This window comes from Trachurus trachurus (assembly GCF_905171665.1).
Source record: "Trachurus trachurus genome assembly, chromosome: 15".
Classification (NCBI taxonomy): Eukaryota; Metazoa; Chordata; class Actinopteri; order Carangiformes; family Carangidae; genus Trachurus; species Trachurus trachurus.
The window spans coordinates 26,397,100-26,456,699 of NC_139906.1; the positions used below are offsets into that span (position 1 = coordinate 26,397,100).

General features: G+C 42.3%; 1 protein-coding gene across 1 annotated transcript; it reads left to right on the forward strand.

The window, feature by feature from the left end:
- Positions 1-4,938: 4,938 nt before the first annotated feature.
- hspa12a (heat shock protein 12A) lies at positions 4,939-55,085 on the forward strand. The gene is made up of 12 exons (XM_083988470.1): positions 4,939-5,291; positions 23,126-23,202; positions 25,335-25,459; positions 31,777-31,963; positions 33,518-33,622; positions 33,763-33,879; positions 37,430-37,601; positions 43,435-43,521; positions 44,330-44,434; positions 46,613-46,871; positions 50,432-50,535; positions 52,477-55,085. The coding sequence occupies exons 1-12, from the start codon at positions 5,249-5,251 to the stop codon at positions 53,106-53,108; spliced, it is 2,013 nt and encodes a 670-aa protein (XP_083844596.1). The 5' UTR covers positions 4,939-5,248; the 3' UTR covers positions 53,109-55,085.
- The last annotated feature ends 4,515 nt before the right edge of the window (positions 55,086-59,600 follow it).

The following is a 59,600-nucleotide window of genomic DNA, read 5'->3' on the forward strand; positions in this document are numbered from 1 at the left end:
GCACGCCATCACGAAGCAGGCTCGACCCTTCACCGATTACGTGTGGATGTGCAGGTTCAGTAAAAGGCTATGTTTACGTTATCTTACTACACCAACAGCACACACGTAGCTACTTTTAATTAAATAACTACTACTAATTTGTATTCCTGCTAACTAATGCTATTCTAAAGTTGATTTGTTTGAATGTTTTCCTTGATTGTTTTTACAGTTTGGATGAGAAAACGTGGATTTATTACACTATCAACAGAGATGTAGCCTATCTATCAGGAAACAATCAGGTGGGTGTGGTGCTGTTAACCAGCTAGATTAGTATGAGTCGTGTTGATGCTGATATAGTAGGAACCAGTGTCTTCCTTACTATGGCTCTACCCTTACACTGACACCAGCCCTCTGGCCTCTGCAGCCCTGCTGTACACCTGGGCTGCCCTCACTGGAGCTGGATGGATTTGCTTCAGGCTGAACAATAAATAAGTTAGTTGCTAACGCTTTTTTAAGGTAACTAAAACGTATGAAGATGAATACACAGCCATTATTATAGAAATAACAGGGTTGATTACTGATCAGGTAAAAAATACAATAGACGTTAAAAGACGTTACGATGGCATTCGTCAGTCAGCTGTTTAGTTGCAGATCTAAACATTTTTTACAAGGAGATTGTTGCAGTGAGTGATGGCGTTATATAAGTTAGGCACAGAGAAAGGATTTATGATTAAATGATCAATATAGGCTACCATGAAAGACTCCTCGTTTGACATGTTCTCCGTCCACCTCCGGGATTTGGCGTGCCTGGCAACCAGTAGAGTAGAATGTTGGAGTGAGACACCTAAAGACTCCCACATACTCGGGCGTACATGACTCTGCGGACGTCCGCACGTACTCGAGGCAGACTCAGTGCGGACCCGTCCGCGCAAAGCTCAATATTTACGACCGCGTGGACTCCGCATACGCGTATTCGGTGTCACACAATAGACTACTCGGCGGGAAATCTTCACATCGACCTGTTTTTAATGTAAACTTTTAATGTACTTGATCATCAGGTGGACAGTATTAAAAACTGGATTTTCGGTGTTCAAGTAAAACATGAGCATGTTCGATAATAGCCTGTATTGAAAGACAATAAGTTAAAGGGATAGTTCAACATTTTGGCAAATTGGCACATTGCCATAATCCCTCTCTCAGAAACACCCTTGATCAAGATTAATGACAGCTAGCAGCAAGCTGAAGTGCAAATGTTAAACAAGAACTCACTAGCTAACATGATCTGAGTTAACCACAAACAGTCTAGTTTACATAAAGTTGCACATACGTTCCCCCATGCAAAAAACAGTGGAAATTCTTCTTTGATGTGTGCATAAGTTAAAAACACAATTTAACATAGAACAGCACAATAAACACAGAATAAGACATTAAAAAGACATTTTTAAAAAATATGTCATAGTGAGCTGTTGATGTTATTGATGGCGGATGAGATTAATTATAATTATTGTTATAAGTTTGTTCTTGTTAGAGGGACCCTGTAGGTACTAAAGGTACTTTATTTGTCACATATGCTAGTACAGTGAAATTCTTTCTCTGCATTTAACCCATCCCTGAGGAGCAGTGGGCAGCCACGGTGCGGCGCCCGGGGACCAACTCCAGATTATGAACCAGTGCCTTTGGTCAGGGGCACTGACTGGAGGATCTAAAGGAAGGAGTTGGAATGAGTTGTAAGCCAGTGGATGTGAGGAGGGTCATGTTGTGTATGATAGCCTACTGGTGGCTTCACGTCTGCCTGCGGAGGTCTGAGTGAGGACTGTGTGGTGCCTGTTATTTTACTTGCGTGTTTGATGATGCGTGATAGTTTGGTTTCGTCCTTGACATAAAGAAAGGTGCACCAGGATGAGATATTGTAGGCTATAACCGACTGAATGAGTGATCTGTTAACAACTGTTAGAATCATGGATGATATGGATGTCAGCTGGCAGCGAAAGTGGTCATGTAAACAAACTAGCGAGTTGTTAGCGCCGGCCGGTCCCATCACCATGACATCCGTAAACAAAGACTACTACTACTCTCACTGAACCAATCACAGGCAAGGGGAAACAGCTGATTATGACACATTATACATAAATGCCGGTTACAAAATAACAAACTAGGCTACTGTATTAATACGCACTAAATATAACATCCAAACATATCCCAACTTTAACTCACTAGCTAACACAATCAGGGTTACGTTAGCCGTTACCTAACGTTACTACTACGAAAACCAAACGTTTAAAAACTGTTGTTGAATTACTTACAGATGCTGTGATGACATACAATTTCTTTGGCTCCAGGTGCCATATCCGTGAGTCCTTCACCCATCCAGCAACAGCATACTGGTAGGCATCTGTGCTTTTAAAAGCCTTCAGGCTGTCTCGGCTGTAGGGGGAGGGATTGTGGATCAAATAGAAATATCTGGGAACGTGAGTTGGGGCAGGCGTTTCGCAGAGGTCAGAGGACAAAATACTTCCGAGGGCACTAAATATGGGTCGCAACCTAAAATCCTGAGTTTTAACAAATATCGTTTCCTTTCCGTCTCGTTCAAATGCGAGGTGTACCGCCATAGCGAAACTGAAGAGAACTATCAAATCGGACACAAATATGGCGGAGGTGTCTTCGACGTGACGTCACTGCAACCCATGAATAGGTTTAGCAGTAGGTTCATTACCTTTAATTGTCGGTGCAAGCTGTTTTTAGAACGGCGGAGCAGAGCTGGGAGCTGCTCAGAGCTACACTACAGAGGCTCATGGGATTTCTTGGTTTCCCTCATCAAACTCATCAAATACACAATCCAACAACTCCAAAACGATCTGGTGGACAAGTTGTGACCTGCACATTCACCACACTATGAGATAACGGAACGTTATGAGATAGAGTTGTTTTTGAGGCAAAGGCAGAGACTGCTTCCCGGAAAACTGACTCTGACAGGAACGCTCATCCGCTGTTTTGCATGAATTTACCTTGAAAACAACTTAGTCTTATTCCATTATTATCTCATAGCGTGGTGAATGTGCAGGTCACAACTTGTCCACGAGAGCATTTTGGAGTTGTTGGATTGTGTGTTTGATGAGGGAAACCCCATTAGCCTCCGTAGCGTAGCTCCGTAGCGTAGCTCCAATGAACCTGCTATGACTATAGGGATGGTAGGGCTGTCAGTTTTTAGAAAAATGAGGTCCGAACGATTATTGAATGACCCGTAATTCGTTCGGATATATTCGAATATTACCCCCGCCGCACACACAGTCGCGGTGTTTTATTTTGAAAATTGACCGGATACTCTCGTTGTTTCATGTTTGACTTCCTGCCCAGCTTGACGCGATTGCTCGCGGCTCTCACACAAAATAGACCAGACGCTGCACGCCGCGAGCCGGCCGCGGAGGTGCACGCCGCGACACCACACCAGCGGTTAATATGGGCACAGAAAGTAAACTGGCTCCGCTTCTCGGCTGTTCGCGGCCCTTCCGCGTCCGGTGGACGTTCCGCGGCGCTATGCAGGCACCGGGCACTGCAGCCAAAGATGGTAAATAGAGTATCTTTGCTGCAGCCTGCATATCGAGCAGGTCATTACTGCTCGAATACGAACTTTTCCCCCCACATTCGAACGAATATTCAAATGTCGAATAAAAAGTGACAGCCCTAAGGGATGGCAATGGGCCAATTTGCCAAAATGTTGAACTATCCCTTTAACTTATTGTCTTTAATTACAGGCTATTATCGAACATGCTCATGTTTTACTGAACACTGAAAATCCAGTTTTTCATACTGTCCACCTGATGATCAAGTTTACCTAATTTTTTAACATTAGAGCAATTTAATTCCCCAATTCTATCTTATTTTACCTCCAACTGTTCCATCAGTTCAATTAAATTTTCAGTTAAACATGGTGTTTAATTATTTTTTAATCATCAAACATTTTACATTATATCCCAACTTTTTTGGAAATAGGTTGGTGCATGTATTGTCTTTTTTAAATAGAACATTTGTTAGTTAGGTTGTGTTTGTGCATCTAATTTTTTTGTCTGTGCTGCCTTGTTTGCAACTAAAATATTTCCAAGTTGATAATAAAATTCTAAATTGATATTATTTATCAGCAACTGATCCAGATAGAAAAAACTATCATAGTTGCTTGCCCTGTGATCAATATTAATTATCATAATTGTGTTACAATAAAAGTTGTGTTACATTAGTGGTAGTGTTAATTACATTTCCAGGAATCTTGTGATTGTATATATTTTTTTCTACTCACGGCACATTGCAGAGAATATACAGCAGCATCCTTGTTCCCATGTTGTAGAGGTGACTGGCTATTTCGTGCCACACAGGCTGCAGTGAGGTGGGATTTGTTGCTGAGTCACTGCTCAGGCTGAGGCTGCCAGAGGCACGTCCTGTGCTGTGGTTTCACTGAGACCACTCAGACTGTCAATGTGCACTTACAGCTCTGATTTCCACGTGATTGTAAAGGGCCAGCTCCATATTTCAGCATGTTTTGCAATGGTAGATCTGAGATTTGAATTCAGCTCTAAAGGTTAATGTAAAGATGTGAAATAAATTGATGTGTCATCTGGCTCTCCAGAGGCTGGAGCTATCCTCTTCACAACCCGGCTATTAAAGTGAGATGACTGTCATCATATCTGGTGACACTGTGCATTAGAAGTGAAGAATTATTCATCTAATTAACATAAAGCAGATGTCATGCAGATTACTCAGATGGTAATCTACGTGCAAATGACTTTACTGACATGAGTTAAAGTTATTGAGTTGTGTCAAACACACACAGAGGTGTGGTTTCATGTTAGTGCAGGGCTCAGCAGACCACAGATAGCCCTTGCAGAGCTGCAGACTGGGCAGCGGCAGGACCACCAGCCAGGACGGCCGTGACTGACTGTGATGGGAGGGGCGGACGGAGCAGCCGCCGCAGTAGCAGCAGCAGCAGTCTGGGGTCCAACAACATCTACGCTGCGTAGACTCACTGACCCCCCACTTCAAAAACCTCCGGACCCCAAATGATCGCGTGCTTTTTAAAAGCTGTTTCGTGAAACGGAAAGCGGCAGGGCGGAGTGAAGTTGACGGAAGTCACCGAACCAGCGGCAGCAGAAGGTGGTTTTTTCTTTTTTTTTGTTGTTGATGTTTTTCCCCTTTGGCCCGGTGCTCCCGGTAAACCAGGAAAATTGCTTGGTGTAGCTGTATCGGAGAGAAGGCTCGGGAAGAGGTGCAACAGCGGGACATGATGACTGAGAAACAGACGGCGGCAGATAAGATAATATCAGGTAAGATCAGTCTGGGACTTTTAAACACGGGATTTGTAGTTTTTATTATTATTAGCTTTTTATTTTTATTTTTAGAGGCGATTATCTGTGATGTGTTCATTAACGCGCTGGCGGGGCGCAGTTGTTGCCTTTTTAGTGCGGTCATCCGTGAGATGCCTTCAGGGACACTTTGGGAAGATCTGTCCGGTACGCGGTCAAGCAAAAGCTGCTGACACAAGATATCGTGTCATTAGAATCTGAAACACTCCCCAACACACACACTGATACACACACACACACACACACACACTGACACACACACACACACACACACACACACACACACACACACACACACACACACACTTAATTGAGCTGCAGTGCAGAGGCTGAAGCAGCTTTTACTCTGACAGCCGCAGTGCACACAGGACCTCGCCTACCCGGCCTGCACACAGCCGAGCCGTGCTCTGCACCAGCACCGTCACGGAACACGGTGATTTACTATGTGCTCGTGTTTGTTTGGCTGCTGCTGCTGCTGCTGCTGGTGGAGGGATCTGACGGTGCTTGTTCGGTAAAAGCTGCAGCGCATCCAGCTCGTTTTTTTTTTCGTCGTCTCCCTCATCGGTGCAGAGTTTGGTCACATGGTCCGTCCCACCGGAGTTGTGACTCAATGCAGCAAAAAAAAAAAAAAAAAAAAAGTCTGCACCAATGTCCTCAGGTAACGCAGTGTTTCGTCAGAACCGATATCAGTGACTGGTGGATGGTGCACTCACTCGGCTGCAGCAGCTCACATCACCGCCATCAACGGCTCTTTTCCAACGTTTTTAAACATGAAAGTTTCCCTTCATGTTGTAGCCTATATGCAGGACCGCGGTGATGTAAAGGTCACCTCAATGTGGATTTCTGCCGTTTCATTCTTGTCCGCTTGTTTCTAAGCACAAACATTCAGTCCTTTAGTATCTTAATGTTTACATTTTCCACAGATCATCACACTGTGTAGTTCGGTGTAGACTAATTAACTGGAGAAGTTTTGATTTGTAAAGATATTTCAACATTTATCATCAGAATAACCCTCTGCTGAGGGCGATAGTGAGCCATGGTGTTTAATAAAAGTGCTGCCGAGTGATTCTATGGTACCTGAGCTTTGTTTTAGTGTGTGACTTGAGATTTGTTGGTGCAGTTTTGAAGATCCAGGTTTAAATAAGCCAGAAAATACATGGAGTTTGGTTGGACTGAGTTTGTTGTCTAAGAAGTAGCCTAGAGGTACCGGGGCGAATCTTGGCCTTGCTCCAGCATTATGTAATACAACTGATGGACTGCCATAGAGACCCAGTGATGTCCTGCAGGGATGGGAGCTAAAATACCAGACTTTGTGAGATTCCTGAAGATAAAATGGCTGCTTGTGTTCTTCAAAGCTGAACTACTGACTTATTGGGAAAAAAAAAAAAAAAGTTTGATATTGCATGTGAGAAACTGCAAATAGATTTATTTTACTCACTGCTTCTAAAAACTCATTCTTTCCTTGTAGTATCTTTGTTTAACGTAAAAGGAAAAACGGAAAAGGATCGGTAATTGCAGGTTTGAACTCCTGATTCAGCTTCCTTGAGTGACTGTGATTGTTGCCAAGTGACACTGATGCAGCATCACTGTGCTGGGCTGCTCAGATTTAACTCCATTAACTTGTGGCAGGTTGTTGCAGGGTTGTGATAAATGACAACACTCGCTGCCAAATGCAGTATATTCTCAGGTTTAACGCTCGTCTTAACTGAGCGATGTGGCTGAGTGTCAGTGTCTAATATCATTTACTGTGGAATTCAGTAGCTTAATTTGTGTTTACCTTGTATTTCCCAGCCGCACTTTGAGGATATAAAACAACCCTTTGATCATGATCCGTTCAAGTTGATATGCTGGCTGTGCATGCCTAATTTCACTATCCACACAGTGAAGCCTAATCCTGAGTCTGTTGCTGTCACAGTTAACTTTTGATCAACACAGAACAGTTATTTTTTTGTGACAAAGGATCTCATGAACCTCTCAATCCTGCAGCACAGTGAAATGAGATGTTGGCTGCTTCTCTCACAAGCTATAAGGTGGTTGGTGGTGTGTCCTGCAGTTCCTAAATGAGTTCAGACTCAACATAGGCCCAGCCTTTTTTGACCAGCTTGTCCGGTCTCATTGTGTCCATGTCTTGATCAGCGAGTTCCTGGAACTAAAGTTGGTTATTGCTCAGGAGACGATGGTAATGGATGTTAAAAATCTTTTAGAGTTGCTTGTTGTTGAATGGTTAAGGTGGTTCAAAGTGCTGGGTGCTGTTTTTATCCACCAACCACTCTGTGCCTGAAGCAAAATCCTTTCCTAATTGTTTTCTGTACAGCAGCCATTTACTCCAGCTGCCCATAAAACAGCACATTAATGCTATTTTAAAGGGATATTTCAACATTTTGGCAAATTCGCCTATTGCCGTAATCCCTATTGTTTTAGGAGTAGGTTCATTACCTTTAATTGTCGGTGCAAGCTGTTTTTAGATCGGCGGGACAGAGACGTGAGCTCTGCACGGCGCGCTGTATTTCTGCCTTTCCTTTATCAAACTCATAAAATACACAATCCAACAACTCCCAAACGCTCTCATGGACAAGTTGTGACCTGCACATTCACCACACGATGAGATAATAATGGAACGCTACGAGACAGAGTTGTTTTAGAGGAAAATGCGTAGCTGGAAATAAATCCTAGACACGGCTGCTGGGTGGAGTGACTTCAAAAGTGCAAGTAGTTCTGAGTGTTTACTTCATATGTCGTAATGTTACATAATTATACGTTATTATTACATAGTGTGGTGAATGTGCAGGTCACAACTTGTCCACCAGAGTGTTTTGGAGTTGTTGGATTGTGTATTTAGTTTGATGAAGAAAACGTGGAAATACCATAAGCCTCTGTTGCATTAGCTGAGCAGCTCACGTCTCTGCCCCGCCGATCTAAAAACAGCTTGCACCGACAATTAAAGGTAATGAAATTATGGCAATAGGTGAATTTACCAAAATGTTGAACCATCCCTTTAAGTGGATAAGTGCTAAGTCTAAGACGTCCTGCATCTTACATTGGATGTGTTGCCCCACAACAGTCCGATGCTGCTGCCCCAGCAGACTGCAGCTCTGTCCCCTCTGGTAGATGACATCTGTATCCAGAGACCAGTCCAGTTTAATGTTCAGGTGCACATCTAGGTATTTATAAACATGCACTTCCTCAGTGTCCTTGCCTTGACTGTGTAACAGTTGAAGGTCCATGACCATCTTCTTGGCAGTTCATGTCTCTCCATTCACTGAAGGCCATTGTCAGATCCCTGTTCCTCTTCCTGCTTGTTCTTGATACAGATCACAATAGCTTTGTTATCTATTACTATTTCTGGATGTCGTAAGACTCAGAGTTGTAAATAAAGTCCAGTGTAAACAGAATGAACAGAAACAGAGTCAGATACTAGTCCCCTGTGGGGCCCCAGTGCTGCTCAACACTGTCCCTGAGACACAGTCACCCAGCTTTGTGTACTGTGGTTGTCTTCTCAGGAAATCCACAATCCACAAGGTTGATTGAATTGTTTCAAATGACTTGAAAAATGAAAGAACATAATCCTCATGTAATCACCTGGCTCATCCAAGTAAGAATGGGCCTAGTGTGGTATATAAAGGAAGGAAGAAGTATTGAGTGTATAAAAACGATTGGCACAAAGGTGGGATTTAATGTAAATTCCCTCCTATTTCTTTATTCATTTTTGTTCCTTGTGAAATGAAACAAAATTATGTTTATTTTAAAACACAAAATAATGGTTTGATTGTGTTGCATCACAATATTTGTTGATGCTGTATGTTTCTTCTTAGTGGAAGAGGAGGGAGACTGTACATTTGGTCACTACAAAGGAATGTTGGAGGGAAAATGGGAGCAGGAGGCCATGTTCAGTGTTGCGTCATGTCTCCGACACGAGCCATGTGGAGGTGGAGGTCTGTGGAGGAGTGGGAGTTACAGGATGTGGGAGGTGGTAGGCTACTCGCAGGCAGTCGGATAGAGGCCGAGAAAGAGGGAGGGGGAGGGGGACAGCACAAACATCTGTCCAAACTCTGAGGTATATCTCTCTGCAGTCTTTCCTCCTTTTCACTCATCAAAACTCTTGAAAACACTTTTCCACCACTCTGTCCAGGTTTTGATCTTGAAGCTTAGGTTTAATGACCTGAACACATGGAGCAAGTGGATTTAAACATCTGGAGTTCTGACCGCAGAGTGTCCTCTAAGTGGCACTGAACGTTTTCTCCTTAGTCTTCTTCACAAAGCTGCTGGGACCAGCTCTCTGAAAACTCCTCAATTTTTCATGGTTGAGCTCGCTTGCAGAAACTACAGCGATTGGTTAATGAAAGAATGATCTGTGCAGGTGAAAACACACAAACAGCATCCTGCAGTAATGATAATAATAAAAACTTCACTCAATAGATCTCTCATAGACTTAACCTAACTTGTAGGCCATGAGCCACAGTCTGTTATACCTGTCCCTGGTCAGTGCAGTGTAGCTGTGGTCACAGCTGTCGTTGGAGGTAGGGTGTGAGAAGAGCCATGCTCCCCCACCAGACGACATATCCAGATGAAATGTGATGCCTTTCACACAGCTGCCTCAGATCAGTGAGTCCTGTGTAGGTCCCGGCTGCTTTGCATCAACTGTATAGTCGGCGCTGAATGCAGTCTGTGTGACGATGGTGTGTGTATTCCTCTTTATAAATCCCTCTTCCAACCTCTTGTTGCGATGCAGTCATTTTTAAATGTGTTCCATCTATGAGAGCAGTCACACCAGGTAGACCAGAGCCATGAAGCTGCTTTATTTCTCTGTAGCATTGGTTAAGTTGTCTTGTAGGCAGGACCGTTGTATAGGGGAGAAAGGTGATGATAATTCTAGGGGCCCAGCGCCCAGTAGGGCCCACAAAAAACCCCAGTAGTCTAATCTTTGTATGACTGATTTATTCTGCATAAGACTGACTAATAGTCATAGTAATGCTGCATTAGCATCAAAACAAAGTAAATGAAAAATGATAATATATATGTAGTCTAATAAAAAAAGTAGAAAAGTCAGGGGACAGGGGCCCACTTTAGTATACTTTCAGGGGGCCCAGAATTCCTAGCAACGGCCCTGCTTGTACAGTAGGAGATGTTACTGCAACCCTCACAATCTCCACAACTATTACTTTACAATATAGTTGTATCATTGAAGTAATTCAACAGGCCTTTTTTCCCCTCACAAATTTAAAGGGATAGTTCAACATTTTTGGCAATTTGGCCTTTTTGCAATGTAACATTACGAGACCGAGTTGTTTTCGAAGCAAATGCGTAGCCAAAACTACATTCCAGACACTGGGGGGAGTGACTCACAAAGCGCAAGTAGTTCGGAGTATTTGCTTCATGTCTTGTAATGTTAGATAGTTATTTCATAGCGTGGTGAATGTGCAGGTCACAACTTCTCCACACAAGTGTTTTGGAGTTGTTGGATTGTGTATTTGATGGGTTTGATCTGAGGGAAAGACGAAAGTACAGCATACGCGACATTAGCTGAGCAGCTCACGTCTCTGCCCCGCCGATCTAAAAACAGCTTGCACCAACAATTAAAGGTAATGAGCTTACCCCTATGACTATAGGGATTATGGCAACAAGCAAATTTGCCAAAATGTTGAACTATCCCTTTAAGTGGTATTTATAATGCTGACTGGCTTTGTGAATTACTCTCAGACAGAAAAAGTAGAATTTCCTATGTTGGACTGATACAGCCATTATTTTTAGTTCATCCTAAATCACAGACTAAGGAGCACTGTTGCATTTTTAATTTTGGATAAAAAGTATATCATCATCAGAGAGAATGGGTAGAATCTTTCAACTGTAATGGCACTGATTTAAATGGTTTTATATCTGTATTGACAGCCTGGATGGACTATTGTGTGTCCTACACTCATATAGACAATGATGAACCTTCTCTTGTGCCATGTTCAAAGATATAACCTGCATGTCTTTCTACTGTGGAGGGAAAGTGGTGCACGCGTGAATATAGACACAGAGATAATGAAGCAGACAGTCGGGGCTGCAGCCATGACTCTGTGCTCCAGTGCTGTACAGAGACCACAGGATCCATGTGCATTATTAAAATAGTCTGCATCTTACAGTCTGAAATGGGAAAATGCATAATGCATCTCCAACCAGCGACACGTAAAGTTACTGAGACATAACTCCAACCATGTGCCTGTTATACAGTGGTATGAGGGAGAGGCCGTCTGACCGAGGAGAGACTGATTACAGCAGAGGACAGGGCAGCAGCCTCCTGATGTGTTGATAGTGAACCTGAAGCTACATCACAGGCTTTACAGCTGCATGTTATCTTGGACAGACATGTGAAGCTCCTTTGCTCGACTATGAACACCTCACTGCTGAATAATTTATCGGCTGTTTAAAAATGCACAAATCTCCAGAAGAGCCTGGCTGCAGAATCAGATTTGAAACATGGACGCACAACATGAGGCACAGCAAATGCCAAAAAATCTGTATACCTGCTGCCACTATCATCACTATCACCTGTTAAAGATAGTGAAGGGCTAGTGTTAAAGGCAGCTGGACCTTCTTTCAGCTCTTGAAGATGTTTCTTAATTGACTACATGACCTGGATGACAGAGAACACAAGAAAACATGTCTGAAGAACTGTTTTCTTGTTAGCAGCCAGGAATGAGGTAGTAATCCAGATGTGTCAAAGATTACTACAACAATTACTACTACGACAATGTGTTGAAGTGAATATCAGCACAATAGTGATCTATTTTTGTCTAGTCTGGTTGAAGAGAATTGTTCTCAGTAATAGGGCTCTGTTCTAGTTGAGCTTTGCTTGTTATCGGTTTTTCCATAGCAGACAGCAGGAAGGAAAACCATTGTTCAGCGGAGCGTTAAGGCATTTCCTCAGTGGGACTAAAACGCTCTCCCCTCTGCAGGAACCATTTTCATTCTGTCTTTGTGTCAGGCATCTGTGCTCATTGTTTTATACAAAACTCCTTGTTTCTTTGTTGAAATGAGAATCTGGCAAATTAGATGGAGAAATTTGATGACAGTTTTAAGGTTGTTGGCAGGAGCGATGAGGAAAGAGCTCATTTAAAAAGATCTGTGTAAATAAGTACCTCCTTTTGATTGCACTGTTCACCCCCCTCTGGGATCACCGGCAGTGATAAATCTTGATTAGTCAAACAGACGTGTCATGAACTTACATCAAGGCACAGCAAGTACCAACATCTTACCACTCCATTTATGTTGACCAGGACAACCAGGTCCTGAGAATTTATCAAAGAGGCCATTCAGAAGGAACTGGGACCACCTGGTGCTGACCCCAGCAGCATCATTGACTCTCCATCTGTAAATCAACTTGTAATTAACGTTGAACAAAATCAACAACCCATGATGTCCGACAGGGGACATGTCTCTCCCTCCCCGAGGCTCGTAAACCCCAGTATAACATTGTAGATATATGTAAAACATAAATAATGGGTTAGAACTATGCACCTGAAGTGCTTGTGAAAACTATGTATGCAAACCAATGGCTTTTGGGATTAGGGTAAGGGTTAGATGAACAGATGTTTCTGTTATATTTTCTGTTCTTTACTGAACCTCCACAAAAACACTCCACATACATTTCCTCTTCCCATCCACACGATGAACATAGTTTCCAACTCCTAAAACATTTGGACTTTTGGAAACTCTGCTGGACCCATTGTAGTTCAAAGTTTTTGGAGTTGCGTTGTAGTCTGCACAATAGAAATTAGGACCTTTAGAAATGATGATGTACTGTAGACACCCAAGGTCGCTCCCCGATTGGCTCCCATCAGCCTTGACCAGCCATGAATACAACATGATTATGAAATACAATGGCTACTGACCTTGTTGTCTTTGCTACCCCATATGCAGATGTAATGTATGTGCATTTTGCAGTAACATATATGAAATATTTGAACATATTTAATTTGTGTTAAAATGACAGAATATAAGAATATAATATAACGTATGGGATTCATGGTAACACATTAGGACATGGAATGTCACCTGTCTGATAGGAAAGAAGCATGAACTGGTGTGGGAGGTGGGCTGGCCTCTATGCACAGTATCTTACACCTGCAGACTATTCACCTTTTGGCTACAGTCAGTCAACCTGGGTAGTAGAAGTGAATGAAGTGGGTTTTAGTTTTGTATGTTGTCACCTTTTTCACTACTCCAGAGTTTGTAGGTCTGTGGAACAATGCTCCTGGAGCAGGGCTGGACTCTCCATTTCTGGAGTTGCCCAGGGTGGCAGGCACTGGTTGGGTAGTGTGGAGACTTAGAAACACTGTGATGTTGGAGTCCTCCCACCTCCCTCCTCCGGAACAAGACGGTCGTCTCCAGTTGGCTAAGGGTCACAGAGGAAGGTGACTTTTGTGTGTACTTGTGCACCAAACAATTGGCTTTGTTCTAGGACTTTTGTGCTAGTTGTAGTTAGACCAAACAATCATAAGGTATGTCATCATTGTACTTTGTACCAGAGCACTGTAGGTCAATGATCAACTTTGTGAGTCGGGAGCTCAGACATCCGGAGAGAGCTCAGAGTAGAACTCGTGGAGATGAGCCAGTTGAGGTGGTTTGGGTATCTAATAAGGATCTCCCTGGGGCGCCTCCTTTTGGAGGTCTTCCAGGGATGTCCAACAGGGAGGAGGCCCTGGAGCAGGCTCAGAATTTGCGGAAGGGATTATGTCTTCTTTCTGGCCTGGGAATGCTTTGGGATTCCCAGGTGATTACTGTGGAGGCCGTTGAGCAAACCCATTGGGAGCCTTTATAGGATGAGGTACACTGTGGTCATAGAGGTTGTACATGGTCAGCAACAATACTCAGGTAGGCTGTGCCATTTAAACAATGCTTTATTGGTACATAGGGCCCCAAACAGTGCCAAGAAAATATTCCCCACATCATTACACCAGCAGCAGCCTGATCAGTTGATACAAGTTAGGATGGTTCCATGGTTTCATGTCGTTTTTGACCCATCCCCTCAAACGATGCAGCAGAAATTGAGACAGTTTTCCAATCTTCCAGCCCATCATGTAAATTGAAACCTCAGATTCTGGCTCTTCGTTGACAGGAATGGCCCCTTGTATGGTCTTGTTGTGTGCTCAGAGATGCTCCTCTGCCTATACATCCACTCAAAGTTGACATACATGGTGAAATCACTCTTGATAAAGGGACATATGCTGGACATTATATTGCATTTATTTATGATACCAGTTGTTCATGAGATGAATGTTGCATTCAAGGCTAACTGGTTCTGCTGTTCCTCATTCAGAGAGAGATTTACAACTGATCAGTTGCAGAGTAGTCCATGTCTGTTTTCAGGTTTGTCAATATGAAGGACGATTGTCCATTCTGATACACAGCACTGGATGGAATTTCCATTAACTGTAGTTAAATTATAGTCTGCTGTGTGAGGCTGGTGCCATCCACCTATGATGTGTTGAATATTTTATAACAGGTAAGTGGTTACTGATAGACTGTGAATGTCCCAGAGGCTTTATCCACCATAACAATGGTGAGGAATGTTTGCTGTGTAAATGATTATAAAGCCACTGAGTGTCTGCAGCTAGCAGCAGCCTCATTCTAAAATACATTGGCATCCATCCTCAAAATCCCACATCACTGTATATTATTGTGTGTGTTTGTGCAGATCTGTGCAAGCTTCAGTTTTGAGTCAGTGTGTGTGCGTGAGTGTGTGTGTGTGCGGTGGCTTCAGCTATTGTCATGCTGTTTCTCTGTGTGCCTGGGCTAACGGCCAAGTGGATGCAGTGGCCTGTGGAGAGGGGTGGGTCTCTCTCTCTGCATGGTCTGAATGAATAGAAGCTCAGATGGGGAGAAGAAAACAGCACATTCTCCTCCGCCTCATGAATGTGGCTCTTTGATAGTTGATTTTTTTGTTTGTGCCTCTGAGTTTTTCTGCAGTGAATTTAATGAGGCCCCTCCTCTGATACTGTAGGTAACAGTCTATCTCTGTGTCTTAGACACCACTGTGTTCAGACACAGACTGCCACTGTCAGTCAAGACATCCCATAATCCTTTGAAGGTTTAATAATTTATGAACATGTTTAAAACATTTAAAATAGATACAGTTCAGAGTAATTATAGAAAAACTGACTGCAGCGTTTTATGTCTTACATCTTTCTATCATTTCCATATTGTCCCTTTTTTGTTTTTACTGTGTGTGGTGTGTTATGCTCGCCACAAAACCAAACAAACATTTTTAATTTATAATTCTGTTTGTTGACAAATCTGGACTAATGATCAGAAAGTTGAAACATGGAGTATCTGGTCCCTGTTTCCCTCATTAACATCTCTATCACCAAAGCAGCTCATTAAAAGTATAAGAGACCAAATCCATCATTCAATACTGACTCAGTAACCACAGACTTCTGCATGTCTTCTACATCTTATCTTAGATCTTCTCTGGTCTCACACTTCCATGTTCATCCATGTGCAGTCCACATGTGTGGCACATTATGGGCTGCACGTGTATGAGCACATCTGTATATCTGAGGCAGGTGTTTGTAATCTCAATGTTAAAACGTCTCTTTTCTGTCTTTATGCAATATACACAGTTACTCAGTGAACCACATCAGATTTAAAGATGTCACATGTAAGCAGTTGACATGAAATCTTCAATCAGAATGATGTGGATCAGGATGAAAATAAGTCTGCATGTAGTGGTGTTAAAACCTGTGTTTTCTCCTCAGCCTCAGTCAGACTGACCTGAGTTCAGCAGATCTGAGGACCAAATAATGTACTAGAAAGTGTAAGAATTGGCAAATTTATTCATGTAAGTCTGTTGAACAATGCGTGACTGTGGCTCATGCCTTTGGGTAACTGGCGTTTGGGGAATAAATGGAATGTGAGGCCAACAGGAAGTCAGTGCTGTCTACACATCCCTCTCAGCTGCAGAGTAAACACTGTGATGACAACGTGAGTGGAGCAGACCATTCAAAGAAATGCAACATTTCCTGTTTAATATACTCATCAGTCTCTTCTATGTGGATGGTGTCAGGACCCTGGTTCCCCCTCCCACTACACCCATTCAAGCTCTTAAATATAGTTTTCTTATGATGGGAAAACAAGTGACTTTCCTTAAAGGAGACATATTCTGCCCCTTTTCCACAAATTAAAATAGTTCCCAGGTGTCTTAAAGACATGTCTGTGACATGCTTCGGTCAAAATACCCCAAGGATCAAACATCACAGCTCTTTTCATTCTCTCAAAACAGCCCTGTTCAGAACGGCTGGTTTCAGTGCCTGTCCCTTTAAATGCAAATGAACCACTGCTTGCCCCGCCCCTTCTGCTGGTACCAGTACAGGTAGGGTTATGCAAATCCAAAAACTAGTTACATCACTGGAAGACAACTGAGGGAGCAGCTCATAAACCACATGGATTTGAATCTCGGGAGCCTGAAAATTACAGATTTCTTTTGTAAATTCTCGCATTTTGGGGACCTGAAGGCAAAACAAACACCTAAATATATGTTAAAGACCCACTCCCGTGAAAATCTTGTTTTTTGAGCTTTTCACATGTTCCTGTGGCATTTTTCTAGAGGACATATCAGCAGAAAAGGAAGTGCAAAATTGCATTTCTGAGTTTTTCTGCCTTCAAACTGCTGTGAACCAATGGCAGACTCAAACTGGCAGTTTCAGGGAGACTGGAGTTGAGGGTGTCACAGCTCCAGGGGAGGGCACTAGTGCTACAAGCTCCCGCCCCGCTCTGCATCTGGCTCAGAGGTGAAAGTGTTCACAGCTCGGTGTAACTGTCATGGTATAGCAAGTATAGCTCACCTGGTAGAGCAGCTTGCACTGTAAGCAAGGACTATGTTCCAGTCTGGGATCGAATCCCAGTGTGGAGTTTTACGCTAAACACGCTGAATCTGTAATTGTACAATGTCCAGCTGTCAGCAACCGGGGGGTGGGGTGCGAGGAGGTGGCTGGCGGGTGCAAAACAGCGCAGTCTCCGCCCACCCCCCAGAGGTGCATTGCTAATGTGCATGGCTAATGAGCTGGTTTTAAAATGGCCGAAAAGGGTCGCGGGAGTGGGACTTCAAAAAGTGATATTTCCATAATTTATCCCCTTTATAATGATATAATGAATTTCCAAATGAGAAGCTAACACTGTCACGCTAACTTGTGCTCCCACCACACACTGACTGAGCATTCATATGTGTTTGTGTTGAAAAAATTGGTCGGGAACTCGGACTATATGACTGGCCCCCCAAAAACCATCTGGAGTATGGTATGGTTCACACAGTTTTCTGATGTTACAGTCTAAATGCTCCACACAGATCAGTTACAGACTCTCTGATGATGAGCACCAACCACAGAATGTGTCAGAAAACACAAGTGGCATTACTGCTGTTCAGCTTGCATTGTATTCAGTTGTTTTTCTAGAACTGCTCATTGAGTCCTAAATGTTGGATTCTTTCTTGTAGCTAGGAACTACTTTATTCTTGTTCTTGTTGTGGACTGTGGACTGAACTGGACCTTGATTTGCATATGAAGACTGGAGGTGGATGTGGAGGGGGCTCTACCATGAGTTGCAAGCGAGGGGAGAACGTGTGGCTGAGACTGACTGGTTGAGATTGTGCTGAGATATGATTGGTTGCCCGAAACACTTGCTATACTTGTAGTCTTTTGATAATATAGCATTTTGTTCACAGTTCCTTCAGCTTTTTTCTCTCTGATCAGACTTTTGCTCTCACTGTGGGATTTGTGGTGAAGCCGCCAGCGCTCTCTTTCTCTCTTTCCCCCTCTCTCTCTCACTTGGGTTTTTCTAACACGTGTCCTCATTGGCTGTCGTTCAGTACGACAAGTGTTTGATCTGGTTCCCGCCGACATGATGGGAAACAACAAAACTGAATGAGCAGCAGTGATGAGGGGACCATTATGGGCTGTGTGGCCTGGTCAACTGCGCCTCTTTCCCTTTTGTTTCTCTTACTCCCTTTACCGATCTCTCTCTCTCTCTCTTTCTTCCTATGTTGCTGTGATGTTTAATTTTTTCCTACCGGAGCTCAGTGTGTTGTAGCCTAGAAGTCCTGGACTCAAGAACTCATGTCAAAGATGACTCTAAATACTGATAATAGCGTTTTAACACGTTTGCCTGTTGTGAAATGTTTGAATAGTGACCTGGTCAGAATCTGTATGCACTCTTGGGGTTCATGCTTCCATGAAGAAAGCTGTGTTGAATACAGCCTTTCAAAAATAACTGCATACAAAAAATAAGGTCACTGATAGACTGGCTACTCATGTTCATGGTCTGATAATTCATAGTCAAATAACTGACTGTAGAAGAATAACTTTTATTTTAGGTGCTGCTCATAGATTAGTCAGACTCGGCTTGTTAACATGTTACTGAACAGCCAAGTCTGAAACTTAAAGGGGAACTATGGAAGTCTGGTCTCTCCTCCTCTGTGTCTCTAACCCTCCTCTCAGCCATGTGCATTTGTTCTGAATGCTGCTCTCTGATTGGTCCATCACTGCGTTCTACGGTCTGTTATATCTGTATTATGCCCGTCGTCAAGTATAACAGACCGTTGCTAGGGACACCACTCTGATCAGTGCAGCACAGAAAAGAGAAACTATGCAGGATATTTACCTTATGTTTCATTTTTACCGTCATTAAACAGCTTCGGACTATTAGTGATGTTAGATAAATGACTTGTAACTTGTTACAGGGAGAGTGGAGGCTCCTTCCACATCCTGGCTGGAAACCAAACCTGCGATCAGAGCCTCTGAACCGGTGTCACAGCTCTCCTCTTGTCTCGGTGCCACCAACACACAAACGCACCCCGTAATCTCTTGTTTATGACAGATACGACTACACACAATACACACATCGCAACATGTGTATGGTGATCCATCAATCCACAGATTGATTATCAAAGGCTTCAAATGCACGACCAGGAGGCTCAGCAAAACAGCAGATGTGACCAGTCTTGCACATTCGCTAAATGATGCAATTGAAAATCGATGAAAGTCGTATTTTGATCAACATTATGTTTCAAATTAATTATTTTACTCGTAAACTGTGTAATAAGCTCCATACAACCTGTCGGGGTTTATTTCTCCATAACAACCTCAGAACTATACATTATCCCTTACTTATCATAGCCTATACGTTACCATGTGTATGCTTGTGTAGTCTTATCTGTCATAAACAAGAGATTACGGGTTACGAGGTGCGTTTGTGTGGTGGTGCTGCAGAGACGAGAGCTGGGACACTGGGTCGGAGGCTCTGATCTTACAAGGTTGGTTTTCAGCCAAGAGACTTTAGGTGGAAGGTGGAGAGCCTCCATTCTCCCTGGAACTAGTTACAAGTCATTGATTGATTTAACCACAGTATTACTCCAAAGCTGTTTAATGTAAAAATGTAGCATAGTTGAGATGAAAATCTTGCATAGTTCCACTTTAAATTGAGCACCCTTGCAAGAAATTTACATTGACCAGATCAGCAAATCAATTCTCCCCTTCTGGAAAACTCTCAAAATAATGAGTTGAACTGGAACTTTGTTGTGACTTCTATTGTAACAAACTCATAACTAGGGTTGCAAAGGGGTGGAAAATGTCCAGTAAATTTCTGTTAAATTTCCAGAAACTTTCCATGGGAAGTTAAGCTGGGGAATTTGGGAAATATTCCAAATTGGAAACTTCCCATGGGAATTATGGGAATTTATAGGAATTATTGGGAATTTATGGGAATTAACTGGAAATTGGGGGTAATTTAAACAAACTGTATCATATCCAAACATAAATGTAAATTTTGTTTTGTCATAAGCAGACATCCATGCAAAATAATATAATTAAAAAACATGACATTTCAACAGATTTATTTGTGAGTAGAACTTTATCAAGTTTAAATTCTTGTATGAACAATCAATTATGTTACTGAACAACAAAAACATGAATGTTGAGTAAAATATTACTAATTATTTTTTAAGGGCCAACCAAATTTCGGATTTATTCCCGTTTATTTCCATATATTCCTGTTAATTCCCATATATTCCCGTTAATTCCCATGGAAAGTGTCCAACTTTGAAAATTCCCGGAATTTTGCACCCCTACTCATAACCTGATGAGTTAATCATTATCACCATCATCTACTTGGTTCTTAAAAGACGGTAGGGGCCATGCTGTGTCTCTGTGTCTTGTTGAGGAATTTCAGGTGAATCCCACAGCTTTCCATAACTGACTGAAATGCATGTGACATACAGTAAATGAGCTGCAGCATAAGCAGCGTACACAGTATTGATTTGTATAAGTTCATCCCTGTCTCTCTCTGTGCTTTCTGTATGGAGTTGAAAGTCGTCGTTCACCGCACATTGCTGCCTGTTCAGAGAGCAGATAAAAATGGCTTACCCAAAGCGCAGTAATACAGCACTTGAGATACTATTTACAACAAGAGCAATCACTTTACTTCTGTAATCGTGATTTGATTTTTATGGCCATTGTGGGGAATAAAAAGTCAAGGTTGTAAAGGTGATTTTGAGAGTGGGCTACTGGGGCCGTGGAAAGACGGGCTGCATGGTGGTGAGATGAGGTCTAGCCACAGGTGGTCTGTAATTCTGCACCGTAATTGCCTGGCAAAGTGTATTATGGGTCTTCAGACCACTCATCCACTCCGTAGGGGTGGACGAGAAAAAAGGATGAGTGAAGCGGAAAAATAGGATGGATAACATGATGTCCCGTCGCGAGACAATTCTGCCAGACACTTAAAATACGTCGAGGGAGTATTATTATTGTGTGGATTCAAAGAAGGCTCTCTCTGAACACTATTCAGCCAGACTAATGAAAATGATGGTGGCAAATGGAGCGATAATCTCCAATTCAATTCAAGTGTTATTGTGGTTTAAAGACAGGTGTGACAGATGTTTTCTGCTGTTTGAATTGAGTGGACATCGTCAGTCTGCAGCTTTTCAACAGGAGAGGAGAGGAGGCGTTTTTACCGGCTGCCTCTTCTTCCCCAGAGCTCAGGGACAGAACCTCTGGAGTCGTTTAGCGTCCAGGGTCCAGTTCTAGGTCACACACCCACAATAGCTCCAAAGTGTTGTCGCTCTCTTTTAGATACCATCCAGAAAGCTCATGATAAAAACCTCCGCTCAGCTTCAGGGAGCAAACTGAGGCTCAGGAACGTGTCCAGCCACTTGATCGATCAGCTTCCTTCACAGCCGGCATCTATTTTCAGAACTGATTGAATCGTTTTTTAAACTAAAAGGTCACATGTTCCCTGGTTTCAGCCAATATTAGTAATAAAATTTATATTTTGGGGGGTTTTGGTTAAATAAAGACGAGATGAAGATATCACTTTGACTTTGAACTTTGAATTTGTGAATGTTGTGAGTATAGGAAAGTACTGTACAACTAGATAAGAGTTCAATCTATTAGCCAGATGTTTCTCAAACATCAACAGTAACTAGAGCTGGTCATCCAGCTACACTTGCTCCTTATACAACATGAGTAATGGTCACTTACTGCTTTGCTTCTTCTCAGTAGAGAAACGTGTTATATGAACTGTTGATTAAAGTAGGCTAACACAACAAATGGACTTGCAGAAACTCACTGTGAAATGAAAGCTTTATGAACATTTCTGGAGTTGGAATCCTCCATTAACCAGTAACCCATATTAACCACATACCTAAACCACCTCAAGATGAAGGAGCAGCAGCTCTATCCCTCTGTAGATCTGAGCTCCTCACTCTTTAGTCTTTTACAGACACAGGTTTTTGACTCCATTTATTCTCCTCTCATCTCGACTACTGCAACATCCTCTTCATTTGGGTCAACCAAAAATCTATGAATCAGCTCCAACTCTTTCAATGAGACCCAGAGAAGTAAAGTAACCTCAGTGCACTGGCTCCCAGTATGTTCTGTAGCTCTCCATGGCCTCTTAGTTGCATCCAAACCAGTTTGTAGTGCAAGGTCACGGGACAGAGGTCTGACAGAGTGATCTCAGAATCAATTTGTTAAAAACTCTTCTTAAAAAACCTTCTATCAAAGAGCTATCTTAACTTCATTGACTGTCTACATGATATGCTAAAACACGGTCATTACCATAGCTTTGTCTTAATGACCTGTGGTGATTGATATTTATAGATTAACTGGCCATTAACTCTAATGTCTTGTATTGTACTGTGTCCTTAGGTTGTCCTTGTATTATAATAGCTTTAATAAAAGCGGAACAAGTATGCTACATTTTTACCTTAATTTAACAGCTTTGGACTAATTATGATGGTTTAATAAATGTCCTAACTTGTTATGAGGGAGAATGCCTTCCACATGCCTGTCACTTATTGCTTCTTTTGACTGAAAAACAACTTTGCCAGATCGGGGCTGCCGTCCCGGTGTCCCTGTTCTTGTCTCTGCACACCGCGACATAAACGCGCCCCATAAGCCGTAATCTCTTGTTTATGACCGATAAGACTACACAAACACGTTGTAACATTGTATATAATATATACCGTTATCTACCACTCTATTGATTGCTTTCTTGCCGGCTTTCTTGTAAACAAATGCACATGGCCGGGAGGAGGGTTGGCAAAACAGTGGAAAAGCAACCAGACTTACATAGTTCCTCTTTAAATTGCATATATATACAGTATAAAAATTAACATGTCATTGACTAAACTTTGGTGACTACTTGGTTTTGTTTGCACTACACAGCATGTTCATTGTGTTGGACCTAACCTCAGCCTACACACACCAGAATCAAAGCCAGTGAGTGATGCTGAACTGAACGTGTTTTTGTTTCTTCCTCTACAGATTCGATGGCAAATCCTTCTCCAGCAAAGAGCATGGGTGACCCTGGGATCACTCCACTGTCTCCTTCACACATTCAGGTGAGTCAGCTCTCTCATTTCTGTGCTATTGTTAGTCTGTGGCTGTTCTGTCTTTCATTGGGTACAGGACGTGTTTGATCCTCTGTCGGGGGAGAATTCTCTAGTTTTTAACGGTAGTCATTTCTCTCTCTAGTTAGTGATGGACTGTGTCACTACTTCCAGGTATTATATTTTATCTACAGCAGAGTCAGTTCTTCTCCCTCTGTAGTGTGATGAAGCAGAGCCAGGCTGCTCACTGTTTATACGTCTGCTCCTAGTTTCCTCTTCCTCTCTCTTGTAGATATGACCTCAGTGTTTGTTCCTGTGTGTGTTGGACACACGCACACACACAATTAATCAGATTTTATTTTCTATTATCATTTTCAGTTCAGTAAATTTGTTGTGTCAGTAAGTCATCATGTTAAGTAATTGTAATCTGAATATTGATCATTTTTTGCTCTAATTGAGCAGCTCTATGATCTCGTTGGATTTTTCTCTTTATGCTTGCTTTTGTGTTCATACCTGGAAAATTTTCCAAATGAGCGGATTGGAAACAGAGTCCATTAAACATACAAAAAAGCCAGAACTTCCTATTATTCATCATTAGCGGAGGAAAACAAGAACAAGGCCAGGATTCTGTTCAGCATCACAAACAGAGTGACAGACAGTCAGCTTTGTTCCTTTGACCGTCAGTAACAGTGATTTAAAGAGCCTTTCAGTTCTGGTTCTGGAGACAGCCATTACATTTAATCAGGCTTAAAACTGTCCTGTGTAATACGGCTTATAGTTAATGCATTATGTCAGTCCCCACAGATATAAGACAAGGATATTTGTGTGAGAGAGATAATAATAATGATTGGTCAAATGATAAAAATAGGAATAATAGCCTACATTTACTAGTTCTTAACAGGGACTTTTGATTCAAGAGATGCTCATGGGGCATAGTTTAGCTCAGTTGGTAGAGGAGGCGCCCCATATGCAGAGGATATAGTCCTCGCTGCAGCCGGCCCTGTATCGAATCTCGACTCAGGCAGCCCTTTGCTGCATGTCATTCCCCCTCTCTCTGCTTCCCATTTCCTGTCTCTCTCTCGACTGTGCTGTCAATTAAAGGGATACGCCAACATTTTTCTTTCGTGTCTTGCCTCACTCCCGAGTCCATGACAAGCAGATAGACACCATCCTTTCGACTGTGCGGGCAGTAACAAGGGAGAGCCCGTATCGCCTGTAATTAGCTTAGCTCAAACGCTGGAAGTGCATAGGTAGTGTTAGCCTGCCTCCTACCTAAAGTCATCAGCAACAGAAACCGTCTTAGAGCTGACAAAACTCTCCGGTAAGGCATCTTGAGCGGTCAAATGCCGGTAACGGGACGATATCGGTCAAAACGGAGGGTTCAAGCAAAGACGGTTTATTTTGGTTCAAGCTAGCTACATCGAGGGTAGGTTAGCTTCCTATTTCAAAGTAAAAGCACAAATTCTATCCTCATGGTTTTCTGTATGTAAAGTGCGTTGGTCACAACAGCTAGCTTGAGTAGCGCCAAATTCGTCCGAACAAAATTGTAAACAGCTGGTATTTAGACAAATTAGCGACACACTGCTGATCTAAACAGCTACTTTCTCGCCTAAAAATGTTTGAAATGTCGATAAAGTGATATATTTACAGAGTTTAGAGCTAAAATGAAATCAGCTTCTGACTGCTGATTTTGGCTCAGGTAGGAGGCAGGCTAACACTACCTATACACTTCCAGTGTTTGAGCTAAGCTAATTAGCGGTGCGCCAGCTCTCCCTTGTTACTGCATGCACAGTCGAAAGGATGGTGTCTATCTGCTTGTCATGGACTCGGGAGTGAGGCAAGACACGAAAAAAAAATGTTGGCGTATCCCTTTGAAGGCGAAAAAAGCCCCAAAAATATAGCTACACAAAAAAAGAGATGCTGGGAGTGTTCTATAATGAAAAAAATAAAGAGCACCATGAAATAAATTCGGAGAATACATTTTAAAAAAAGAAAAGAAAAAAGCTTCTGTGCCTGTTTTCATGTGTTTGTGGAAAAACCTGACAGTAGAAGATCTGAGAGCCTGTGACAGATTATAAAACAGAGAATCTGCTATCTGATCTCATGTTCCGATCCTGTCAAACTGTGTCCTCTGTCCGTAGCAGACTGACACAGACCAGGTGGAGACACAGCCGTCTTTCGTGGTGGTGGTTGCCATTGACTTTGGCACGACATCCAGCGGTTATGCGTACGCCTTCACCAAGGAGCCGGAGTGTATCCACACCATGAGGTGAGCCGGGATGAGGGACGACACTGACAGATAGCCACTCACTTTCTCTTCACTGTTTTGTGTGTGTGCTCCTTAACTGCATGTGATGATGTCACTCCTTGCAGTTGTGTGTGTCCTCAGTCTGAACAGAAAGACAAACTCCACTGGCAGTAGAAATGGCTCAATCAGCTTAATGCCAGTAAATGAATAAAACAAACAGGATTATTGCTTTGAGTCATTTGTTGCTTTGTCAGATGATTTCCTTTGCATGTTGATGACTGTATGACTCTATAATGACTTTGCGGTGCCAGCTTAATACATTTCATGTCCCACTACTGACACTAATCCATTATCTGCTGAGGTGTTGAGAGCAGCACTTGAGCCTCTACAGTGTGAAATTCTTCTTTGTGCTCTTGGTCGACATTTTTGTGAATTGAATTTAGCACAAACGGAGAGCAGCGGGCCCTGCCAGGCAGCCTGCTGGTGTGGGCGTCATTTATGCACCACCATGGAAAGGTGCAACAAAACATCAAAGGTGTATTGTGGGTGTTGCACTGTGCTTCCAGTTTCTGGATAGTGCATGCCCAGCAGGAGTCAGCCAACTTGTCACCATAGGAACAGAAGTTACATAACCTTAAAAATGAGCCATAAGCCTCAATTGCCTTCAGGCGCATGTCATGACAGTGCTCCAGGACTTAAACAATCAGCACTACACCTCTTATGAGATAAATATGAATTATATCCCAAACAACCTTTAAGGATTTTTTTTAAAATTGAGGATCAATTTAAAATTGATTCATGAGATATTTTTGAAATGATCATGTGTTTCTTTATGTGTTGGGGTCAATTATTGTCAGTTCTTCTCTGACATTTTACATTTTTCTTATATAAAAAGAGATTTGGAGATCATGTTGATATTATTCAAAATCAGTGATGGGAATAACGACAGTTAAAAATAACGGCATTACTAACGGTGCTACTTTTTTTAGTAACGAGTAATCAAAAGTTACTGTTTTCCCCGTTACACCACTGTTATGACAATAACATTTACAAGAGTTACTTGACTCAAGAAGTCCCATCAGAAAACAATACACCCATTTAAGTCTAGGACATTATACTGTATACACATTATTTTCAGTTCATCAACTGGTCGGAAAAAGCCGTTTATCTGGAACTAACCAACTCACTAGTACTCACTCAGTGCAGGCTACATGACGCACCGTATCACTCCGCCTATCAGCTGTTTAGATCAGCGGCGTGTGGAAGAGGCGTAGTGGTACAGTGCGTCGTGGAGCCTGTCTGTGTGGATGAATACTGAGTGAGTTGGTTTGTGCAGTAGTTAGATAAATGGGGGTTAGGGAGGGAAGCCAAGTCATTTAACATATTTGAGCATTTTATAAAACAATAATGCAAAAGTTACTTTCCTTGTGATTAATTACTTGTGTCATGTAGTAACTCTGTTACTAACTCAGTTACTTTTATGGGAAAGTAACTAGTAACTATAACTAATTACTTTTTCAAAGTAACGTTCCCAACACTGTTCAAAATATAATATGATATTATGGTTAAATGAAGCGTTGATCTGTGTTGTGCTGAGATCGCTGAGCTTGGCTGTAGCCAGTGAGAAGAAGCAGGATTAGAAGCCTCAGGTCAGCTCTGCCTCCCTCAGTACCAGGCTCCACAGGGATTAACAACACCACACACTGACAGGTGTTCCAGTCCACCAGCTTGTGTGAGATGCTTCACATTCCTGGCATTAGAGTTAAAACACACACATTTCATAATGGTGTAATCCATATGTCCAGGGCTGCAAGATAAGACAAAAAAAAACCTCACGCACTCAATTTTTATTTGGATTTTTTTTTTTCATTTAATTTTAATGAGGTGACTTTTGTTTGATCTTTTATCAAACATAATGTTTCAGAATTCAGAAAACCTTTATTGTCCCCTGCAAAAAGCCGTGGAAATGTGCATAGAATAACAAAACACACAAATAAATACCTACTTATAATACAAAATGAGGACTTTAAAGAATCAATCTGGAGATTAATGTGCAGCCCTACATGTACAAGCTAAAGCTGTATAGTCAAACACATTCAAGCAAACACAAACCTCTAGTAAACCTTTAAAGTCTGCACACAACCACCGTGCTTTTCTGTCAGGAACTGTCATCACCGTGTACTGTGCAATAGAGCCATGTTACCAGGGCAACAAACAGCTTTTTTTTCTCCTTACTATCAGTGTGTTTACTTGCATGTCAAAATCAACATCACTGTGTCGTACCTTGAATATCTCCCCCACTCTACATTACCTACCCTACATTAACATTGCCACAATTTTATTCTGAAACTCATCTATACATTTCCTCCTCCTGCTCCTGACCCTGTATTAGTCTGAAAACTCCAGGGTTGTGTAGGACACAGAGACCGAGGCCTTTGTGAATAATGAGGTAAACAGCCGTGGTTGCTTCCTGATTAGATCTCATCAGCCTCAACTAGCAAATGTGAATACATCATGATAATGAACTACAAGTGTTACTGCTGTGACTGATTGAATGGCTAATCAACTACAGAGAACACAACATGCTTCCACTGGCTTTTAAATGCCCACTCTAAATTATTCCTGCTGTATGTGTCTGTTTTCAGGTGTGTTTGACTGGACAGAGATTGTTTTTGTTAACGTGCTATTTGAAAATGATGATGGTAGTGAGGATATTGGCCCAAGCACCTCCCAAAGACTCTGCCTTGTAGAGGAACCTTAGAGAGGTTAGCTACAAGTTTAATTCCACCCGGCCAGTAGGTGTCATACTCACCCTCACCTGCTCTCGCTCCAACCTTTTGGTACTGGTTGCCAGGTACGCCTATAGGGATCGGCTAGTAGCTAAAGCTAAGCTAACGCTAACCGTATGGAAAACACATCTGAATCAATTCACACTAACTCACCTGCAGACGAACCTGACAAACCCGCAGCATCACGCCTGCACAGGAAACGTTACAGTAACGGCTGACCGTTAGTTAGCATTAGCATTAGCACAATGCCATTTTCTCCACAGAGCTATCAGGATCTGCCCCCCCCCCTGAGCTCCACCTCACGTGACATCAACCTACTAATGCTGTTGGTACAGAGATCATTTCATGCCGATGTTGCCAACGTGACCAGATGTAAATATTTATATATTTTGGACCCGTCAAAATTTATAAAACAATTATTTCTATACTATACTTTTTTTTCAGTAAAATTAATACTTTTATTCTGCACCCCTCTAGACGATGTATTGTTTTAGAAAAATTCATCATTTTGATGACAAAGTGAAGTTGTTGTTGCTATGACCTTTAAGTTTGACAGCAGCACAGAAGAAAAGTCACACAAGGGAAAATATATTCAATAAGAATAGAAACAGAATCTAAAGTAAACAGGATAAAACAGACGCAATACAGAGATAAGACAGTAAGAAAATGAATGCATTTTATATCTACAGCATGTTGTGCAGAAGCTGCTACAGTTAGATTTCTGTACAATGCCAAAAAGACAGGAACTCTTAGAAACACACACACACACACACACTGAAACAAGAGAAACCTGAAGGCAGCGGTTTCTGGACTGGATCAAACAGCAGTCTCTACCCACTATGCTCATTAGCTAAAAGCTGTTTCATCCAATTTCTACCACATGTCCTAAATTAATTCACACATCAGATACTCTCCGTGACACGACCTCTACATTCCCATCATGCATTTCTCCTTAAGGAACAGAGATATCGCTAAATTTAGCTGCATGTGGCAGCGAGGGGTTTCGAACCATTTTGCCTTCAACAGCATGTTCCAGGCTCCCGAGCAGAGTCGGTGCAGCTGGTTGAATTCTGCTTAGAGTCGGGGCAGACTCTCACTTTAACCCTGACCCTCTAAGCTGAGACCCTAATAATAGCTGACCTCCATTTGTTCAGGAATACTCTTCTGGCACAATTACCACAAATTACCATTCAGGCTGAGTTCCGATGGCTGTTCTCACAGAGCTGATGGGCCGATGCATTTGAACCTCATGGAAGTGCTGAATGTGACATAGTAGTAAGTCACTTAAAGCGTCTCACAGACGAGTCGTTTGTATTTTCAAGTCAATGAGACTGTTACATAGAGAAGTGGAACCCATCCCCCACTCCCTCACTCCCTCAGGACTGCTCCCTTGTTCCTCTCTCACAGCTGTAAGTTGTTTGTCTGTGTGACCAGGACACCAAACCTGGCCCAGTGTTTATTTGATGGCAGATCAAAGCTTCCTGGAAAAGGCAGAAGAAAAGATCAAATTAACAAGTAACTGCTAAATGGCCCCTGGAGGGCCACGTCGGAGGCTCCACAGGCCCCTCGAACAGCAGGGGTCAGCTGCCCTGCCTTGACCTGAAGCCCCTGTCAGTCTAAAAGGAAGTTTATACAAAATGTTCTTTTTATTTTTCCAAACAGCAGAGGAGTCCTAAATCACTGTTGGTTCTGTCCACTGTGACTGGACGTATGTTCACTCTGATACACTCTTGTCTCCCCAGGGCAGCCCCCCCCCCCCCCCCCTCACTCACTCCAAATGGGAAACATTTGTGATCTTCAACTGTTGCAGTGCCATGATTTTATCATTGTTGTTTTTATTTTAATAGGTACATGTGTTTTCTTAACCCTCTGAGGTCGGTGCCATCTTATACAATGGCGGGGATATTGTTTTACTCTTTCGCGTCTATCTCCAGAACACCGAATGATAGCGATGTCATTATTTTTTTATTGAAACTGGGACACTTCAGCCTTTACAAGGATCTGTGTTCAATAGGAGACTCCTGTCCCATCACAGGATGGGCCAAAGTCCTACAGGAGACCTGTGTGCCTTCACACGTTGTGCAAAGGAGTGTTTATTTACATCCAGATGGTTGCTCTGTTGCCTTATATGATCTCAATTAACTTAAAATCAGCTGGCAATTCCAATAAATAATGTGTAGATTACCATTTACGCATTTCACACAAGCTAAGACCAAGACATGGGATCCTATCATATGGAAGTGCAGGAAACAAGACAAAAAAGCCTTTGAATACAATGTCATGTGTCTCTGCCTCGTTGCAGACTCACACTGTTTTCATGCCAGGAGAGTGGGCAGTTTTATGAATAATGTAAATAATATTTTTTGTATCATAGTTAGAGCCCTTATTATTTTCCCTCTAATCCCCAAGACCTCAACAGTTATATAGTGTCTAAAGAGAAGTTTATAATACTTTTCTGTGTGTTTCCAACAAATGTGTGAAATGTATTTTCTATTTTTGAATTTCCCTTTCTTTTTCTTATCATATAGCCTTTTCTACATTCATATGACATCACTACAGAATACATTTTCTGAAAGCCCAGATTGTCCTGGAAAAAATTATGTCAATACATGATTGTGCTGAGTGCTGAGAGCTGAGGCTTTACAAGCATGAATAACACAAGGAGACCAGGCAAGAGAAATACAGTTGTGTGTACAGTTTTGTGTTTCATTGCCCGTTATATGACGAAGCCAGGCACCCGCCCCCCCTGCAATCTGATTGGCCACCCTGTGTGCTCCCCAATGGTCATTGACTTGTGGTCAATCACTGTCCCTGTACAGAGCTACAAGCATTAACTTCTGACTAAAGCTCTGAATCAATTAACTCTGTCTAGTAAATAAAGAAAAGTTGAGCTCTCTAACTACTGGCTAAGAGGATAAGATATTTCTGTTCACTGTGAGATTTTTTTGTGTTCTGCTAAGACTTCCTATTTGCAAGATAGAGTTGATTATTGATTGACTATAATTTTAATAAATTAAAATAAAAAGTGGAAAATGAAAATGTCATAGGCATCTTCCTTACAATGTGAAAGATTCAGTGTGGCCAATAAAAGCAAAATGAAGACATAGACAAGACAAGACTGTAAACAGTGTGTAACTGTACAATATAAATATTCAAGACAGCGATCATTTTGTTACTTTTGGGTGCCCCCCCCCAAATTCACTCTTGTTACCCCCTGTGCCCCCCACCAGAAAATACTCTGGACCCGCCCCTGTATTTATTCCTTTAAGTTGTTTTGGTCCCCCTTCTTCACAGTAAAATACAACATGTCTCCACATCATCTTCTTGTTCTTCTGTCAGCTGTTCCTCTCTCTCTCTCTATGTTAACAGTAGAAATGTGACTCCAAATTTACAACTGCACATTCAGGAGTTACTGTTGCTTCATTAGACTCTCTGAATGTGTTTTGTTTCACTCACTCAGGAACTTTCTGGAAGCTGCTTCACGTGGCTGATCTTCTCTTGTGTTGTTGTCTTGTGTCTTGTGTGGCTGACTGACTTGTCTCCTCGTAGGCGCTGGGAGGGCGGAGACCCTGGTGTCTCCAATCAGAAGACTCCCACCACAATCCTGCTGACTCCAGACAGGAAGTTCCACAGTTTCGGCTACGCAGCTCGTGACTTCTACCACGACCTGGACCCCAGCGAGTCCAAACACTGGCTCTACCTGGAGAAATTCAAAATGAAGCTCCACACCACTGCAGTAAGGACATAGATGCACACAGTGAATACACACACACACACCGTCAGCAGCACTTTGTCCACTCTTTGTATTTGTTGTCAAATCAGGTGCATTTCTGCGCATTACTTCCCATAATGCACTGCAGGACATGATCTGAATAATCATGTCTGCTCTGGTGTTTAATTAGACACAAGCCAACAGCAGTACAAGGCTTTGTTTGAATACAGTTGTAGGTCAGATATTACCTATATAATGTAATGTCAATGCTGTTCCTCCATGACAAGAAATAATGTCATATAAGTGTAAATTGACCCAGCTAATACTCTGAAGTCTTCTGTCTCACACACACACACACACACACTGCAGTTCTCACCAGTGTCGGTGTTTCTGCTCCATTTGATCCGGTTGGTTCTGGTTTCACTCTGCATTAATGCAACGCACCAAAGACCTGTGACATATTGACTTCCTGTCCTCATATCTATGTATGCTGCATCTCCCTACACATGACATGATTGGTTTATAAACAGGTGTGCATATGATGTAGTTGCACCACCAAAGCTGTCCTCAAATTAGCTCGTTAGCAAAGTAGCCATCTGGGAAAATGAATTAACAAGTTTGCACCGTGGCAAAGATAATTATAATGTTATGGTATTGCTACCAGCAGCGACAACACTAATATACAAGCATAGTTCCGATTCGGGTGAACTTCCTCATCATGCAGAGGCTTTGTCATCACCGGCAGGAAAGGAGGACGTCTGCAATCTGTGCTGCGAGTTGTGTGTACACCAACATGTGACAATTAACCAAATAAATCTGTAATTTTCAGGCTCTAGAGGTTGAAATCCATGTGTTTTTATGAGTTGTTCCCTCTAATGTCTTCCAATAATGTCGTTAGTTTTTGAACTTGCATAATAGCACCCTTACTTGTGAGTACTGGTCCCAGTAGAAGGGGCGGGGCAAGCAGTGGCTCATTTGCATTTAAAGGGACAGGCACTGAAACCAGTCGTTCTGAACAGGGCTGTTTTGAGAGGATGAAAAGAGCTGTGATGTTTGATCCTTGGGGGATTTTGACCAAAGCATGTCACAGGCATGTCATTAAGACACCTGAGAACAATTTTAATTTGTGTAAAAGGGGCAAATTATTGCTCCTTTAAAGGTTCAAAGGTCCAAACCATGGTTTAGTTTGGTCTGGACGGAGACCACCTCTTTTGGTCAGACCAAATTTTGGGTCTTTGGTCCAGACCATGGTCCAAAGGCGCTTTCATACATGTAGATTTGGTTTGGATCAAATGGAAAAGTCTTTAAGTCCAGACCAAGCAATGTAGGTGTGAAAGCCCTCTAACACAAAGTTGACAATAAGAACAAAACAAAATAAAACCAGGAACACTCAAGAGCTGATGGGAGTAGAGGAAAGGTCAGGCGTCACCAAAACCATTAGGAATCTTTATCTGGCAAATAGAAGTTTACTGAGCAGCGTCACACATCTGCTGTGTGTCAGATACACCCCACCATATGAATCATGTTGTTTTGTTCTTATTCATTTCTAACCTCAGTGTTTTCTAATTGTGCAATCAGAATCTGTCCATCGACACAGACCTCCACGCAGCCAATGGGAAGCGAGTGAAAGCTCTGGACATCTTTGCATATGCATTGGCCTTCTTTAAGGAGCAAGCCCTGAAGGTAACAAACCTGTGTCAGCACTGCTATTATGCATGCACTATATGTTCCTATATTTTAGTTGATATTCTGAAGTTCTGTAGCCCCTGATTAAAAGAAGTGTTTGTACCAATCTGAAGCCGGTCTGTCTGCTCACCCCACAGGAGCTGAGTGACCAGACAGGCGGTGATTTTGACAACAACGATGTGAGATGGGTGATCACGGTTCCTGCCATCTGGAAAATGCCTGCAAAGCAGTTCATGAGGGAAGCTGCATATAAGGTAAGCTTACACGTTTCAGTCACATCTTCAGCAACCAGCCACCTGCCTAATGTTGTCTAGGTCTCCTTTTAGCCGCAAAAACCACTCTGACCTGAAGGTCAAGGTGTGCTGTGGTGTTGGCAGCAGGTCCTTTGAGTCCTGTAAGTTGGGGGGTGGGCCTTCAGGGGTCTGACCAGCACATCCCACAGACGCTTGCTTGGATTGAGTTCCTGAGAATTCAGAGGCCAAGTCAACATCTTGAATTCGTTGTGTTACTCAAAGCATTCCTGAGCCATTATGCTGCTGAAAAGGCCCACTGACGTTAGGGAATACCGTTTCCATGAAGGAGTGGACTTGGGTCTGCATCAGTGTTTAGGTAAGTGGATGTTGAGGTAACATCCACATGAACGGTGGGACCCGAGAATAGTAGCAGAACGTTGCCCAAAGCCTCATTGTGCCTCAACTGGCTTGTCCTCTTGCATCCTGGTGCCATCCCTTTTCCAGATCACTGAGAAGTCATCACCACCTCTCTATCAGGTGCTAACCTCTGCACACCAGCAACAGCCAACAAGACCTGTAGTTTCAGAGACATTAGCCATGTTTCCATCCAAAGTTAATCGAATTACTGGGAAATGCGCATTAAAAGAAATTTGAATCCTGTGTGTTTCCATTAACAGTACGGACCTTGTCCATGTTGATAACCCCCCCCCCCCCCGTCACATTGAACACATTAGCGCAATTTAGCGCACATGTTTATTACCGTCCCAACGCGACCTGTCCATGTACCTGTGTCGTGTGTGTGTAAGTGCGTGTGTGAGAGAGAGAGAGTCGTGGCCACCACAGACAGATAAGTTTCTTTTTACTGAGGAGGAACTGACGACCTGTGCAGTGAAAAGGGGTGCAAAGTAATGGTAACTGGTAGTGGAAACCCTGCTTTACATTGTTTTAACATATAAAAGAAAAAAAACATCATTCTGAAGGTGTGGGGGCTTTTATTTTGCCGTGGCGGTGCATCACAATCAATTACATGTAGCGAAAACCCTGATGTTGTCTTGTGAGTGAACTGCAAACACGGGAGCAGTTGGGGTGAAAGTGCGCTACGTCACACTTAATTCGAATACGGCTGTTTCCATCCCTTTCGAATCAACCAAAACCCGGCCATAGCGAGCATATTTCAGTTTGTGCGAATCAGGGGATCTTAGTTTGAATTACGGCGTTTCCATCATAATTTTCCGATGCGATACATCTAGATGTGCATCTAAACACGCTGATGGAAACGTGACTATTGTCATCAAATTGTCTTACAGTTTACAGATTCTTACACTTCCCAGTTTTCTTCCAACACTTTATTTTATGCTACGTTCCAGACAACTCAGAACTCTGAATTTCCCAGTTGAAAACTTTGATTTCCGTCTTCAAAGTGCTCCACGCCAGAATAACCAAATAACCTGGCCGACCAGGACAAACATTGCTTTCAAATCGATTCATGTAAGGCATTAAAACATGACAAAGGGCAAAGAGAAATAACAACGCTGTGTTCCACAACATCAGTAGGTCATCTGTAAACTTAAATAATTATTGTATATTTTATAATGTTTTATCTTATTTTTGCATTAAAATTTTATTTAAATCAGTGTTTTACCATTGACGGTGTGGTTCTGCACGGCTGCCGCCATTGTTGTGTAATGTCAGACAACTGATTCTCAAGAAGTCGGGGGAGATTTTTTCTCCAAGTTTCCCGAGTGGGAGCTCTGACATTAGGTGGTGTTCCAGTGCGGTTATTCAAGTAGGAGGTCAGAAAATCATGAGTTCTGAGTTTTCTGGAACGCAGCATTACTGACTAAATGTTCACTTGCTGCTTAATATACCCCACTCACTGACAGCTGCCTTTAAAATCAGATAATCACTGTTATTCACCTGTAAGTGCTCATAGTGTTATGGCTGATGAGTCTATAGTGTCACAGTCATTCTCTCTGTTTCCAGGATCCGTAGTTTGCAAATCACTGATTCCAAGACTTGAGAGAAATAATAACCATATGATTAAAAACGGCTGAAGATAAGACTCAGTATGAATGAGAGTAAAAGAGCTGAATGACAGATGGCCGGTGCCGCTACACACACAGTGCAGTGACGTCCAAATGCCACCACATTAAGGCCGTAAAATGAGAATAACATTCAAAGTTAAAAAGTCCTCCCATTGAAACCCTGTTCTAATGCTTCATGTGTTAAAAATATAAGATGAACTGATGTAGTTTCGCCCAGAAGAATCGCCCAGACCAGTATCAGGTTACACCTCTGTTTATCCAGTCATATTAAATATTAACCATCTGGGTGTGTGTGTGTGTGTGATTGTGGGTCTCTATTTTAACAGTCAAAGCACACTGACTAAGATGCACGGTGCATGTGCAAATCCATTTCTTGTGTTAAGAGTACAACTGAGGGTTTGTACCATTTGTAGAAATATACTCAAGGTATCTAAGAAATATTGTGTCACAAGGCCCAAGGCCTGTTTTGTGAGGTCATCCATGACCTTTCACACCCAAGATTCAATCAGTTTAAGTGCTTTGTTGAGATACACAAGGCCTAAATCTCATTTTGTGAGGTCGCTGTCACCTTGACCTTCATGATCTTTGACCACAAAAATCCAATGAATGCATCCCTTAGACCCAGTTTGTTGAACAAAACTCAACTAAAATGAAATTATGTTTCTCAGAATTTACAAAATTCCTCTCTTTGGGCTCCAGGTTAATCACAACCTCTCTTTTAACTGTGGAGTATGTCACGATTACTTGTTTTCACAATAAATCACGGTATAAAACGCCACAAATTCCTAAATACCGTCACTTTCCAAAAAAGATTATGTCAGAACAGATGTGCACCAAAGTGAAGGTAAATGCACAGATACTGGTCCATTTACCTGATGTAACATTGAATTGGTAGGAATTTAAAAGTTTGCGTGCCAAAAAACAAACAAAAAAAGATTAAAATAAACTTAAACAATTGGTATTAGATGACAAATAATGACTTAAATAATTCAAACACTTCCCCTGGGGAATATAATTGGTCCTTTATTAATGTTTGTGTAAATAATTAGCATTGCAATTATTTAGACTATATTTGATTTTACACATACACAGTGTTGTGAAATTAATTAATGCATAATAATTGTGATAATTGTAATACCATGATTATTTCTCTGACAATAATCCTACCAAGAAATTCTACAATCGTGACATCCCTACTGTAGAGTCTCCAACTTCTGCATCTGCTGGTCTCTCAATCAAAACAACATGAAAAGACAGTATCGGGTGATGTCATGAAATAGCATGGCTTCTTGGGAGTTGTTCTTTTCCCAGCGCCTCCCAGTTTGGATTTCTTCACTGGCAGTGGTTTTGGGAATCAGATGCTGTGATTCTAACCGTTAAAACACTGAATAAAGCAGTTTTACATGAACGCCTGTCCAGCAGGTTCTTGTCTTGTAGAAACAAGACAACACAGCATTACGGTTATGTCACAATCATGACAGTTATGTTGGAGAGACGCTGTAAACAACTTTCCCTCCCCTATGTAGTCTGGCCTGGTGTCCCGGGAAAACCCAGAGCAGCTGATCATCTCCTTGGAGCCCGAAGCGGCGTCGATCTACTGCCGCAAGCTCCGCCTCCACCAGATGGTGGACCTGGGGACCCAGACCTCCCAGAACGGCTTCAACCCCACGGAAAATGTGGGGAGCGGAATGACCCAAGGTAGGTCCTATCAACATCAACATCAGCATGAAGTGGTGACAGCTTCATGTCACTCTCCCAGTGTTTATCTCCTCTGACTCTGCACAGTCTTCACCACTAATGCTGCACTCAATGTGGAGTTCCTCTTCCCCTGCAGCAGCGTCACTGTAACAAACTGAATGTTGTGTCTTCATGTCACTGGAAACATTTTTTTCTTTCAAAGTCGTTTAAAGGCTCATTGACTTTTTTCTTTTCCTTCAAACCCTCACTCCTTTTTTGTTTTATATTCTGTCCCACACATAGGAAGTTCACATTATTTGCATCAGCAGTTTTATGACAGACTTTCTCTGTGTTTTAAATTATGGTGAGATTCCTGATTTTAAAGCAGGGCAGCACTAGGAGTGTGTTTTTTCAATCACATACTGTATATAAATGTAGTAAATTGTTAGCTTTACACAACCAGTCGGTCGATCAATTACGAAACACAACCTTCTTTGTAAAATAAACAAAAAAGACCACGTATGCTTCAGCTCAAACAGTTTTTGCCTTTATTTGATAGCATAGTGGAGAGAGATGGGAAATGGGGAGGCAGAGAGAGGGGGAATGACATGCAGTAAAGAAAGCGGGAATCGAACCGGGGCCAATTGCTGCATTGCTACGGACACAACGAAAAGTAAAGCTTTCACTTTAACACACAACAACATCACAAAGGTCTTAAACTGAGGTTGACCAAAGATGTATAATAAAGTCGATTCTTTGTAGCAGCTGAACACAAATCAGTAGGTCCACAGAACCTGCCAAGATGCACTAAAATGTCTCATGCAGCCATAATCTAACACAAACACGAGGTCGACATTTTGATATGAATGTGCAATTTTGGCTCTGTTTTTGTGATTTAGAGTTTGAGTTAAAGTATGAGGTCCCCAATGTGGAGTACCACCAATAAAAAGTCTTGGTGGTGCTATTGAGTCATATTTCCCCACCCACTTACGATATCCTTACTAGGGGTGGGCAATACTGCAAAATTTGGTATCGATCCAATACCAAATAAATAAAGGGCCAGTATTACTGATACCGATACTTTTTACTTAGAAAAGTAGTTTATCTACTTTTGTGTAGAGGAGAGCAATGCATCATAATTTATAAATTGAATGCATCATCAATATGCGAAAATTTGTAATTAAATGTGATGCATTTATGCGATGACACCGCCCTGGCCCTGGCCATCATGTTTTACTCTTCATTTTGCAGTTAGGTTGGGCTATGAGAATAGAAGCAATTAGTTGCACGCAGATGTGTTCAGGAGGGAACTCTTATCACACATAGCCTATACTGTAAGGTTGAAGTAAAAGCCAGACTGAGACGGTGGGCGAGTTGAGTTTGCTGCCCTCAGGTCTTGAGGGAGTCAAAGTAATGAGAGGACAGGATGTCTCTCTGTGGGTTCGTGTTAAATTAAAAGGCCACGGCCACCAGACCTGAGGGCTCTAGGTTCAGACTGTAAAAACAAGTGTAATGAACAGGAAGTGTAGAAAAAGATCAGTTCAGAGGCAGAAACTGTAAAACTGGTCAGTGTTGCCTTAGAGAGAAGAGACAGAGCCTGTAGTCCTTTTTTCTGATGGCTTTATAAATCATGGGTCCTGGTTATTAAAACCAGAATAATCCACATTTAATCTGTAGTTAGAGATTTTAAAAAATGTCTCTATTAATCCATTCATTCATTTGTATCCGATTAATGAACATTTTCTTTTGTCAGCTTTAAAACCAGATTTTCCTTCCCTGCTTCATTGACCCACAAGACGTGTTGTTATATCTAAGATGGATTGTGTCCTTCAGATCAGGAAGAGGAACAACTCAAGACAAAGCTTCACCGGGTGTGAAACATTGATAGAATAGGTGTTCCAAACCATCTGTGGTAATGTTTCACTACTATATGTTGCAAAGATACTGTATGTGTAGTCACAGTGGACCTAGTGAGGAAGATTTCAGGACCTGGTGGTAGTTGAGTAGTTAATGAAGATCTTCAATCATATGAGAACAGACCAGTACAATAACTACATAATAATCTCTGTGTTCATTTCCACTGCATCTGCAGAGCTGGGGAGATAAAACAGTTCCACACTGGATAATGATCATAATTTTAATATTAATCAGGGAGAAGTGAATTCCACAGTGTTACCTCCAGAGCTTTGAACCAAAACCACGAACCAGAGCTGAATAACTAAGATAAAATATTAATTATGCTTTTGTAATGAGCTCTGAGCCACTGGATGCAGTCATGTCAGAGACATCTAGGTTTTACTGTCTCATTACATCTCCAACCCACACTGCACCTTTTTCTCCTCCTTTTACTTCATTCATTCGGTGTTGATTTGGTTTGTTTTCTCTTTTCCACTGCTCTAATATCTCATTCAGCAGCTTATTCATCTGATCCAACAGTGTCTAAACAGCAGAGCTACTTAAGTCTACATCATGTTTCTAATGTAATCACTTATGAACAGACAGAGATCAGGATTGTATTACATTATAACAGAAACAGATTGAAGGCAGCACTCATCTCTTGGGTCAGATGATGGGCTGGCTGTGTTGATGTCATGTTGTTGGATGATCAGTGTGATGTCATGTTGAGTGGAAACCTCTCTCATGCCCTCTGTGTGAGATGGGACCTTTTTGTTCCATCTTAATTGTTTCCTCTGTGTCAAAGGAAATGTCTTTCTGGCAGGTCTTCCTGTTATCAGCCAGCTGACCTCAGGTCAGCCGACCTTACTGTACTACAGCCTGTTGATGGGAGAGAACTTACAACACCATTCTCTCTTAAGTCATTTTTAGTCAGTTTGTTTATCCTCATGTCATTTAAGGTTAAAAACTATCCAAGTCATCTGAACCTGAGGAGTTATTAATATCCTGTATTGTTATATATTATGTCATGTTGCCTTTTTTAGAGAGTCAGATGTTTTATTTCAGAGGTCAAATAAAACTTTGATAAAACAGAGTGGGGTTCTTGAACCTGCCAGGGTCTGGACCAGGGTTCAACAGAGAGCTGCATATTTCAGGGAAGTGTTTTATTTGTGGATACTAATGATAAACTTGGCAAAATCCTCCAGGGGTAGCCTACTGCTGTTCTTATAAAACATGTAAGCCACTGAAAAATTCTAAATGACTGGTATCGATTTGTAAGAAGTTCATCCACTATTTTCTCATGTGAATAATTCAGGTGTTGAACAGTTTTGAAGGAAAGATTTAGTGCACTATCAAAGTGTACAAATCAGAAACTGTGGCTTAAAGGGGAAGTGCAGACCCTGCCTTTAACTCTGGGACCCTGCAGAAAAACAAAGAAGCACAGAAGAGACTGAGGAGGGGGATCAGGGAGGCCCAGTGCAGATCCAAACAACACATAGAGGAGCACTTCAACAACAATGACTCCCACTCAGTGTGGCAGGAGATAAAAACCATCACTGTCTACTAAGACAACCGAGAAGCCTCGAGACCCACAAACGACACTCCTCCTGATTCCCTAAATGAGTTCTTCACTTGTTTTAACCAACAAAACAAACACTACAACATCCAGCCTGCACCACCAGAGAGGGACCACCCAATGAAGCTCCAACACAACCATGAGGAGAGTCTTGTTCAGTCTCGTCATTTATCCACAAGTTCCTCAGATGAATCCTTAGAATACGCTGGCTGAACCTAGGAGGTAGCCTGTAGAGGTAGAGATCCTCCAAAGACGCTGGAGTTTGGTTGGTCATACCCTTTGCAAACCTGCATCAAACATTACAAGTCATGCCATCTTCTGGAATTCACAAGGGAAAAGTCAAAAGACCAAGAAACACCTGGCGCCCTGACCTGGATGCAGATGTGAAGAGGTCTGGCCAAACATGGTGGCAGTTGGAGAAGATGGCCCAGGACCGGGATGCCTGGAGGGTTCTTGTTCATGGCCAATGCTCAAAGTTAGGCAGTTGATGCTAGTAAGTACCACCAGGTCAGTCACCATCAGGAAAGCAGTAGGACCGGATTGGATCTCCAGACGGATTGTTAAGGCTTGTGCTATCACCATCCTCATTCTCTCAATTAAACAGTCTGTAAACTATCACTGTACCCAAGCAAACCACAGCGAACTGTTTGAAGGACTAGTGCTCAGGTGTTCTAACCTCCATCATTGCTAAATGTTTTTAGAGACAAGTTCTCTTTTGCATAAAAGCTTCCATCCCCGATGATCTCGATCAAAACCAGTCCCCATACCTCACAAACAGCTCTCTTACACACCTGGATCGCAACGACTCCTGAATTCAGGACAATAATTCCACATAAACCAGTTCCAAAAAAGGCCAATGTGGGTTTTGGCAGTTTACTATGCACTAACGCTGTACTTCCTCAGAAACAGACTGGAAGGCCACGCCTCAGCCACTCTGACCCTGAACACTGGAGCACCACGGGGGTGTGTCCTCACTCCCTTCCTCTGCTCCCTCTTCACATATGACTGCTCACCCATTCGCCCCACTAACACTATTGCAAAACTAAGACAACAACAATGAGATATCCTGCAGGGAGGAGATCCAATGTCTGGTACAGTGGTGTAACCAACCTGGATTTAAACAAGAAAAAATACAGAAATGATAATGGACTTGAGGAGATGAAGGTTGCGGGAGGGGGGGGGTGGGGGGGGGGTGCACTCTGGGCTTTGCATATGTAGGGAGGAGATAGAGAGGATGAACTACTTCAAACCCACATTTCAGCTGACCTCGCCTGGACCAGAAACATCTCCAATCAGGCGGGAAAGGCCTCGCAGAGACTCTACTTCCTCAGGAAGCTCAAGCAGGCTGACCTCCATCAACACCCACTGATATGTTTCAGGCCACCATTGAAGATTGATGTGGTTTGCGAGCCCCCCTCCCCCTCTTAGTCTTAGTAGTGGAAGCAAAAAAACAGCAACACTAAGTCTATGGATATTCTCATTCATCCAGGTCATTGTTCTTTTCCGGGCAAATTGAATCGTAGGCAACTGGACTTGGTATTTGTCTGGGAAGACGTTTCGCCTCTTACTAGACTAGCTAGTGCGGACTAGTGAGACTTGTTGCGTACGAACTGATGAAGTCCCTTGGATAAGAGGCGAAACGTCTTCCCAGACAAATACAAGTCCAGTTGCCTACAATTCAATTTGCCCAGAAAATTCCACCACTAAAGACTGTTTATTGATGTTTTTAATTCTAATGATTATAGTCTTAAACCTGAATAGACTAGCCTAGCACTAGCTTGAGTTAGCTCTCCAAGCTCATAAGACAAGTGAACAAGAGACAAGAAACAAAAGACTGTCAACTCTTTCACAACTTTTGGTTCATCATTTATAATGTGTGTTGTGTTTCAAGCAGAAATGTTCACATGACATATTAGAAATTGTTCAAATGAAGCTTTGTGGGGTGAATTTGTGTATATCTAAAACATGGATTAAATTGCAAAATTATTTCAAATCTGTCCCATGGGTAAAATTCAGAAATGCAATATACGTACCTGTGTTATAAATGGCTTCCGTCTTAAAATTGGGAATTTCAAGGGGCTAATGGGATTTTTCAGATGAACGATCAATCAGTGTTGGTGCCTGTGCTGCATTATGATGTGTTGTTGTCCTTGAGGCCTTGACTCATCTTTACAGCAGACTGTGTGTGATTGTATGTATTATTGCAGTGCAGCTCTTCTTGACTCCGGTCAGAATCAGACTTGCTCTCGGTGTGGTGATACTGTATAACTCAGCCTGCTGCTTGCCTCACACACCACCTTGTACATGCACACAGCTTCACACAGCAGAGCGTCACGCCTTCCTCACACTCACCAGAACATTCTTTCTCTTGTTAACAACCAGCCAAGGAGCATGTCCGTCGCAACCGGCAGAGCCGCACCTTTTTGGTGGAAAATGTCATAGGGGAGCTTTGGTCGGAGCTGGAAGAAGGTAGAGTCTTGATCTTTTACTCATCTCTTATGATTTCCGTTTCCTTTCCAGGGCGGTAACTGCTCTTGCTCTATACTGTGCTGCCAAACTGTAGATATTAGAACACAGAGCATGTTGTAACCTAGAGATCATAGAAAATCTAACATTTTACAGAAATAATGTGTATATTTTATGTCTTTTGAACGAATGTACAGTACAGATGCCTGCATGTCTCTGCTTTACCTCCCTGCTCCCTGAGGTTTATTTCTAAGATCTTTGATGGGTTTTGTTTGGGTTTGTGACTGCCTCTGTCAGCTGTGATGGCAAGACTGACTTCCTCTTTACTAAGCTGTGGGTCAGAGAGCAGCAAACTGATCAGTCACAACAAAAGTGATGTCCTACGGGTGTTCTCACTTTCAACACTTCCAATATTTCACCTCAAATTAACATCCACGGAAATGCACATATGAAATGACTCAACAGCTTGGTTTGCAACCTGCTGAGCATGTGTATGGATGATGTGTAATGGCTTGGGCCCTGTTCAGAATCAGTCATGAAGTGAAAGTGTAGAAGTGAAAGCTTCTCATTTTCACCAGAGCAAGAAATCCTCATTTATATTTGTGGGTTTCTGGGACATCTAGCTGTAATCTCTTCAGATGTCATCTCGTATGTGTTGGACAGTGTGTTTCTTCAGTCATCATGTCACTGAGCTGCTGGGATGTAACAGAGAAGAGGGGTGTGTGCAGATCAGAGCAGTGAATCCAGCCAGGAAGTAAGCTGATAGGTCACTGCACACACACTGCTCCATCTCTGTGTGTTCTCTGCGCAGGTGACCGTTACGTGGTAGTGGACTGTGGTGGAGGGACAGTGGACCTTACTGTTCACCAGATCCGGCTTCCAGAGGGACATCTGAAGGAGCTCTACAAGGCCTCAGGTGAGAGAACCAATAACATGATCAATCAATCAATCTTTATTTCAGACTCAAATCGGTCCATATAAAATACACTACAAGAGACAGACACACAAGACAACAGGATTAAAAAATAAATTTAAAAACCCCCCCATAAATAACCATGTCTAAAAGACATACAGTACAAACACCCTCTCCAGTGCCTCCAAAAACTAGAGAAGCACATAGTACTGTTCTCTTTAGGCATGGCCAGAGCCATAATAATTTCATTTTTGGAGTCTTTCATAAAATTATACATACTGTAATATTTCTAAGTAGAGCATTTAAGGTGGGAACTCCACTATGTAAAAACAACTGGTTGGCACTCGTCCATTGTTGTAAGCCACCTGTAGTTTGTTGAACTTAGCCTTACTGTAGCTGCACCACAAGTGGGAAGTGTACAATGGACTACAGTCTTGTGTCAGCTTGAGCTTTCTACTGCTATCTATGGTGTTCGGGTCAGTTTTGACCCATGTTTTAAATCAGCTGTAAAATACACTAACAACATTTTTTTCATTCAATTAGTTTTTCTTCTCTTGGTTACGTTGTTAGGTTTCCTTATCCATGAAAATATTGGTTTTAATATTTTTGGTGTGGACCCCTGGGCCTTTTTTGTCAGTATACCCCTTGGCTTCAATTGAACCTTCCTCTTGTCAGCTTTCTGCTATCAGATGGTGTTGGGGTCAGTTACCCAAGTCTTAAATCAGCTGTAAAACACACTAAAACAAATATTTATCATCCCATTTGTTGATCATCTCTTGGTTACGTTGTTTGGCTTCCTTATCCATGAAAAGGTTGGTTTTGCACTTATGATTTCAGTTTGAACTCTCATTACTGTTCTTATCGTAATAACTGGGTCAAAATTGACCCTAACACCACAAATGTCATAATTTTAACCAGAGCATTTTAGAATTTTATGAAAAAAAATGTTCTTGTTTTATTTTTTTTAAATTGAGGTTCCTGACAAAGTCAAAAAGCCTTGATGCTATAAACTAATTTATGTGGTACTTGTATGCATTTAAAACCTGAAAACGGGTCACTGGTGACCTGAACACCAGAGAAGGGTTAAATAGGGCACATTATCAGAGCGCATATAACATTTGTGTACCAACATATTTGTTTGTGCATACAATTTACAGTACTCACTGAGTCACTGAATGTCACCGTCATACGTTGTCTGACAAGAGGAATGAGGGGAATTTTCTCTTCTGATCCTCCTTAGACTTTACAATCATAACTACACTCTTCTTAGATGTTAACTTCATGTCAAAGTGTTCTCCATAATCTGAGCAGACTCTGAGCAGTTGCTACAGACCACCAGAATAGGGAGACATGATGACTAAAGCATCAGCATACATTAGATGACAGATGAGCCTTTCTCCCCCCATGCAGCCAGCCCTACACTCGCTCATCCATAGACAAATTAAATAACATAGGTGACAGAATTCCACCCTGTATAACGCCATCTGTCACTAAAAAGGGTTCAGATGGAGTATTCCCCCATCTCACCTGTGTGGTTTGATGTGAGTACCAGAAATGTAAAACCCATATTAGATAAGGGTACCTCCTTATTTAATATGGGTTTTACATTTCTCTCTTTTGTAATTTCACAAACTATTTCTCATAATTAATGCGGTCGAAGTCTTTAGAAGCTTCTAGAAAGCACAAAAACATGGAAGACTTATGTTTCTGTACCTAATGACAGCCTCCTTCAAGGCATATGGAAGCATGCAGATGGAAATTAGCTCCTGAGCTAAATCTGGCAAATTTACAACAAATTATTATTTTGTTTGTACATGAATTTGCAGATTCCCATTACAAATAAACAAATAAAAGAAATGTCTATGGATTTTCTCATTCATCCAGGTCATCGTTATCTCTGGGCAACAAATTGAATTGAAGGCAACTGGACTATTTGTCTAAGAAGACGTTTCGCCTCTTATCCAAGGGGCTTCATCAGTTCACAACGTATCGGTCTGACTAAACTGGACTGGACCAAATTATAAAGGTGGACTAGTCCAGGTGCATTCGATTCAATTTGTTGCCCAGAGAATAAATGAAATGAAATAAATACACATGTCAGTGCTATGTTGTGCTATGATTGTTCCTTCATCCTGCTTTGGGTAGATGTCAGTCTCAGTCTCAATCCCCCTTTCCTTCCAGGTGGCCCCTACGGCTCCATCGGGATCGACTATGAGTTTGAGAAGCTGCTGTGTAAGATCTTTGGTCAGGACTTCATCGACCAGTTTAAGATCAAGAGGCCGGCCGCCTGGGTGGACTTGATGATTGCATTTGAGTCTCGGAAGAGAGCGGCAGCCCCCGACAGAACCAACCCCCTCAACATCAACCTGCCTTTCTCCTTCATCGACTACTACAAGAAGTTCAGGGGCCACAGTGTGGAGCACGCCCTGCGGAAGAGCAAGTGAGTACAACCAGAAAACCAGGGACCAGACACACAGCTACCATGTTGGAATGTGTACACTGCAAAAACTCAAAATCTCACCAAGAATATTTGTCTTATTTCTAGTCAAAACAAATCTAATTATACTTAAAATAAGACTCATCACATTAAAAAGTAGCTTGTTTTTACACTTTTTACTTTTTTCAAGCATATTTTCCACTTGAAATAAGTTGAAAAATCTGATAATGGAGCAAGTTTTTCTGTCTTATTACAAGCACAAAAAACTTGCTTTCACTGGCAGATTTTTCTACTTAGTTTGAAACAAGTGAAAATGATCTAAAAATAAGTTAATTTTTTAGGTGATGAGTCTTAGAGATTAGTTTTGACTAAAATTGAGACATTTCGACAAGAAATAAGACATATTCTTGGAAAGATTTTGAGTTTTTGCACAAACAACTTCACTGTCAGGAACATTTGAAAATTTGACATTTCAAATTAGTTTATTATATTGGGACAAACTTGAGCTTACAGATGAACTGATGAGGGGGGCCCTAGCAAACAGCACAAAGAGTAGACATGCTATCAGATGCTCCTCTGTCAAATTGTGAAATAGATTTTGACAGTCTCTGATCTTATGTATAGCTGGGTCGGCTCAGATATTTTTTTGTCTTGTCCTATGATCCCATTCAAATGTGCCTGAAAAATCCAAAGACATCGAGCCACTTCCACCAGCATCAGCTAGTGCTCATGCTAATGCTAACACAGGAGCAACTCTGCCAGCAGAGCTACAGGTGATGACATGAATGACTTGCTATTGATGTGGGAGAGTTTGATACAAGCGTACAGACACTTCAAGCTCTCAAAAAAAAAGAAAAAACTAGTGGAGAAGGTGGAGTTTCTGAGGAGCAGGCTCTGGAACAGGAGAACCGTCAAATATGCTTGGAGAAGGCAACAGTATTAAGGTTGCTTACGGTACTTGCATATCTGAACAATAAGGAAGGAGGCAAACCAACTGAATTTGTCCAGACTCTACTCCCAAAACTTCCAGGAGCATCATCATCATCATCATCATCTTTATTCACATGTATAGAAAAGGTATAAAATCATTAAAATATTAGTGATTTCATATGTGAAATGGGACACCCTGAGAAGCTCAAGAGCTTTTAAAAGGGGCCCAGACACAAAAAATGGTGTTCTCCATTATCTGTAGCTCTAGATGCTGAAACAGCTGGAGTACAGAGGCAAAAACGTCTTCAGTTTCCCGCACTATGCACCAGAGGATATTCAGCAGAATTCAGTGAATCCCAGATTGGGTGGAGCACAGCCTCCTCCTCCCAGTGAGGCTTCAGATCAAACATCAGGACCAGTTCAAGTGTTTCACCACACTTGGTGAGGCAGACTCTATTATGACAAAACAATTATACTACCACAAAAAGACTGAAAAAAATGTATGGCTACGTCATTTTGGAAATTAAGATGAGAAAATGGAAATCTGTTTCATATTTGTGGAGCTGTGTTCCTGATCAGTCTCACTTAGTGTGAAGACTGGAGACGAGGGAACAACTGTTGTTGTGTGTAGCACAGCCCTCTGCAGTGGCACATGCTGCCAGAACATTACAGCTTCACTATAGTAAGTTAACCACACCCTGGGTCTAGTTTCACACTGAGCACACAGACATGTTTACAAGTTAACCCACATGTACAGACTCACTGTACATAACCCCTATAGTCATAGCCGTAGGTTCGTTACCTTTATTTGTCGGTGTCGGTGCGAGCCAAGCGGCGAGCTGCTCAGAGCTACACTACGGAGGCTAATCTGATTTCTTGGTTTCCCTCATCAAACTCATCAAATACACAATCCAACAACTCCACAGCGCTCTGGTGGACAAGTTGTGACCTGCACATTCACCACGCTATGAGATAATAAAGGAACGTTGTTTTAGAGGTAAATTCATGCAAAACAGCTGATGCGTGTTGCCTTCAGGGACAGTTTTTCAGCAAGCAGTCTCCGCATTTCCCTCAAAAACAACTGTCTCGTAACTTTCTGTTATTATCTCATAGTGTGGTGAATGTGCAGGTCACAACTTGTCCACTAGAGCGTTTTGGAGTTGTTGGATTGTGTATTTGATGAGTTTGATGAGGGAAACCAAGAAATCCCATGAGCCTCCGTAGCTTTAGCTCTGAGCAGCTCGCCGCTCAGCTTGGTCGTTCTAAAAATAGCTTGCACCGACAATTAAAGGTAACAAACCTACTGCTATGACCATAGGGATTATAGCAATAGGCCAATTTGCAAAAAGGTTAAACTATCCCTTTAAATGATTATATTACTGGGATGTAAAAACAGTACGGTAATCTAATGTAAACCTGAATAAATAGATTTCTTGTATTGTATAACTTAATTAAACCAGAGCCCAGCTAAATTCAGTAGCTAGGAACAGTCTCCACCTGGTTCCATATTATTGTAATGTGACATATTACATACAATACAACCTTCCTGTTCATGACTATTCATTTATCTAGATCCACAGGGATCTAAACGTTACATGAGTAAAGTTTCTCCACAGTTGTACTGGTGACATGGATCCTGTAACCACCACACATTAATTTGCACATCCATGTTTTCTTCACACATGGCTCATAAGATGAACAGAAGCAGGCTAAACTGATGGAAGAGGCCATATAGCAGTAATAAGTCAGTAGCAGACAGGGAGGACATTAGCAGTGACATCACTCTTCACTTTCAGCCATTAGCCAGTAGTAAAAGGACTGAGGTCTGGGACTTGTGGTCCCAGACCTGGAGTCTAGATTTTAATGGCCCAGCCTCATTGTCTGGCTGAAACTGGAGCCTCAGAGCTGCTCCGACACCTGACTGGAAATACTCCATCTGTCTCCACATGCTGAGAGCCTTTGGTGGGGCCAGCATTAACACTATCACACACTGAAGTGGACATCACACACTTACACACATGCACATATTTCACTGAATCACATAAATGGGATCATATCAGATGGAGATTACAGACTCTCTGCTCCTCCTGCAGACAGAGTCACGGTTGTTGGCCTCTAGAGACAGAGGCCTGAGGTAGAGAGGGAAAAAATCAATGATTCCTCTAAGCTGCCACTGCTCTTTACTTCAGGTTTTCAGGCTGCGACACACACTTCAGTGACTTATCAGGATATATTCATTCCAGTAATATGTTTCAAGCATTATTCATATTCATATTCATTATCCTGCGTGGCAACCTGGAGATGCTTTTGGTTGTACAAAAAAAAAAAAAAAAAAGCATCACCTGTGCAGCCACCTTATAGGCCTATACCATAATCTGGCTCAGATGTTTTTTGTCTGTCATGGTCAGAATGTTTGGACAGATTCAAATATTTATTTTAGTGTCCTCCAGTGGAATAGTATCCCAACACAATTAGTAATATCTCTTATTTAATGTGGAACAAGCCAACGTTCCAGCAGTAAGCCTTTGTTAGTGCCCCATGGTAAACAGGAGGACCATTCAGACCATCCACCAGTAAGCCTTGTGATGTCAGTTTGATCTTTTCACCTCTAACTGCTCTTCTCTCCTCTCCAGTGTGGACTTCGTGAAGTGGTCGTCACAGGGGATGCTGAGGATGAGTCCAGATGCCATGAACTCCCTGTTCAAGCCCACCATAGACCACATCATCCAGCACCTCAGTAAGACACACTGATATCATCAACACCTCAACACACAGACAACTCACAGACACACATCTGTCAGCATTCCATAGCAACAACATCAATAAGATGTCTAATAGTAAGAAAAACTCCTACACCGCATTTAAGACCCACTGTGGCCTGATTTGTGTTAAAGGGATACGGCAACATTTTTTTTTTTTTTTTTACGTGTCTTGTCTCACTCCCGAGTCCATGACAAGCAGATAGACACCATCCCTTCGACTGTGCGTGCAGTAACAAGGGAGAGCCCGTATTGCCCGTAATTAGCTTAGCTCAAACGCTGGAAGTGTATCGGTAGTGTTAGCCTGCCTCCACCTAAAGTCATCAGAGACACTCTTCAGCAACTCTAAATGGAAACGGGTGGTCAAATGGCAGTAATGAGACGAGATCGGTCAAAACGGAGGGTTCAAGCAAAGACGGTTTATCTTGGTTCAAGCTAGCTACATCAAGGATAAGTTAGCTTCCTATTTCAAAGTAAAAGCGGTGTTTTATGTTGTGAAAGTAACCGGAAGTGCGTTGGTCACAACGGCTAGCTTGAGTAGCACCAAATTCGTCTGAACAAAATTGTAAACAGCTGGTATTTAGACAAATTAACGACACACTGCTGATCTAAACGGCTGCTTTCTCGCCTAAAAATGTTTGAAATGTCGATAAAGTGACAGAGTTTAGAGCTAAAATGAAATCAGCTTCTGACTGCTGATTTTGGCTCGGGTAGGAGGCAGGCTAACACTACCTATACACTTCCAGTGTTTGAGCTAAGCTAATTAGCGGTGCGCCAGCTTTCCCTTGTTACTGCACGCACAGTCGAAAGGATGGTGTCTATCTGCTGGTCATGGACTCAGGAGTGAGGCAAGACACGAAAAAAAACATGTTGGCGTATCCCTTTAACTAATGCAAACTACACAGCATACAATATCTGGTTTCAGGAAGAGAGTCGTGGCAGTTATAAATGAACCCAGTCGGAGTTGAAGATGTTAGAATGGATGTGATTTTATGGTTTTATAGAGGAGAGGTGATGTCTTTCTAAACCAGGCACTAATCCACTCACCATGTAGGGAGTGTGTAAAAAAAAAAAAGAACACTTTCACGTTGTTTTACAGGTTCCTTAACATTTTGTAATAGTTGTTAAGTTAATAGTTATTCACTTCTTTTCCTACTGTCTTGTGGTATACCATATATATATATATATATATATATATATATATATATATATATATAATAAAAAACATTACAACAGGGTAAAGAGAAAATAAACAGAAAGCAGCTATTAGAGCCACTTAAATGACTCTGTGTGACAGACAAATAACAGCATTTACATGCACCTTCACTCTGCTGCAACAATACCTGCATTACAGTTGAACTGAACTTGTGAACTGTTTAACTTAGATCAAGTCAAACTGAACTATTTTAATCTCCAGTTTAATAAAAGGCAAGTTGTTGTAGTTAAAGTCAGGCTATCACACAGGTTTAAAATAAATGATTAGTTTCTCAGTTGTCTCAATGTGCCTCCTGTCTGATCAGCTGATAACTCACAGTTGTTGCACAGTTCAAACCAGTTTTCAGAAACAATAAGAGAGAAGAAACCCTAAAGAGTAACTAGAGTCTGACATGACGAGGAGAAATCTGCTCACTGATCTCCTGCAGGTACACATGAATACTGTGTGTCCAGAGAACTAGTGCATGTTAATGAATCCCCAGATCACCCACATGACCTGGTTTCTCTGAGTAACCTGGTAACATAAGTGCAGATCAGTGAATCCACATCCTGCAGAGACTGTGGCTCAGGAGGTGGAACCAGCAGGCTCATATCTGATGTGTCACTAAGTAGATCAGTCATCCTCCATCACCCACACTCTGTCCTTCTTGTGATACCGCTACAGTCACCGCTTCACTCACACAGATTCTGTTCTTCTCCTCCAGCCGATCTCTTTGACAAGCCGGAGGTGAGCGACATCAAGTTCCTGTTCTTAGTGGGAGGTTTTGCCGAGTCGCCCCTGCTGCAGCACGCCGTCCAGAACATGCTGCAGGGCCGCAGCCGCATCATCATCCCGCACGACGTCGGCCTCACCATCCTCAAAGGCGCCGTGCTGTTCGGCCTGGACCCCAGCGTCATCAAGGTGCGCCGCTCGCCCCTCACGTACGGCGTGGGCGTCCTCAACCGCTTCGTGGAGGGCAAGCACCCGCCGGAGAAGCTGCTGGTGAAGGACGGCACCCGGTGGTGCACCGACGTCTTCGACACCTTCATCGCCTCCGACCAGTCGGTGGCGCTGGGCGAGTCGGTGAAGCGGAGCTACACGCCGGCCAAGCCGTCCCAGCAGGTCATCGTCATCCACGTCTACTGCTCCGAGAGGGAGAGGGTGGGCTTCATCAGCGAGTCCGGCGTCAGGAAGTGCGGCACGCTCCGCCTGGACGTGAGCGGCACGGAAAGCACGGCGCCGCGCCGAGAGATCCAGACGCTCATGCAGTTCGGCGACACGGAGATCCGGGCCATGGCGGTGGACGTGTCCACCGGACGCACCGTCAAAGCCAGCATTGACTTCCTGAGCCATTAAGTATTTAGCCATGAAGAGAGCCGATGTAACAGAAGGAGAAGAGGGAATCAAAAAGGAAACATAGCTCATCCACGCAGGTGATACTGAATAATAAAGGGCAGTAGACAGTTTGAATGACATTGGACTGTAGAATCAGTGTCATGACCAGGGAAAGAACAGGTGTATGTTACATTCATCACTTCATCTCATATCAGTACTTTATTTGCTGACCAGCTCCATAGCAACCCCCCCCTGCTGCTGAGGCTGTAGCTTTGTCCAGTCAGGTTTCAGAGATCCTACGCTTGATCATTTCCGAGCCATAATATATTTACAGTACAGCTTTGGAAACCTTACCCTCTGCATCCTCACGGTCTGACGGTTTAATGTTCCTACACTCACATTCAGCGTACATCTCTCCGTGCTTCAGTCTGTCCGGTGTTGCAGCAGATCATTGTTATCTCGGTAACGACGCTTTGGTAATATGTGCACCATAAAATGTGTGATTAAAGTCTGCGAAGGTCATAATAACGTAGCATCAGCTCTGATGGAAGCTCAAGCTCCACTTCACCACAGCTCTAAGGGCCATCCCAGTGGTTTTGCATGATTAAGCCCTTCAACCAGTGTTAATAAGGCGCAAAATACATGGCACCGCTGCCCGGTTCTTTTTAGACTGATTCACCACCTCCACCAACACAGTAGTAATAGTGATTCTCAATGTTACCGCATCCTACAACTGTATGAAACAACACTGACATACGTGTACCACCTAATGAAGTTGATTTAGTTCAAATAAATAATAACCACACCCAGGACACATGGAGAAACATCCTGTTGAAGATGAATAATAATCACTATCAGTTTAGCTCCGGTTTGGTCTCCACACTCTCTTTCTTCTTCAGTCGTACAGACGGACAGTCTGTCTGCTGCGGACAGGTGGAGTACAGTGTGTTCAGCTGAAAGATGCTCAAATCCATTAGCTTCCTGTGTTGTTAGTACAAAAAATAATCAGAATGAGGATTGAAAGACATCCGGCCTGACAGCTACATACAGATAGTTTGTTTTCTGTGAGTTGAGTTGATGACACTGCTTTTATACAAATTTCTAACAGATAGATTTTGTTCTCTTGTTGTGTTTTTGTTGCACTCATGGCAATGAATACTTCAGACAATAGAACAGACCTGATTTAGTGCCAGTCGCCACCAGAACAGCCACTGCTGGGCCTTCATACTTAATAATAATCAAGACAACCTGCAGAAATATTGACCCATGGTTCCAAATTTCAGTATTTCAGTCCTTAGTTCCGAAGCTTGTCAATTGGTACCGTAAAGGTACAGAATTTTAAGGGAGGAGAGGAAATTGATCTAATCCATAGTGATAGTGTAAAGTATCCTATTTCTAATCAATAGGCCAAATCATGCAAAGCTGCCAGTATGGTCTTTTAAGATTATCCACACATTCCAAGAATGTGGAACATGCTGCGAGTCCAATCTGACGAGTACAGTCATCAAATGTGCTTAATTGTTGCCTTTATTTGTTTATGCTTCTGATGATCACTTGAATATTTTGAAGCCAGGTGTGAGACAAACAATGAAGTATGTTTATTTCTGTAAATACAGTATTTAAATAATGTACAGATTTTTAGCATTGTTTCTGCAGCTTTAGAGCCAAGAGTATGGATGTGCGTGTGCGCGTGTGCGCGTGTGTGCATGTGTGCGTGCGCGTGTGCATGCTTTCACACGAACATCCCTCAACCTTTTTTTTTTTTGTTTCCTCACCAGCCTCGATTGCCTTGTTCATTCAAAACGAGAGACTGGGATGCGCGTCGCCTTTTTTTCTCTCGAATGCATCTGTCCTTTAAAAAAAAAAAGCATTTCGATCGACACGTCCGCTGTTTATCGCAGCCGAGTCTGAATGTGTCGGCTCCTCCTCTCCATTCAGCCTGCAGCAGCAGTTCTGTAGGAAGTCCATTACGATCGATGACATATTCAGCAAAACAAATAGATCCCGGGACAGTCCCACTGCAGAGAACGTGAACCATTGAGTTTATTAGGCGGTAGAAAGGCCCATCACCGAGTTGAGTTTTAGTTCTTCAATAACAGAGTGCCTAGTGTGAATAAAATGTGATGTCAAGATTTAGAGCTTCCCCTCCCCCTCCTAACGATCTATTTAGCTTTATACATGTGTGACCTCAGACGTAATCACTGAGAATCACACGTCGCCAGCGTGTTCATGTACATCCGACGTCATGCTGGAGAAAGTGAACAGGCCTTACTGTGAGTCATCTCTTCTCCTGTGATAACAGCGACTGACCTTTGGTTGTGTTCTGTCCGTGGTGAAGGAAGGTGTGATAAGATGACAGCTTCCTTCACAGGTCGATGCTGTCTCAGTGATTTTCTGTCGCCACTGGTGACAGGTGTCAGTCTGCCTCAGAGTAAACTTCTGCAGGTCATTGCCTCCACGCACTCTTATCTGTCTGTCGTGTCCATATAAGGTCACATAGGGTCACTTTCCAGGAAACAGTCCCAGCTGACCGTCTTGGTCTGTCCCCCCAAAGTCCTTCAGGGTGAGACCAAAGTAGAGTGTGATTGTCAGATTATCTGTTGCCTTTAGGCCAACTGTGTCCATAAGTAAATCTACAGTACTGGCTGAAATGAAGACTTCTGTGATCGCTCATCTTACACTTGCATCATTCAGCACGTCGGCTTGCACTGAAACGTTCATTTGTGTGGAATGAGAACAATGCGCTTCCTTACTGTTTGTCAGTTTCAGATGGAGACTGGACTTCCTGAACACATCTGTCGCCATATCCTGTCACAACTCAAGGAAACATACAATGTTTACATTTTACACAAGAGCCTAAGCTAGCTAGGTATTTCAGACCTGAACGTGAAACATCCCATATCATATATCATGATAGATAAATACTGAATCGAATTAATACTGGAAGAGCTATTTTTTATTTTATTTTATTTTATGTCATTAGCTTGCTCGACTGCAGAATGAGGCCATGTTAACGATTGAGCCATTGATACCGACACAGCCGCCACAGAGACATGTGAGCATCTCTGTGCCGTAGTGTTGTTGAAGATCTTATAATTCTAACCACTTCTAAAAGCCATTTCCTCAGATCTGTTTTATTTGAACTGTGAATTGAAGCTCGTCCTGCCGGGCGTCCATGTACAAAGCTTGCACAAGCTTCAGTGCCCCGCTGTTTTTGGCACTCTTTCTGCAATGCATGTTTCGCATGTGTCACGACGTGGAAACGACTGAACGAGACTGCTATTGCTGGTTTCGCCAACCGACGGCGGCGATGCTGATGGTGATGGTGATGGTGGTGTTTTCTGGAGGAACCTCACAGTGTTGGAGAGTGGTGTGTGTGTGTGTGTGTGTGTGCGTGCGCGTGTGTGTGTGATACCCTGCCGCTTTCTGAACTGATGTAGTTAACGTTGATACTCAGAACTGATGGCAGCTCGTAACTATAGCAAGGCCGCACTTCATATACTTTACTGATGACTAACCTAATAACCTTTTATCCCTTCTGCATCTCCGTACCTGCTAAGGATAGATATCAAGTGGAAGGATTTAATAACACCGCAGCCTGTTGTCTCCTTGGTTACATAATTACATAATAACCTTGAGTATTATATGGTGCACACGACACTGTTATGTAGCAGCTTTATACTTAAAAACGATGATAAAATCACATGAAGATATGTTTAGCTGACGTTAGCTTTCTCTTCTCAGCACGTGAGACACCGTTTGACACTTTGGCTGCAGTGTCAAACTCCTGGTCAATCAGTCTGAGGTCCAAGTGTTCAGTGGAAGTGATTTGAGGTAGCAGTCTAGCCAGCTTGTATTATGTATTACTATCTGCTTAACACTATCTAGAAAAATAATAGACAGTAGATAAAAAAAATACCACTCAAAGGACTAAGCTTGTAGTTAGGATCTTTTCAGCCACTCTGGATCGCAACACAATGTACACTTTATTCTTTTAGTCCTTAATTGATAATGCAAACAGGTTTTGTCTGTTTTTTTTATGTTGAGTTTATTAAATGTCTTATTCTCTTGCAATTTTCACACAATAAAAGTTGTTTTTTTTAATTTATGGTATCACTGTCAAACTGTCACCAATAAAATGTACGTGTATTTCAAAGAACATTCCGGTGTGCCGTGTTTTCTGCTCAGTTTATACTGTTATTTTGAAAGCCAAAGTACGGATAAAGCTCAACAAGAATGAAAGTATTGTCTTCCCATTGTGCACAGTCGTAGAAAACTTCTCGTACAAGCAGAAATGCATGGTGCAAACTTTCTTACCTTGAAGAGTAGTGCTGGCACAACGTTTTTGATTTAGAGTCATCATCATTGGGCCTCTTTAAGTTCTTATAATTTGTCAGGGAGCCAAACTTCAGGGCAAAGGAGAGGTCCAGCTCACAAATAACTTTTTATCTTCTTACCATAACTTATTGTCCAGAGATAATGAGATCTGTATTATATTCAGGGTCATTGTAGTCAATCAGGATTCTGACCTGCAGCCTTGTTCTGTCGTTCTGCTTCTGAACCTGATTTCTTCCCTGGAACAGTTTGTGGTGATTGGTCACTTGACTTTTTTCATAATACTCCAAGATGGTATAATATACTGTGCCCTACATCTAAAGGGCAGATTGGAAGCTGCAGTAACCTGCTATTGGGAAGTGGTGAGGCTAAGGCTAGCTGGTTAGCATACTGACTTCAGCATGAGTACTATAAGTAGTTTCTGAGTAAATGGCTAAACCTCACCAGCAAGTCTCGACCCAGGGGGTTATCGAAAAATAGCATTCCAGTAAAGTCACAAAAACAGGAGTTAACATCGGTGTCCACCTCTGGAGACAGGGGGAGCATACGTCATTCCGACTGCCCAAAAGTCCAACCGCTTATTTCTCTGACTACCCATTAATCCGATCTACAGTGTTACGGTTGGGTTTAGGGTTAGGGTTACTTAAGTCAGAGAAATGGGAGGTCAGACTAATGGACGCAAAAATAAAGAAATGTATGGTCGGAGAAATGGGAAGTCTGAGAAATTGGTAGTCGGACAGACGTCATGCGTCTTGGAGAGACAGCTGTTGAGTAAAGGAATGGTGTTTGATTGTAATATTGCTACATTTCCTTTAGTAAATAACCAGGGGTCTCATTTATAAAACTGTGCGTGGGATCGTCACTAAAAGTGTACGTACGCCCAAAAGCCAGGTTTTGCGTGCGCCAGTAAATATTCAGACTTATAAAACCCTGCGTACGCACACTTGCAGGCAAACTTCCCTTTATAGATCACAGAGTTCCTACAAGTGTGCGCAGCTGAATCCGCTTCACGTCCCTCCCTGTACACGCCCTGTTTTAACCCTAGATGGTCAATGCAAACCACCACATGAATGTGATCTGCATGTCAATGAGCCTGACGTGCTGTTGTTCTGTCGCTGTTGTGAATTAGCTGCAGGTGTGAAAGTGACAACGTGACGTGTTGCTGCAGCTGTTAACGGCGTCAGCGGCTCAGAGCGCACGCGGTGTTGTTTTGGTGCGCTGCCCTCTCACATGCTGGACCCGGTTCGGCACGTAGTTACAACAATGACAACAGTTCTAATCTGAAACGAGTTATTAACCATTCGTCTCCCTCTCCCTCCTTTCTCCTCCAGCGGTGCCGTGGTGCAGAATTACGCACGGGGCTCACCGCTGTATTATTTACAGTAATTAGACTGATCGATAAAACTTTGAATAATTAGCAGAATCAGTTACATTCTGAGGAATGATCAAACATGACACTTCTCTTGATAACAAGAAAACAGAATGTAACTATTGTGGGAACGATTACTGGATTTTTTTCCCCCAGGGTTTGATTCTCGATCATATGTTCACACAGTATCATAGGAACATATAGTTATTTACACCATGTATTTATCCCGTGCAGCCGCGCCGTCCTCTCCTCCTCCTGCGCTCTGGGAGCGGACAATATGAGAGACGGTGGTGATTAAATATAGAGAAGGAATTTTGATTTTGAATTTTAAGTTAGATTCTAAGAAGATGTTTCTGAAACACCAGTCCGATGCAAAATAAGGGCGCTGTTGAATTAAATCACCGTGGCAACATGGATCTAACGCATACGGGTTGAAATTAAATGTGTGACGGCCGATAATAAAAACATAATCGTTCTTCTCAATCATCATTTCCTGAGTCTGACTTCAGTTCACCACCACACCGTCTGTGTCGCCAATTCCCCTTTTCCTCCAAACCAGCGTACGCATGGGTCAGAGTTTGCTTAGGGCTGCGCAGATTCTCCCGTCAAGTTAGTTTTTTATAGATCACAACCTTGGCGTGAAAAGTCACGTACGCCACTTTCAGCCCCGTTTTGTGCGTACGCAACGGTTATAAATGAGACCCCAGGTCTTAATGCTAATGTTGCATTTAGGCAAGGCAAGGCAAGTTTATTTGTGTAACCAATTTTTACAGTTTGTTTCAAAGGGCTTTATGTAACAATATCAAAAC

Bases quoted from the DNA above. Each gene is read 5' to 3' on its own strand.
- hspa12a (XM_083988470.1), top strand. From the start codon at position 5,249: ATGATGACTGAGAAACAGACGGCGGCAGATAAGATAATATCAG. The intron at 33,623-33,762 runs GTAACAAACCTG...CTCACCCCACAG, and splicing joins TTAAGGAGCAAGCCCTGAAG to GAGCTGAGTGACCAGACAGG. The intron at 43,522-44,329 runs GTAGAGTCTTGA...TTCTCTGCGCAG, and splicing joins TTGGTCGGAGCTGGAAGAAG to GTGACCGTTACGTGGTAGTG.